The sequence below is a fragment of the Zea mays genome, chromosome 7 (assembly GCF_902167145.1).
Source record: "Zea mays cultivar B73 chromosome 7, Zm-B73-REFERENCE-NAM-5.0, whole genome shotgun sequence".
NCBI classification, from domain to species: domain Eukaryota; kingdom Viridiplantae; phylum Streptophyta; class Magnoliopsida; order Poales; family Poaceae; genus Zea; species Zea mays.
The window spans coordinates 147,413,700-147,485,788 of record NC_050102.1 but is presented as its reverse complement, the minus strand read 5'-3'; the positions used below and the strand labels follow the sequence as shown (position 1 = coordinate 147,485,788).

The window sequence follows — 72,089 nt, the reverse complement described above, 5'->3', positions numbered from 1 at the left end:
CTCCTTTCCGACCTTGAAGTGACATTCCGATGTCTCAAGGCGAAAGGCGTGAAGCTCGATCCCGAAAAGTGTGTCTTCGGGGTTCCCCGAGGCATGCTCTTGGGGTTCATCGTCTTCGAGCGGGGCATCGAGGCCAACCCGGAGAAGATCGCAGCCATCACCAGCATGGGGCCCATCAAGGACTTGAAAGGCGTACAGAGAGTCATGGGATGCCTTGCGGCTCTGAGCCGCTTCATCTCGTGCCTCGGCGAAAGAGGCCTGCCTCTGTACCGCCTCTTAAGGAAGGCCGAGTGCTTCACTTGGACCCCTGAGGCCGAGGAAGCCCTCGGGAACCTGAAGGCGCTCCTTACAAACGCGCCCATCTTGGTGCCTCCCGCTGCCGGAGAAGCCCTCTTGATCTACGTCGCCGCGACCACTCAGGTGGTTAGCGCCGCGATTGTGGTTGAGAGATGAGAAGAGGGGCATGCATTGCCCGTCCAGAGGCCAGTCTACTTCATCAGCGAGGTACTGTCCGAGACCAAGATCCTCTACCCCCAAATTCAGAAGCTGCTATACGCGGTGATCCTGACGCGGCGGAAGTTGCGACACTACTTCGAGTCTCATCCGGTAACTGTGGTGTCATCCTTCCCCCTGGGGGAGATCATCCAGTGCCGAAAGGCCTCGGGTAGAATTGCAAAGTGGGCGGTGGAAATCATGGGCGAAACGATCTCGTTCGCCCCTCGGAAGGCCATCAAGTCCCAGGTGTTGGCGGACTTCGTGGCTGAATGGGTCGACACCCAGCTCCCAACAGCTCCGATCCAACCGGAACTCTGGACCATGTTCTTCGACGGGTCGTTGATGAAGACAGGAGTAGGCGCAGGCCTGCTCTTCATCTCGCCCCTCGAGAAGCACCTACGCTACGTGCTACGCCTCCATTTCCCGGCGTCCAACAATGTGGCTGAGTATGAGGCTCTGGTCAACGGTTTGCGCATCACCATCGAGCTAGGGGTCCGACGCCTCGACGCTCGCGGTGACTCGTAGCTCGTCATCGACCAAGTCATGAAGAACTCCTACTGCCGCGACCCGAAGATGGAAGCCTACTGCGATGAGGTTCGGCGCCTGGAAAACAAGTTCTACGGGCTCGAGCTCAACCACATCGCCCGACGCTACAACGAGACTGCGGACGAGCTGGCTAAAATAGTCTCAGGGCGAACAATGGTTCCCCCGGACGTCTTCTCCCGAGACCTGCATCAACCCTCCGTCAAGACCGACGACACGTCCGAGCCTGAGAAGGCCTCGGCCGAGCCTGAGGCACCCTCGGCTCAGTCCGAGGTACCCTCGGCTCGGCCCGAGGCACCCTCGGCTCAACCCGAGGCACCCTTAGCTCAGCCCGAGGTACCCTCGGCCCCCGAGGGTGAGGCACTGCGCATCGAGGAGGAGCGAGGCGGGGTCACTGAAAGGGAATTAGGCTTACACCTAGTTCCTAATTGATTTTGGTGGTTGAATTGCCCAACACAAATAATTGGACTAACTAGTTTGCTCTAGTGTATAAGTTATACAGGTGCCAAAGGTTCACACTTAGCCAATGAAAAGACCAAGAATTGGGTTCAACAAAAGAGCAAAGGGACAACCGAAGGCACCTCTGGTCTGGCGCATCGGACAGTGTCCGGTGCACCAGAGGACTCCAATTCAAGCTCGACACCTTCGGGAAAATCCAGAGGCGCTCCGCTATAATTCACCGGACTGTCCGGTGTACACCGGACAGTGTTCGGTGCTCCAAGGAATGGCGCCTCAGGAACTCGCCAGCTTCGGGAATTCGCAACGGCTAGTCCGCTATAATTCACCGGACATGTCCGGTGTGCACCGGACTGTCCGGTGTGACAACGGAGCAACGGATATTTCGGCGCCAACGGCTACCTGCAGCGCATTAAATGCGCGCCAGTGCGTGCAGAAGTCAGGCACGCCCATACTGGCGCACCGGACACTCTACAGTACATGTCCGGTGCGCCACCGGACATCCAGGCGGGCCCAGAAGACAGAGCTCCAACGGTCGAAACCGAACGGCTTTGGTGACGTGGCTGGCGCACCGGACATGTCCGGTGTGCACCGGACTGTCCGGTGCACCATACGACCGTCAGCCCCACCAAACGGCTAGTTTGGTGGTTGGGGCTATAAATACCCCCAACCACCCACCATTCATTGCATCCAAGTTTTCACACTTCCAACCACTTACAAGAGATAAATAATTACATTATAAGGAGACCCGGGCGCGAACATAATCACCAGGTGTGCTGGGACCAAGTCTCACACATATGATGAATCATGGCACAGGATCGAATGTCACGTCTTTACCATATAATAGGAGTTCTGTACAAAATAGATAAATAATTACATTATAAGGAGACAACGGTCCAGCAACCAAAAGTTGACTAGGAGACGACGACCTAGACCACTCACGAACAGCATCCTCCATGCGCCTCATCCTGTGGTACCTGGTTATCTTGTGCCCAGTCCAGATAATTATAAAATTCAGTAAAAGTGATTAGAAAATGATTTTTAATGTGAAAATAAATGCTAGAATTTGTTTAATTCCTATAAAATTCATATGAAGTCCAAATTTACCCATTCCAGTTTCTATAATTCTATAATATTATTGTTTATCACATAGTACCTCTGTTTTGACATAAAAGTCAAATTTATTTTACTGCCTATTTAATCTTGTACAAAACACATAGAATCTTTAGAAATTCATAACTTAAAATCTATAATTCCGATATGATCCATTCAAGTTGCATTAGCTTCATATGAATATTTACTATGCATTAACAACATTTATTATACCATGTATTGTTCTTTTGTAATTAGATCTTTATTTAACTTACAATTGGTTAGTCTCGTTGAACTACTTATCATTATAATCTACTAGAATATAATCTATGGTCAATTTATAACTTATGTTTAAGTTAAGATAATTATTTATATAATAACCTCTCGTATGATTTATATTAACCAAGTTATAATATTTTAATATTTTAATCAAACAGATCTTTTATAAAACCATAACTACTTAATCGTAACTCCGATCTTAGTAGTTCTGGATCCCGCGATCTCGTAGCGACGTGTAGATTATTACTATTCAGTTTGTTCTTATGTTTGGTGTGATGTTAATTTTATCTATACCATGTTTGCTTGTATTGCTACGACTAGCAGTGCGGTCACGAGGATCCGAAGAATCACCCTGGTAACTGGAATCTCAAGTGCCAGGCAAGTTGTGCCCTTGATCACTTCTTTTACCCAGTCATGTTCTTATTAATCATAATGATCTGCATAGGTTAATTTTGCTGGGACCCAATAGGTTACCCTAGATTTTGACTATCTTTATACCTTGTTTCACCACTGGTTTTACTACTAAATTTTTGGGTAGTACATGCTATTGCTTTATGTGGCTTTGGGTATAAAGATATTCATCACTCATTGTTATACTTATTATTATCTGTTTATTATTATTGTTCATGATTAGATCATTATGTTAATGGGAACATGGAGAACCACCCGGGAAAACAGTGCTACCACAAGGGTTTATAGACGCCCTTGGCTGATTAATTAGGAAAGCTAGTGGAGGACTACCTTACCCGAAAGGGGCAAGGGCAGTAGGAGAGTGGTCAGTGTAGGGAGGTCCTTGGTTGATTTTGCTGCGATGGCGGTCAGGCAAGAACCCTGCACTGGAGCTTCCTATAAACTGTAGCGGGTTTTCTGAAGCTAGTGGAACTTTGTAAAGGCCTCGTAGTGGTACCCTGCCTCGCTTCCTTGGTAGAGGTGTATGGAGTCTTATCAACTCTGTGGCAAATGGGTAACACGACTTGTGGGTAAAGATGCGCAACCTCTGCAGAGTGTAAAACTGGTATACTAGTCGTGCTCACGATCATGAGCGGCTCGGACACTCACATGATTAATTTATGGAACTTAAACTTAATCTATCATTTCATTGCATTTGGGATTATTTTATTATTACTTTTACTTATTATTACTATGGTTTGGTATTCACTTACACTTAGTAACTGCTAATAAAAATTTGACCAACTTATAAAAGCAATGCTCAGCTTCAACCTTTATCTCATTGATCAGCCTTACACTTCATGAACTCCCACCTTTGGTGAGTTCATGTCACATTATTCCCCACAACTTGTTGAGCGATGAACGTATGTGAGATCACTCTTGCTGTCTCACACCCCCCACAGGAGAAGAACAGGTGGTTCAGGAGGAGCCACAGGGCGAGGAGTTTGATCTGATCTAGGTGGTGTTTCTCAGTTGACATTGGCGCCAACGATCCTTAGTTCGTTTTATATTTATTATTTTATTTTGTAATAAGTCTTCCGCTATGTAATAAATACTCTGATGTTTTATAACATTTATCTCTACACACTCTGTTATTATATATGTTGTCTTCTTGGCGCATGTATGAGATGCACCCGGTTTTGTCCTTTAAAGCCCGGGTGTTACAGAAGTGGTATCAGAGGAATGTTGACTGTAGGACGAAACCTAGATAGAACTGGACAACCATTACCTACTTACCTTTGCTACTCTGATTCTTTTCTAAACTTATCTTAGTCTTCTCTCATCTATTCCCGCTTTACTCTGATTATTGTTACCTTTTCATTACTAAAGACAAATGTGGATTTCACACTTTGAAATCCCGTATCTAAAGTGACCTTTAGGAATAGGAGACCTACACTTAAGAACAAAATCAAAACTATTTTTGTAAAAATTTGTATGCTTGAATGTTTGTTCTTATGATACTTGTCTGATTTGGATCTTTGATTGAGTGTGATGAGTTGTGGAGTAATGTCCACAATTACATCTGCATATACGTATAGAAAAAAATGCTTATAAAAATAACTAGACAAACTAGATTATCCCTCTTTAAAGTATCTAGCCTAACAATATCCATCTTAAAAGATTCTATCCTATACTCATAGATCTATCTTGTCTCAAAGGATCCTAACTTATCCTACTTAAACTATATCTATCTTAATAGATCCATCTTATCTTAAAAGATTCTTTCTTACCTTAATAGATCCATCTTATCTCGAAAAGATTCTACCCTATCCTACTAGATCTAACTAATCTCAAAAGATTATGTCTTATTCTTAAAGATTCGTCTTGTTCTAACAAGCATACTTATCCCAAACCACTTGGCTTATATCATAACCTTGTAACGAACATTGATCTATTCCAAAATAAATCAAGTAGATCTTATCTAGTCTAATCTGATTACACCCATTTAATTCTGATCCCATCTAATCTACTCAGATCTAACCTAATGGACAAACATGTTAGATAATACTGGTAAAATAAGATTGGATCCTACTGTTATAAATATGTTTTAATGCAAGTTGGACTAAGATTCCAATTTAGACTAGACCACATACAACAACCTGGCCATATGCAACTACCTCAACCTGTTCAGTTTATATCCCACATAAATAGTAGCTGGATACCTATGCTCTCCCAATCTTCCACTACCTCTACCTCCACCACCAACTCCACCAAGCTACATAAATATATATGACTACTACTATTTGTAAGACTTAAATGTTATTTTAGTTAGTAAATGGTATGATACTATTTTAGGAAGAATAATAAGGTCTAATTGACCCCATGTGTTGTTAATAAAGTATGCATCATGCTGAGATTTTGTTTGTGCATATGTGATGAGACAATATGATTATACACCCTTCCTTACAAATCTCGAGGACGAGATTTCTGTTAAGGGGGGTAGGATTTGTAAGGCCCAAAATGCGTATAAAAAAATAATAAAATAAATATGTGAAGAAAGGAAATAGTAAATACAGATATCTCAGATTGTACTTGAGTGTTGAAGATTGAGGACGGAATTTTGAAAACCAAGAATTAAAATAATAATAATAATAATAATAATAGAAAAGTTTTCTATTCAACCAAGTGATTATGCATGTCATTAAATGATACACCATAAGTATTTATTTACATGAATATTTAATTGTGAAGTAACTTTTACTCCTTACCTTACATTCAAAATACTATTTCTCTAAAAAGAAAGAAAACAATATGAGTGTTTCTCATATTTCAAACATTTATCAAACAAATAAATCAATTAAAATAAAATATATTGTATCATAATTGTTTTCAAGTATGCATAAAAAATTTGAATACTTAAACTCTATTTTGGTTTCGAACTTGAAATGTGTAAATCAAATAAAAATAGAAAATGAGAAAGGAAAATGTTTATGGACCCGTTTATTCCTCCCTTAAATAAGTGTCAAAGAAAAATAATATTAATATAAATAGTAGATGTGTCCATTATGGAGAAGTTTGATACTTGAAAAGCTATAGTACAAAAACATGGGTTTGAATTTGAAATAAGGAATTGAAATTTTGAAAGTAATAAAAAGGAAAAAAATAGAAATTGGAAAAAAAAAGAAGACTAACCTGTGTTGTGGGCCGAAACCGGCCCAGCCCACTCCCTGCGCCCATTTTCCTTCTCCCACGACATCCATCTCCTTCCCCTTTTCCTTTGTTTCTTTCCCTCTATATGCTGATGACATGTGGGGCCACCTTGTCGGGTTCCTCCTTCACCATGGCGGTCGTAACAGATTGCCGTGCGATACGCGGATATCGCGCCGCCAGAATCGGTCTCGGGGTCAACCACCGGTGCCAGCTTAGCCCTAAGCTATAAAATCGAGTCGTTCCTTTGTGGCAGCAGACCATGGCGCATGCCGCTGAATCGTATCCTACGCCATTGGGAGAACAGAGAGGTTGAGGGAGTGAGTAGAAAGAATTTGAGCTCGGCGCCGCCGCACTCGGAGAGAGAGGGAGAGGAAGTCGCGAACTACCGCGTGTGCTCCGGTCCCTGCTGTTGTCCGCTGGTGGAACCGCCGCGGGATTGGGAGCTTCAACTCCGGTGGGATCTCTGGTGAGTGCAGTCTTCTAGTTTCCCATGGCGACGCTATTCCCAGGGCTCGGGTTAGTCACGGTCAGGGAGAATCGATGGTGCCTATTCCGCTCGCCATAGTGGTCTTCCCAGATGAGAATAGTCACTGGGCGCTCAACAACCCACGCCGACCACCGCCCTCCAAGCCGCGAGACCTCCTATGGCGCTCGGCCCCATGCTCCTTGCCGCGTAGAGAGAGAGAGAGAGTTGTCGCTGTCGGTCAGAGGCGACGAAGGGACTCAGTCATGGGCGTGGAGGGGCTCGCTATGCCCTGCCGGACCTTGCTGGTGAGGTTCGCCAGGCATCGACCATGCGTGGAGCAGCGCGGGCTCGCCGATGTTGCTGGGAACGCGGGTGTCGTGAACCCAGGGCGCCGCCTGCGTCATCTGTGGCCATCTCCACCGTTCAGTACTCTCGTGAGGATCCCGAGGAACCGTCGTGCTGTGAGGGACCTAGGGGTATCTCTCTCGCAAGGGAATTTGGCCAGACTCAGAACGAATTGCTCACCGGAGCAGGAGGGCCGCCGCGTAATCACACTGCTCCGTGGACAGGGGTCTCGACGAGTCAAACCGAGGTGATTAGCCGCTTCATAGCTCTGTTTTTCTTCATCTCCTTCGCATAGCTCCGTCCAATTTGGGTTTAGAGCTCTGCGTGGTCGACTGCGGGTGCGCCGGGGAGCTCACCGGGAAAGCGCCGCCGTGCGGCCTGAAGTCTCTGTCTTGTCGCGTGCGCAGGGTAGTAGGCGAAGTTCTCCTGGCCGTTGGATCGGTTATGGGCGTCCAGGATTAGATCGGGTTGGAAGTAGGAGAGTGACCGCAGATCCGCGAAGCAACGGCTGGGATTAGTCGCGCCATCATAAAATTGTGGATGTCGATCTTTGATCCGACGGTCTGTATAACATACCAGTTCAATACGCTTCGATCTAATCTGGCGCATGGGTACTGGATCGGACGGTCCTGATTCCGTGATACCTCTTCGCCGCGCACTTTTTCACAAGGGCCCCCATAGTTTTAATGAATGAACCCGCAGTCCATCGACAGGGAGATTAGAGTCTCGGGAACTTTTGTAGAATAACCCCTGTGGTCTCTGGTTATCTTGTGCCCAGTCTAGATAATTATAAAATTCAGTAAAAGTGATTAGAAAATGATTTTTAATGTGAAAATAAATGCTAGAATTTGTTTAATTCCTATAAAATTCATATGAAGTCCAAATTTACCCATTCCAGTTTCTATAATTCTATAATATTATTGTTTATCACATAGTACCACTGTTTTGACATAAAAGTCAAATTTATTTTACAGCCTATTTAATCTTGTACAAAACACATAGAATCTTTAGAAATTCGTAACTTAAAATCTATAATTCCGATATGATCCATTCAAGTTGCATTAGCTTCATATGAATATTTACTATGCATTAACAACATTTATTATACCATGTATTGTTCTTTTGTAATTAGATCTTTATTTAACTTATAATTGGTTAGTCTCGTTGAACTACTTATCATTATAATCTACTAGAATATAATCTATGGTCAATTTATAACTTATATTTAAGTTAAGATAATTATTTATATAATAACCTCTCGTATGGTTTATATTAACCAAGTTATAATATTTTAATATTTTAATCAAACAGATCTTTTATAAAACCATAACTACTTAATCGTAACTCCGATCTTAGTAGTTCTGGATCCCGCGATCTCGTAGCGACGTGTAGATTATTACTATTTAGTTTGTTCTTATGTTTGGTGTGATATTAATTTTATCTATACCATGTTTGCTTGTATTGCTACGACTAGCAGTGCGGTCACGAGGATCCGAAGAATCACCCTGGTAACTGGAATCTCAAGTGCCAGGCAAGTTGTGCCCTTGATCACTTCTTTTACCCAGTCATGTTCTTATTAATCATAATGATCTGCATAGGTTAATTTTGCTGGGACCCAATAGGTTACCCTAGATTTTGACTATCTTTATACCTTGTTTCACCACTGGTTTTACTACTAAATTTTTGGGTAGTACATGCTATTGCTTTATGTGGCTTTGGGTATAAAGATATTCATCACTCATTGTTATACTTATTATTATCTGTTTATTATTATTGTTCATGATAAGATCATTATGTTAATGGGAACATGGAGAACACCCGGGAAAACAGTGCTACCACAAGGGTTTATGGACGCCCTTGGCTGATTAATTAGGAAAGCTAGTGGAGGACTACCTTACCCGAAAGGGGCAAGGGCAGTAGGGGAGTGGTCAGTGTAGGGAGGTCCTTGGTTGATTTTGCTGCGATGGCGGTCAGGCAAGAACCCTGCACTGGAGCTTCCTATAAACTGTAGCGGGTTTTTTGAAGCTAGTGGAACTTTGTAAAGGCCTCGTAGTGGTACCCTGCCTCGCTTCCTTGGTAGAGGTGTATGGAGTCTGATCAACTCTGTGGCAAATGGGTAACACGACTTGGGGGTAAAGATGCACAACCTCTGCAGAGTGTAAAACTGGTATACTAGCCGTGCTCACGGTCATGAGCGGCTCGGACACTCACATGATTAATTTATGGAACTTAAACTTAATCTGTCATTTCATTGCATTTGGGATTATTTTATTATTACTTTTACTTATTATTACTATGGTTTGGTATTCACTTACACTTAGTAACTGCTAATAAAAATTTGACCAACTTATAAAAGCAATGCTCAGCTTCAACCTTTATCTCATTGATCAGCCTTACACTTCATGAACTCCCACCTTTGGTGAGTTCATGTCACATTATTCCCCACAACTTGTTGAGCGATGAACGTATGTGAGCTCACTCTTGCTGTCTCACACCCCCCCACAGGAGAAGAACAGGTGGTTCAGGAGGAGCCACAGGGCGAGGAGTTTGATCTGATCTAGGTGGCGTTTCTCAGTTGACATTGGCGCCAACGATCCTTAGTTCGTTTTATATTTATTATTTTATTTTGTAATAAGTCTTCCGCTATGTAATAAATACTCTGATGTTTTATAACATTTATCTCTACACACTCTGTTATTATATATGTTGTCTTCTTGGCGCATGTATGAGATGCACCCGACTTTGTCCTTTAAAGCCCGGGTGTTACAGTTCTCCTCTCCCTACACGCCACGACAAAATGGTGTAGTGGAAAGGAAGAATAGAACTCTATTGGACATGGCAAGAACCATGCTTGATGAGTACAAGACTTCGGATCGGTTTTGGGCCGAGGCGGTCAACACCGCTTGCTACGCCATCAACCGGTTATATCTTCACCGAATCCTCAAGAAGACATCGTATGAACTCCTAACCGGTAAAAAGCCCAATATTTCATATTTTAGAGTCTTTGGTAGCAAATGCTTTATACTTGTTAAAAGAGGTAGAAAATCTAAATTTGCTCCTAAGACTGTAGAAGGCTTTTTACTAGGATATGATTCAAACACAAGGGCATATAGAGTCTTTAACAAGTCCTCTGGACAAGTTGAAGTTTCTTGTGACGTTGTGTTTGGTGACAAGGAACAAAGCCCGACTTGTGGCCAATGGATACTCCCAAGTCAAAGGTTTGGATTTTGGTGAAACTATGCACCCGTAGCTAGGCTTGAGTCAATTCGTATATTATTAGCCTATGCTACTTACCATGGCTTCAAGCTTTATCAAATGGACGTGAAAAGTGCCTTCCTCAATGGACCAATCAAGAAGGAGGTCTATGTTGAGCAACCTCCCGGCTTTGAAGATAGTGAGTACCCTAACCATGTTTATAAACTCTCTTAGGCGCTTTATGGACTCAAGCAAGCCCCAAGAGCATGGTACGAATGCCTTAGAGATTTTCTTATTGCAAATGGTTTCAAAGTCGGAAAAGCCGATCGTACACTCTTTACCAAAACACTTGAGAATGATTTGTTTGTATGGCAAATTTATGTTGATGATATTATATTTGGGTCTACTAACGAGTCTACATGTGAAGAGTTTAGTAGGATCATGACACAAAAGTTCGAGATGTCTATGATGGGAGAGTTGAAGTATTTCTTAGGATTTCAAGTGAAGCAACTCCAAGAAGGCACCTTCCTAAGCCAAACGAAGTACACTCAAGATATTCTAAGCAAGTTTGGAATGAAGGATGCCAAACCCATCAAGACACCCATGGGAACCAATGGGCATCTCGACCTCGACGAGGGAGGTAAATCCGTCGATCAAAAGGTATACCGGTCGATGATAGGTTCTTTGCTATATTTATGTGCATCTCGACCGGATATTATGCTTGCCGTATGCATGTGTGCAAGATTCCAAGCCGACCCTAAGGAAGCTCACCTTACGGCCGTAAAACGAATCTTGAGATATTTGGCTTATACTCCTAAGTTTGGGCTTTGGTATCCTAGGGGATCCACTTTTGATTTGATTGGTTATTCCGATGCCGATTGGGCGGGGTGTAAAATCAATAGAAAGAGCACATCGGGGACTTGCCAGTTCTTGGGAAGATCCTTGATGTCTTGGGCTTCAAAGAAGCAAAATTCGATCGCTCTTTCTACCGCCGAAGCCGAGTACATTGCCGCAGGACATTGTTGCGCGCAACTACTTTGGATGAGGCAAACCCTTAGGGACTATGGTTACAAATTAACCAAAGTTCCTCTTCTATGTGATAATGAGAGTGCAATCCGCATGGCGGATAATCCCGTTGAGCATAGCCGCACTAAACACATAGCCATTCGGTATCACTTTTTAAGGGATCACCAACAAAAAGGAGATATCGAGATTTCTTACATTAATACTAAAGATCAATTAGCCGATATCTTTACCAAGCCTCTTGATGAACAAACTTTGGCATGAGCTAAATATTCTTGATTCTAGGAACTTTTTTTGTTGATTTGCACACATAGCTCATTCATATACCTTTGATCATGTCTCTTTCCTATGCTATGACTAATGTGTTTTCAAGTCTACTTCAAACCAAGTCATAGGTATATTGAAAGGGAATTGGAGTCTTCGGCGAAGACAAAGGCTTCCACTCCGTAACTCATCCTTCGCCGTCGCTACGTGCATCTCTCCATCTTTTGGGGGAGAGTCCAAAGCAAAAGGACTTCGTCTTTGGTATAATCTTCACTCACTTATTTATGACCAAAGGGGAGAGAATTCTCTTTAGGGCTCTAATGACTCTATTTTTGGCGATTCATGCCAAAGGGGGAGAAAATAATAGCCCAAAGTAAAAGGACCACACCACCACCTAATTTTAAAAGAGTTTTTCAATTGGTATGATTCTCAATTGATAAATTTCAAATTGGTATCTTATTGTGCTCCAAAGAGGGAGAAAAGTAGTATTTCAAAATTGATATATCAAAACCCTCTTGAACACTAAGAGGAGAATTTCATTTAGGGGGAGTTTTGTTTAGGCAAAGGAGAAGCATTTGAAACAAGGGGAGAAAATTTCAAATCTTGAAAATGCTTCGCAAAATCTTATTCATTTACCTTTGACTATTTTGCAAAAGAACTTTGAAAAGGATTTACAAAAGAATTTGCAAAAACAAAACATGTGGTGCAAGCGTGGTCCAAAATGTCAAAAATTGAAGAAACAATCCATGCATATCTTTTAAGTATTTATATTGGCTCAATTCCAAGCAACCTTTGCACTTACATTATGCAAATTAGTTCAATTATGCACTTCTATACTTGCTTTGGTTTGTGTTGGCATCAATCACCAAAAAGGGGGAGATTGAAAGGGAATTAGGCTTACACCTAGTTCCTAATTGATTTTGGTGGTTGAATTGCCCAACACAAATAATTGGACTAACTAGTTTGCTCTAGTGTATAAGTTATACAGGTGCCAAAGGTTCACACTTAGCCAATGAAAAGACCAAGAATTGGGTTCAACAAAAGAGCAAAGGGACAACCGAAGGCACCTCTGGTCTGGCGCACCGGATTGTCCGGTGTGCCACCGGACAGTGTCCGGTGCACCACCGGACAGTGTCCAGTGCACCAGAGGACTCCAACTCAAGCTCGACACCTTCGGGAAAATCCAGAGGCGCTCCGCTATAATTCACCGGACTGTCCGGTGCTCCAAGGAACGGCGCCTCAGGAACTCGCCAGCTTCGGGAATTCGCAACGGCTAGTCCGCTATAATTCACCGGACATGTCCGGTGTGCACCGGACTGTCCGGTGTGACAACGGAGCAACGGATATTTCGGCGCCAACGGCTACCTGCAGCGCATTAAATGCGCGCCAGCGCGTGCAGAAGTCAGGCACGCCCATACTGGCGCACCGGACACTCTACAGTACATGTCCGGTGCGCCACCGGACATCCAGGCGGACCCAGAAGACAGAGCTCCAACGGTCGGAACCCAACGGCTTTGGTGACGTGGCTGGCGCACCGGACATGTCCGGTGTGCACCGGACTGTCCGGTGCACCATACGACCGTCAGCCCCACCAAATGGCTAGTTTGGTGGTTGGGGCTATAAATACCCCCAACCACCCACCATTCATTGCATCCAAGTTTTCACACTTCCAACCACTTACAAGAGCTCTAGCATTCAATTCTAGACACACTCAAGAGATCAAATCCTCTCCAATTCCACACAACGCCCTAGTGATTAGAGAGAGAGATTTGCTTGTGTTCTTTCGAGCTCTTGCACTTGGATTGCTTTCTTATTTCTTGATTCCTTATTGCGATCAAACTCACTTGTAATTGAGGCAAGAGACACCAATCTTGTGGTGGTCCTTGTAGGAACTTTGTGTTCCAAGTGATTGAGAAGAGAAAGCTCACTCGGTCCGAGGGACCGTTTGAGAGAGGGAAAGGGTTGAAAGAGACCCGGTCTTTGTGACCACCTCAACGGGGAGTAGGTTTGCAAGAACCGAACCTCGGTAAAACAAATCCGCGTGTCACACCTCTTATTTGCTTGCGATTTGTTTTGCACCCTCTCTCGCGGACTTAATTATATTTCTAACGCTAACCCGGCTTGTAGTTGTGATTATTTTTGAGAATTTCAGTTTTGCCCTATTCACCCCCCCTCTAGGCGACTATCAGTCACGCCTAATCGAAACTGGCAGACCCCGTACCTGCAATATCTCCACCGAGGAGAGCTACCCCTCGACCGAGCCGAAGCTCGGCGGTTAGCGCGGCGCGCCAAGTCGTTTGTCTTGCTGGGGGACGGGAAGGAACTCTACCACCGCAGCCCCTCAGGCATCCTCCAGCGATGCATTTCCATCGCCGAAGGCCAGGAGCTCCTACAAGAGATACACTCGGGGGCTTGCGGCCATCACGCAGCACCTCGAGCCCTTGTTGGAAACGCCTTCCGACAAGGTTTCTACTGGCCGACGGCGGTGGCCGACACCACTAGAATTGTCCGCACCTGCGAAGGGTGTCAGTTCTACGCAAGGCAGACCCACCTGCCCGCTCAGGCCCTGCAGACGATACCCATCACCTGGCCTTTTGCTGTGTGGGGTCTGGACCTCGTCGGCCCCTTGTAGAAGGCACCCAGGGGCTATACGCACCTGTTGGCCGCCATCGACAAATTCTCCAAGTGGATCGAGGTCCGACCCCTAAACAACATCAGGTCCGAACAGGCGGTGGCGTTCTTCACCAACATCATCCATCGCTTTGGGGTCCCGAACTCCATCATCACCGACAACGGCACCCAGTTCACCGGCAGAAAGTTCCTGGACTTCTGCGAGGATCACCACATCCGGGTGGACTAGGCCGCCGTGGCTCACCCCTTGACGAATGGGCAAGTAGAGCGTGCCAACGGCATGATTCTACAAGGACTCAAGCCTCGGATCTACAACGACCTCAACAAGTTCGGCAAGCGATGGATGAAGGAACTCCCCTCAGTGGTCTGGAGTCTAAGGACAACGCCGAGCCGAGCCACGGGCTTCACGCCGTTCTTTCTAGTCTATGGGGCCGAGGCCATCTTGCCCACAGACTTAGAATACGGTTCCCCGAGGACGAGGGCCTATGCCAACCAAAGCAATCAAGTTAATCGAGAAGACTCACTGGACCAGCTGGAAGAGTCTCGGGACATGGCCTTACTACACTCGGCGCGGTACCAGCAGTCCCTGCGACGCTACCACGCCCGAGGGGTTCGGTCCCGAGACCTCCAGGAGGGCGACCTGGTGCTTCGGCTACGACAAGACGCCCGAGGGCGGCACAAGCTCACGCCTCCCTAGGAAGGGCCGTTCGTCATCGCCAAAGTTCTGAAGCCCGGAACGTACAAGCTGGCCAACAGTCAAGGCGAGGTCTACAGCAACGCTTGGAACATCCAACAACTACGTCGTTTCTACCCTTAAGATGCTTTCAAGTTGTTCGTATACCTCGTTCCCACGCAAAGTTTGGTCATCAAGGAAGGGTCAGCCTTGCCTCGGCAAAGCCCGACCCTCCCTCGGGGGCTAAAAGGGGGGAACCCCCTCTGCGTCAAAATTTTCAATCAAAAAGGCTTCCGCGTTCCCTCGGCTATGTCGGTAGCAGAACCCCAAGAAGCGAACGCAGGTGCATGTAAGTGGCAAGGCTGACTGAGCCGAGGGACTCCTAGGCCTCTGGGTTACGGATACCTCACTCATCACCTACCACGAAAAATGACTCCTACTTGGGCAAGCCACCCTGCTACTGACAAACGGGGCCGAACATGCAAAATAAAAGGAAAACGGGCACGACTTTATGCTACGATAATAAAGTGTTTGGGCCTCAGCGACCGCAAAAGACACACGTGCATTCAAAGGAAACTGCTCCGGTAGAGTTAGGCGTCGCCCGGGGAAGGAGCCGCGCCTTCGGCTTCGTCCCCGCCTTCGGCAGAGTCCACCCCGGCTTCGGATGACGGGGCAGGCGGGAGGATCTCTGCCTCGAAGGTGGTCGCCAGCACTACGCCCGGGCCCGCGGCGGCCGCGTTGAGCCTCTGGACTTCAGCCAGGGCGGCTTCATCTTCGTTAGGGAGGCAATACCCCTCGCTGACCCGCTCCAGATCCACGACGTAGTGGGAAGCGAGCACGGCGAAGGCCCGCCTGACGCCGTGGTGTAGCGCCTTGCGGAGTCTACCGCGCACGTGGTCACCCAAGGCCTGTAGGCGACTTTGAGGGGAGCTTCCTGAGGGGACGTCGCTGAAGCCAAAGACCCGGCAGAAGTCTGAGATGGCCTCGGACATGGCCGCGTGGTCGGCCTCCCTCTGCTTGGCCGCCTGGGCAAGCGCCCTGGTGGACTCATCGAGGGCAGACTCGAGCTCTGCGAACAGCCAGAGCGCAAGGCCTCAAACACAAGTGGAGGAAACAAGCTGAAACGAAAACCGAAGACAGCCAGGACATACCTCCGGCTCGGGCACGCTGCTCCGAGGCTGCGGCCTGGGCTACGGCTAGGTCTGCTGCAAGGGCTCCGGCCCGGCTTTCGGCCTCGGCAGCCCGGCCCCGAGATTGATCTCGCTCATCGATGACCTGGTCGAACTCTGACTGCCGTCGCTGCACCTCTGTGCGTGCCACTGCCGCCTCTGCTCTCAGATTGGTGCAGAGCAACCGAAGGTCCGCCACCTCGACGCCCTGCTGGGAGAGGCGCGCAGTAGCCCCGGCGAGCGAGGTCCTCAGGGATCGCAGCGAGCCCCAGATATCGACCTCGTGGCGGATGAACGACGACTTGGCAGCGCTCAGATCCGTCAGATCCTGAGGGAAGGAAACGGGGTGTCACAAAGGACGCCTTGGTCACAAAAAAGGTATGCCTGAAATCATTACCTAGAGGATCTTGGGGATGTCCCTGCAAAAGACCTCCAAGGATGACCGGAGCGACCCCACTGTTGCTTCGGCACACTCGCGGATCTCGTCCCAAGACTGCTCCTCCCGCTCATTGTCAAGAACGAAGAAGGGATTCGAAGCCTCACGGGTCCGGAACTGGAGCAACTGGCGCCGCCTCTCGGAGCTCCGCCGCGCAGGGACAAGGCTGCCGCTCGGTGGGACGGATCGCGTTTCCACGCCCCCTCCTTCGAGGCACCAAGTGCCGACACCTCGGCCATCTCAGCGTCGGCGGCGACAGGTCGCTCCCCGACCGGGACGGCAGCGGCCTCAGCAGCAGCTGGCGCCAGCGCCGGCGGCATGTCCGGTGGGCCCGAGGCCACGTCCGCGCCAGCCGCCTCCCCCAGCGCGACGGCCACCTCGACAGAAGAGCCGGCCTCGGGAACTCGCTCCACGGCGACTGGTGCTGCCTGAGCCCCCCGTTGTGGAGCGCCTTGCGAGAAGGTCAGCTGAACGGCGAGGCCCGGCGCGGCACCGGCTGCGGAAGCCGACGCCGTCTTGAGGACTTTCCGGGGAGCCAGATCGGTCAGGCCATGGCTTCGCTTGCTGAGGAGGAAAGGAAAGTCGCGGTCGGGACATACAAATGAGGAGCCAGGACGAAGACATTCTAAGATACTTACCCGCTCCAGGCCATGATCAACCGTCCCTGAGGAGAGGTCTCTCGGATCTCGACCCCCGAAGGTACCGCCGAGGTCCGCCTCGCCGCCAGCTTCGGTACCATCCTCGCCTTGGGCACCTCGAGCGCCCGGGAGACGGACTGCACAGGCGCTACCACGGCGACCTGAGGGTCGCTCTCCTGCGCTGCCGGCATGGCGACGGCTCTCGGGGAATAGGCACCTTGGCCTGACTCCCTGGGGTCACCTCAACTTTCCCAGCCGAGGGGTCGAGTGCCCCCTCGGTCTGCCCCCGCTCTTCGGGCCGGGACCACGGCGTCCCGACCCCGGGAACTGACGGCGCCAGCCCACTCGGGGGCTGGCTTGACGACTCCCGGCCTAGCCTCAAACGCGGGCTGAGGCCAAGGCGGGCAGCCATGTCGTCATCCTCGTCATCGTCTTCATCATCGTCGTCGTCGTCAGGCCAGACCCTCCCCCGAGTATATAATGACCAAGGCGAGACCCGTTCAATGCGTCGCCCGAACCCGCCGTGGGATTCAAAGACCCAAAGCGAAACGACCGTTCCTCGAATAGCTCGCGCACGCGCAACGGCCGCCTCGCGAACCACTCGCCCCGTCGCATTAACTCCGCGGCGGGATAGGCGGCGCCTGAGGCAGGAGACGCTTCGCCTTCGCCATAATGACCGCGTCAAAAAAGGTATGCCATGTCATTCAATTTCGTATCCTTTTCCTCTTTCTCTCTCTTACAACAGGGACCGGGAAAGGGGGATACCCCAAAAAGGATACTTCTCCGTGAAGGAAACAGGCCCCGAGCCTCCCTACTGATCAGAGGTTCAAAGGCTGGCCCCTCAGAGGGGTTCAACAGCCGCCTCAGAGCGCTTGGGTTCCACGCCCACTACTGGTCAGAGGTTCGAAGGCCGGCCCCTCGGAAGGGTTCAATGGCCGCCTCAGGCCACTCGGGCTCCGCGCCCACTACTGATCAGGGGTTCGTAGGCTGGCCCTCGAAGGGTTCACAGCCGCCTCAGACACAGAGCGAGGGATGACCCTGGGTACGTTCGATACATAACCGAGGCTCGGGCTATGCTCCCGAGGTACCCTAGGACATTTCCGAGACCGGCGGGAACGATCTTGTAACGGAATCCCATCAGAGGGAGGCATCGAGCCCTCAGACCCCGTCGAAAGGGGACCGGGTCTGGCAGATCACCCGCAGGTACTTTTGGAGCGCGCCTCCGGGCCTCTAGCTGACCCCTAACAAATGGGGCACGGGCGTCCACTCGGATTACCCGCCAGCAGCTCACCGGAGACACCATGTTCGGCGCCCTCCAAGGGCAACATGGCGCTTTCCCCCCTCCTCCTTACGGAAAGGCGACGCAGGGGCGTATGTAAAAAAGTTGAGTCTGTCCTTGACCGTCCTCTCGCCCTGTGCAGAGGCTCGGGGGTTGCTCTCGCAAATCCGGCTCCGGCCAAACCGTTGACAGCGTCAACATACCAGCCCGAGACTTGGGACCCGACCGTGCACCTGGGCTACAGCCAGCTCGCATGAGGGAACGACCAGACCAGCCGAAGCATTGCGCGAGGCATTAAGACCTCGGAGGAGTCAAACCACTCCTCCGAGGCCTCGGGGGCTACACCCAGCGGGTGCGCTCGCGCGCACCCACCAGAACAAAACGCAACCGAGAAAGGCTGGTCCCCTTGCAAAAAAGTGCGACAAAAGCCTCCAAGCGAGTATTAACACTCCCTTCGACGCTCGGGGGCTACTGTCGGGGACCATAATTAGGGGTACCCTCAAGGCTCCTAAATCTCAGATGGTAACCCCCATCAGCACAAAGCTGTAAAGGCCTGATGGGTGCGACTAAGTCAAGGATCGGTCCATTCGAGGGACGCAATCACGCCTCGCCCGAGCCCAGCCTCGGGCAAGGGCAGCCGACCCCGGAGGATCTACGTCTCGCCCGAGGCCCCCCTCCAGCAACGGACACACCTTCGGCTCGCCCAAGCCCAGTCTTCACCAAGAAGCAACCTTGGCCAAATCACCACGCCGATCGACCAAATCGCAGGGGCATTTAATGCAAAGGTGGCCTGACACCTTTATCCTGGTGCACGCCCTCCAGTCGATAGAGCCGAAGTGACCGCAGTCACTTCGTCGCTCCACTGACCGGTCTGACAAAAGGACAGCGCCGCCTGCGCCGCTCTGACTACTGTGCCACTCGACAGAGTGAGGCTGACAGCGGCCAAGCCCGGCCCTAGGCGCCATGGGAAACTCTGCTTCGCCCGACCCCAGGGCTCGGACTCGGGCTCAGCCCCGGAAGACGGCGAAGTCCACTCCGCCCGACCCCAGGGCTCGGACTCGGGCTCAGCCTCGGAAGACGACGAACTCCGCTTCGCCCGACCCCAGGGCTCGGACTCGAGCTCAGCCCCGGAAGACGACGAACTCCGCTCCACCCGACCCCAGGGCTCGGACTCGGGCTCAGCCCCGAAAAACGACGAACTCCGCTTCGCCCGACCCCAGGGCTCGGACTCAGCCCTGGCCTCAGCCGACGGTCTCCGCCTCGCCCGACCCGGGGGCTCGGACTCGACCTCGGCCTCGGAAGACAGACTCGACCTCGACCTCGGAGGAGCCTCCACATCGCCCAACCCAGGGCACGGACCAACCACGTTAAAAGAAGGCGCCATCATTACCCTACCCCAAGCTGACTCAGGCTACGGGGAACAAGACCGGCGTCCCGTCTGGCTCGCTCCGCCAGACAAGTAATGATGGCGCCCCGCACGCCCTATGACGGCGGCGGCTCTCAGCCCCCTTACGGAAGCAAGAGGACGTCAGCAAGGACTCGACAGCCCCGACAGCTGTCCTTCCACCAGGCTCCAGCGCTCCTCCGACGGCCACGACACCACACGAACCGGGTGCCAAAACCTCTCTGGCTGCCACGATGGCATGTACTTAGGGCGCTAGCTCTCCTCCGCTAGACACGTTAGCACACTGCTACACCCCCCATTGTACACCTGGATCCTCTCCTTGCGCCTATAAAAGGAAGGACCAGGGCCCTCTTACAGAGGGTTGGCCGCGCGGGGAAGGACGGGACGGCGCTCGCGTGAGACCGCTCGCTCCCTCCCGCGTGGACGCTTGTAACCCCCTACTACAAGCGCACCCGACCTGGGCGCGGGACAAACACGAAGGCCGCGGGATTCCACCTCTCACGCCCGTCTCCCTCCGGCTGCCTCCCCCCTTCGCGCTGCGTCTCGCGCTGACCCATCTGGGCTGGGGCACGCGGCGACAATTTACTCATCGGTCCAGGGACCCCCGGGTTTCGAAACGCCGACACAACTACAACATGAGAAAAATAAATATGCACTTTGAACAATATTAACGTTTATTTTGATTACCAATTTCTTTCTCACATACTGCCTTCGTAACTCTAAACCTAGCCGATTCATTTCTAGCAATAACCGCCCCATCCATCGTCCTCACCGCCCCCATCTAGCGAGCGCTGCCGAGTAGCAACGCCCCCATAGCCGGCGCCCTCGCATAGCGGCCAACCGCAGCTGGCCAGACAGTCAGCGCCCTCACCTGACAGCCTCGCTCTAGCCTTCAGCCCACGCTCGTCGCGCCCCCACAGCCAGCGCCCTTGCCCCGGCCATCTTTGTCTAGCCTCCAGCCCACGCCCGCCGCTCGTCGCCTGCGCCATGGTGCCAGCTAGCCGCTGCCTAGCCCAGCCCTAGTAGGCACCAGTCGCACTGCCCTAGGCCCCACACATCTGCCCTGTGAGCGCAGGAGGTTTCTGTGCGTTTTTTGGGAGAGGACTGAATCAATAATTGGTTCTTTATCTCTTGTACTTCGTTGGGATTCTTTACTCTTGTAGAATTTATAATTATGTCTCATATAGATTATATATTTGCTGGAATCAAAGTTAACTTGATGTTTTATTGAGGCAGGGCCAACATGATCCGAAGATGATGATACAAGTTCCACACTGACAGTGGAAACATTTAGCTTCTAAGAGCTCTCTGCTACAACTAATAATTTCAGTAAGACTCTCAGGATAGGCTCTCGGGGCCAAGGCACAGTCTATGAAGGCCACTTACCCCGCATTGTATAGGTCAATTTCTGCTATGTGTCATAGTAATACATACATCTTAAAACTTGTCGTTGTGTCACCATTGAGCTAATTGTGGATATTTGATTCTGTACTTAGAATATGCTACATGTCTTTTATGGTTACTATTATAATTTTCGTATTATAATAGTTCACTATTTGTTCAGCCAAGTTGTTGTCAAGCTGTTACTACTATAACATCTTTTATTAGGAAGCTCCAGTCGAGTGGCCTCGTCCATTGTGTAGCTTTGTTTATGGAAAACAAATAGTTCATTTTTTGGTCTGCTATGTTTTTCAACTGAACTGGAGGGCAACATATAGAGGTAATTCCACAATTATAAACCACTTGAACTTTCATCGTCGGTACTGCTTTATTTATTATTTTGTAGAGTGCACTTGTCTGGCCAATTTGGATCTTTTAGATATCGTGGCTAAATGTAGTTCAGGCTCATTAAAATTGAACTTTATTTGTTTGCTTAGGAAAAATGCAGGTCTAGGAATAAAACTGCAACTCCGTTAGGGTTATGTGTTAGGGTTATGTTTGTTTGTGAACATGTGTATGTAGTATATCCATAAAAAGAAAGTAGTTTAGCATCTTTGGCGTAAGAGTGTGTTGCTGATTGTGTGTGTGAAAGCAATCTTTTATCATTTTAATCATGGTTGCTTTTGAAAGTTTTGAGTATATGCCACATGCATATGTTCTAATTTTGTTATTTACTATTGTTTACATTCCAAATTATAAGTTGTTTTGGCTATTCTAGGTTCATAGTTTTTCTATGCACCTAAATATAAACTATGTCTAGATACGTAGCAGTCTTGAAAGTCAAAACAACTTATAATTAGGAACAGATGGAGTAAGTTCTAATGCTCAAGTGGTTAGATATCTGCATCACTGGAAATTCAATGAAAATATCCTCGTCATGCTACTAACGGTGTTATGTGACGATGAAGTCTGGAGTATCTCACTCGTTCTTACTAATTGAGATTTGATATTTTAAGGTTTTCTAGTTCTCTGTCTTGTTAGATTAAAACTATGTCAATTTTAGCTTAGATCTAATGCCATGTTTTTTTTATTTTTACCCTCTGACAGGCAGGTTGTTGCATGTCATTCACATTGATTAAAGAATAGCTCAAGAAAAAAGACCTAAACTAAAATGCCAAGATCTTTAGTTGTTGGGTTTATATGTTTGTTGCGATGAAAGTGATTATTATGTTGTTTCTTTTGATATTACAGTTGGGATCCACTGTGATTAGGTTGAAGACAAAGGATGGTGTCGTCCTCGCTATTGAGAAACTTGTGACCTCACCACTACTGGTACTTCATGCATTCTAAATGTGATTTGATGGTTACCTATTTATTTTATATCATTTTTCTTTTCTATAGAGGAAACAGAACCTTATAAATCATTTTAGTACTCCCATAATGAATATTCTATGATATTATGGCTGTTTTTGTTCCTTAATTTTTGAAAGGCAGTGGATATCAACTACACCTATTCACATTGCTAACTCAATTGAAAAATAGAATTATGTTGCAAGGTGCACAAGGTCTTGACATCCAAAATGTGAAGTGTGTTTGTACAATAGAGATGGATTTATGCATTCTGATATGCTACCATTTGTTTTGGTTTCATTTCATTTTATCCATATCTCTTATCTTATTTTCATACCTTTTTGTTGATATGATACAATGGAAGCATTTGTGGCTGAGGCTAGAATAGAAGGGAAGAATCTAAGACCTCTATTGAAGCAGATTGTATAGAAGGGAAGAGTCTTCAAGATATTGGTCTTGTAGTTGCAACAAAGAGAAGAGACAATGGTGGTGATGCTATATCTATAGAAGTAGCAACGTTGGTATTGTAGCTCCAAGATTTGGTTGTTGATGAATGATATATATGATAATACATTGTTAAGTATATGTGATAATCATTGATTGTTATTTAATTATATTGGGTTGTGATTCTTGTGCCATTAACAATGGTGATAGTTAAAAATTAAAATGGCATTGGTTAGACCAAATGTTTTGTGACAAACAAAATAATCATAGTTTGAATACCACGTAAGGTCAATGTCATGTCATGTGAGTGTTTAATTTTGTGACGTTTTCTATCATATGTGGAGGCATGTTGTGGTGTTTTTTTGTAGATTGTTAATGACAAAAAAGTGTGTCATAAAACTATGACGATGAATGATATGTCACTAAATTTATGACGAAAAACCATCAAACGTTATAGAACATGTAATGCTACGCATGATAGGTGACGAAGTGATTTTTGTCATGGAGATGTCATAAAATTTAAAATGTGACATAAATTCAAGGTTTTATGACATAAAGGGGATGCCACAAAAGGTCACAAGTGTTGTAGTGACTTCATGAGTACTCCTGTTGTGCCCCTTCTGTACAGCGCATCACCAATGAGGGTGTAGTGGGCTGAATGCCTTGCGATGCGTTCTGCTGCGGCTTTATCATCCGGTTCTTCTCCATTCTTTATATATCTAATTATGGGTTCCCTCCAGTCATTAGAGTCTGACTCTAGCTAGCTCAAAATATTGCACTCTTCTGCTTGTTCTGGTGAAATGCTTGGATGTGGCACCTCTTGGACAAAAACTCCAGGTGGGACCTGAGTCCGACTAGATCCTAGTTTCGACAACGCGTCTGCTGCGGCGTTGCGATCTCTTTCCACATGATGAAATTCTATCCCTTCAAATTTGTCTTCCAGTTTTCGGACGGCTGTGCAATACTTGCCCATAGAGTCATTCGAGCAATCCCATTCTTTATTTATCTAATTATGACCATCAGTGAATCTCCGTATACCATCAACCTCTTAATGCCCAGTGATATGGCAATGTTCAATCCATGGATCAAAGCTTCATATTCTACTGCATTATTGGATGCTGAGAATAACAACTGAAGAGCATATTGAGTTGTTCACCTCCATGTGCAATGAAGAGGATCCCTGCGCCTGCTCCCTACAGCTTCAGCGAGCCATCGAAATACATCTGCCATACTTCTACAGTCTCCAGGTTATCTGGTACTTGTTGCTCGATCCACTCTGATACGAAGTCAACTAGTGCTTGAGTCTTTATTGCAGTACGAGGCTGAAACTCAATGTCGTGAGCTCCTAGCTCACAGGCCCACTTGGCTATTCTTCCAATGGCTATTCTTCCATATTGGAAACTCGATGACTACTATGACTTTGTGGTCATTGAAGTAGTGACGGAGCTTGCATGCAGTTAGAAGTACTGCGTACAATAGTTTTTGAACTTGAGGATACTTCTTCTTAGATGGCCCCAGAACTTCGCTGATGAAGTAGACGGGATGCTGTACTGGATATGCATGTCCTTCCTCTGCTCGCTCGACTACCAACATGGTGCTCACCACGTGAGTCGTGCAAGAGATGTACAACAACAGATCTTCTGCCGGCTGGTTTGGTGTGGCTCGGCGTGGCGAATTTAGCACAGGCGGTGTGGTCAGGAACTTCTTCAGTGCATCAAGAGCTTCCTGAGCTTCAGAGGTCCACTAGAACTTGTCCACCTTCTTGAGCAATTTGTAGAATGGTAGGCCTTTTTCTCCTAACTTTGATATGAACCTGCTTAAAGCTGCCATGCATCTGATAAGCCTTTGCACTTTCTTCTGCGACCGTGGTGCTTCCATCCTCATGATAGCTTCAATCTTTTCCAGGTTAGCTTCAATTCCTTGGTGGCTGACAATGAATCCGAGCAATTTCCCTACTGGTACTCCAAAGACACATTTTTCTGGATTAACCTTCCACCGGAATCGCCTCAGACTGTTGAAGACCAGCTGCAAATCTTCAATGAAGTTTTCTGAGTTTTCTGTTTTGATCACTACATCATCAACATAAGCTTTTACCCACTTGCCCCAGTGATCGGCTAAGCATGTTTGAATGGCTCTCTGGTAAGTCGCTCCAGCGTCCTTGAGGCCAAACGGCATGGAGGTATAGCAGAAGGCTTCAAACGGGGTAATGAATGTTGTTTTTTCCTCTTCTTCTTTTGCCAAGCTGATTTGATGGTATCCCGAGTAGCAGTCCAAGAATGACAGCATAGAGCATCCGTGTAACACCTCAGGTGTTACCATGGCTAGAGCACACCTTGGTACTAATGACTGTGATCACATGTGGTAAAAACTTAAGGAGAATATAAGAACCTTGGAGACCATGTGTTAATCAAGATTGTTAATGACCTAAGAGCATCACTCAAACTTTGGTGCACTCACTACCTTGGACAAGAGGAGAGTAAACCCTAAACCTCTCTTGAATCCTATCTCCCAAAACCATGGTTGAGAGGGGGAGAGAATAAGCAAATGTGCAAACCATGAGTTAATCTTTAACCAAACTTTAAGTAACCTTATAACCAGCAATTATGGGAAGGAAATGTTGCAAAAAGACCCCTGGAGAAACCCCAAATCCATTCCTTAAGTAGAGAGAGAGCGCTAGAGCTCTCTAATTCTCTCTAAGTCAAAAACTACACCTACACTAAAGATCAGCCGTGTTCACCTTGGAGATGGCACCAAAACCACCTATGTTCTATACCAAAAATGTGGCATACCACCTAGGGCACCCACTGGAAAAAGTTGAGCCCGAGACCTTGACGTTTGACATGCCTTGGCATGGTTTTTGTCGCGAGGTGGGCAGAGTGACATACCTGATTTGGCGACCGAAGATCTCCCTACCTAGGCCATATCTGCCATGGCAACTCACGGATGAGAGACAACCCTAGGTGCCAGGAAAAGACTCGCGCCAGATTTTTGCCAAGATTCGCACATTTGCGACTTGGGCGAGCTGTGGAACACGGGCAGAAGAAAAGCTCCACGTGTTCGACGCGCTCTGTGCACGCCAGAGCACGCCCGCGCGTGCCCCACGTCGCGCCAAAGGCCAGCCGACGCCATGGCCTGCGCCTGCGCCTATAAAACCCGCTCGGGCGTCGACCACACTCTTCCGCGCACGCTCAAACCTCACCGGAGCTCAACTCACCGTCATTTGCCCGTGCGCGGCGTGTCCGCGGCCACCCGAGCCCCTGCCGCCGTAGACCGGCCAACCCAGCTTTTCCCAACCCCGTCCAACCCTCGGAGACGAGTGAGCACACCTCGGTGAAGCTCCCCGAGCGAGGAATCGAAGCCTGCTTCGCCGGAGAGGCCAGTCCACGGTCGCCGGAGTTCACAACCCCGCCGGAGTGCGTGGACCGGGTAATCCACTGAACCATTTTCTGATTCCTTGTGCACACAGTCTCTACGTCACCCCGTGGAGCTCACCGTGCCATTGGATTGAACCAGATCGCCGTGATTTGGCCGGCACACCCGCCGCCGACGAGGACACCCGCCTGCGCACATGGACCGAGTGATTCCGGCCATCCCCTCCGTCGAGCCGTACATCGCTTGGACCGCCAGAGCCTCCCCGAGCCAACCCCGCCCCTCGCCGGACCTCCCTCGCCGTCGGTAAGCCGCGCCACCCTTTTTTCTTGCGGGTACTGTTTAAACCTAGGGAAGGACCGCAGGGGAGAAGGAAAGAAGTCTGGGGGGTTTTGTGAAATGTCAGTGACTCAAATGAATAGTAACGCAGGGGTATAACTGAGAGAGTTAGTTTGGAAATAACCTAGGGTCCTCGGTGTAAACTGCTTTTCTAGAAAACCTTTATTAAATCTGATTTTAAATTTGAACAGAAACTTTAATAATTCATAACTTCTGTTTAGTTCATCAAAATTTGGTCAAACCAATTTTGTCAGACTTTAAATAATGTAAACTGCTTAGGAAAATATAAAACCCTTAAGTACTGCAGAAAACTATAAGGTTCTGATTTAATTATTGTTTTGGCCAAAAGCTAAATAATAGGGCAAAAAAATAGTTGCACTATTTGACTAGGGTTAGAAAAATTTGGAGAAGTTTATATCCACCTACTGACCTGTTTAAAAATGCTAAACTTCTCTGTCCAACCCATTAAGTTGGTTTTTGCCATTTATTTTACAATATGCTTAAAGTTAAGAAAAATAGAAAAGGTGATTTAAATAATGAACCAGAGGGCACCCCTATTTTTGTTAGAGTACTTATTCAATGTAGTTTACTAGGAAAATCTACTATACCCTGGTTTAATATGAAATAAGTAGGATCCCTTTTATTTTAAGAAAACAAGGAAAACTTAGAAAAACCCTACAAAAATAATCCCAAGGTGAAAGCACCCCAACCCTTGGGATAATTAATGTTTTGTTATTAAGAACTTAGGAAAAATATGAAATCTGCTGTTTGACATTTTTCAAATAATAATGTAGTAGAAAGTGCCTTTTTGGCATTTAACTTTAGAAAATCATAACTAAATGACCACCCCTTAGCTTTCTGTGATTTTTGGCACAGAAGCCTATTATTACTATTAGATGCCAACAAAAATAACCCTTAGGGCAGAACTCACCTCTAATTAAGAGATGTAGTGCTAAGTGGCCCATTTTACACAACTTTTGTTAGTTTTGTCTAAAGCATAGACTTTTTATTTTAAACCTCAAATTCCTAGAACAGGCTATAATGACCAATGGCAACCCACTGTAATTTTTACAAAATTTTTGGAGAAAGTTAAACTACTGTTGTAGTTCAAACCCCCAATAGAATTCATAAATAGAAAATAAAGAAAGGAAAATGAATAATGGAAATTAGTGTCATCCTAAAACCCTTTGTAAATTGTCCACTAAAATATATAAAGGAAATACCAATCCACTATGCCTATCCGTAGCAAATCCTAAACCTAGAAGTGATAAGCATAAACCATTAAAAGCCTCGTATGACCAAGCAAACCCTGAGTTACTCATTAACTTAGTTTTTCTTCTCTTAGCATAATATTATTAAATCCTGCATAATCATGACATACATGTTCATTGCATTTCGATAGACTGTAACCTTGCTGACGGAGAGTACGTCCTCGTGCCGGAGCAAGGAGCTGCTCAAGAGGTAGCCCCGGATCCAGCACCCGAGTCTGCACCAGAGGATCTGCCTGCCACAGCCTTGGAAGGCAAGCCCCGGTTTTATGCATAACCGTTTATATATGCTATTTTACTACACTTATTGTTTGTAGGCTTGTATTGTGCACTTAAGTGTAGGAGTTGACTGAAACCCTAGTTGCATGAACTCAGGATTCCTTTTTGAGATGGATACTAGTATGCTAGGTCGAGTAGTTGCTTTCTTTAATTAGGATCTCGGTAGAAGACGAGTGATTTTTCTAGCACTCGCGTGAGATCAGGAATTGGTTGTACCCACTTTTCATATCATAATGATAGTTGGTTGGTGGACACGGATCCATGGGGATGTGTGGTCTACGAGGTGAAATTGGAATAAGGATTAACTTGCGGATACCTGTGTCAAGCGTTTGAACGTACTAAACATATGCCGAGAAATATGGTAAATCGGTAAGCCTAGTACCTGATTGAACCTGGCAGCAGATTGCCCTCCTCACACGACCTGAGACGTGGTCTCCCATTCCGGTTATGGTGGGTACAAGTGCGGTCACTGCACGACGGCGGTCGGGGTCAGTGAGGCATTGTACGCCAAGGCGGTGAGCCCCTCTCTGCTGACGGGGAATCGATGGGGACGGTTGATGTGTGTGAGGACGGAGTGCCTCGCCACGTCGTGTGTTTAGGTTTACCTTGCAAGGATAAAAACTCGATTCGAATCGTCTGCTTCTCGCAGCTAATGAGACTGCTTGATCCATTGTACTGCATTGAGTAACAAGTGGAAATATGATGAGTTGATATAAGATGTTGATTGCTAATAATGTTTGCTACTATGTATGAGTAGATAGTACACATTTAGCCTTAAGAGAGTCACACTTAAATTGACAAAGTTAAAACTTGACTTAGAAACTCAGCTAGTGCTTTTGGCAACCAAACCCCACAGCCAAACAGCTGCATGTCTAGAGGTAGAGGAGTAGACTCCTCACACCGGGTAAGTCTAGCTGAGTATTAGTATACTCAGCCTTGCTTGTGGCCTAATTTTACAGGTTCTCTAGAGGACATGGTTGCTGGAGTGACTTGGCCGTCCATCTTGCCACCGGGTTGGACTGTCGAGTGGGACCCTACCTCGACTGAGGAGGAGCATGAGGAGTGATGGGACAGGCTTCCCCATCTCTCTGTTTATTTACCGTTAGTTTATTTCCGCTGCACTTCGAACAATGATGACTACTTTTGCAAAACTCCGATGGTGATGTAATAATTTTAATACTCTTACATGCATGGGTTTATGCTTTATTGTATTTGCTCTGTGACTCACCATCGAGTGAGATTGTGGTACTTGATCCTGTCAGTGGCCATGTCGGACTAGATCCGAGGGATTGACGGGTTATTTCCATTTAAGTGTGGTCTAGCCTCTAAGGCAGGGCTTAGGCACTTAAGTTGGAATAATCCGGGCAGTTCCGCCACAGCTGGTATCGGACGGAGTGCCTCGCCACGTCGTGTGTTTAGGTTTACCTTGCAAGGATAAAAACTCGATTCGAATCGTCTGCTTCTCGCAGCTAATGAGACTGCTTGATCCATTGTACTGCATTGAGTAACAAGTGGAAATATGATGAGTTGATATAAGATGTTGATTGCTAATAATGTTTGCTACTATGTATGAGTAGATAGTACACATTTAGCCTTAAGAGAGTCACACTTAAATTGACAAAGTTAAAACTTGACTTAGAAACTTAGCTAGTGCTTTTGGCAACCAAACCCCACAGCCAAACAGCTGCATGTCTAGAGGTTGAGGAGTAGACTCCTCACACCGGGTAAGTCTAGCTGAGTATTAGTATACTCAACCTTGCTTGTGGCCTAATTTTACAGGTTCTCTAGAGGACATGGTTGCTGGAGTGACTTGGCCATCCATCTTGCCACCGGGTTGGACTGTCGAGTGGGACCCTACCTCGGATGAGGAGGAGCATGAGGAGTGATGGGACAGGCTTCCCCATCTCTCTGTTTATTTACCGTTAGTTTATTTCCGCTGCACTTCGAACAATGATGACTACTTTTGCAAAACTCCGATGGTGATGTAATAATTTTAATACTCTTACATGCATGGTTTTATGCTTTATTGTATTTGCTCTGTGACTCACCATCGAGTGAGATTGTGATACTTGATCCTGTCAGTGGCCATGTCGGACTAGATCCGAGGGATTGACGGGTTATTCCCATTTAAGTGTGGTCTAGCCTCTAAGGCAGGGCTTAGGCACTTAAGTTGGAATAATTCGGGCAGTTCCGCCACAGCTGGTATCGGAGCTTGTACCACCACAGAGGAATCAATAAAATATAAATACCATCCTTTTCCGAAGTAAAACTTGATAGAAACAATGTTGGATAGATAGTAGGACGAGCAGGATAAACCTAGGACGTGAAGCCTTAGGATGATAGAAGGGTAGCTAGGTGGCTAAGTGATTAGGCCCTACAGGCCACTTTAAAGGATGGGAGTTCTTCCCTATTTCCTTTACATTAATGTGAGGTCGTTTAGGACGAGCATGCATGCATTCTTAATTAAGCAAATGGATAATTGAGTAAAGACTTAAAAACAAAATGATGACCAACTAAGTATCCTAATACCATTTTTATATAGTTGGAGAGAAGCAGAGTTTTATTTTTCTTGCTCTTTTTATAATTCTTTTTCTTTTACTTACGCTTAACTGTACACAGATGACTTCCCACGGATCCTCAGACGACGGGAATGTGCTATCCCACACTGACGGGCTTGCACGAGAGGGCTTTCCCCGCATTTTGTGGGTGGTACTTCAGGGGGCCGGATACATGACGCCTCCTCAGTACGCGATGTAACAATTCGAGAAGCACCGAGTGCCCCGCTGTAGAGTGAGGATGACCCTGGAGCCTCATCCCCTACAGCCAGGCTGGCGTTCGTTGGACTCTGAGTCTTTTGGATACCGGGCTGAGGACACGATAGAGGCGATTGCTCTGCACGGGCTGACCACTTTCTGCGGGTTCCATCCCTTGGAGCTGTCTACCCACCCCATTGGCTTGTTCCCCGCGAAAAGGGAGGACGACCCAATGTGGAAGGATTGGGTGGAGCATGCCAAGGACATCTGGGCTATCTACCCAGGTCAGACTGCGCACTTGACCGTACGGTGCATGAATGCTCTATACCGTCTGCAAGTGATGCGCGGTGAGGCGATGTCCCATCTGATGGCACTATTGGAGGCGACAAAGACCACTTTGGACAACAGAGAGGAGCTTGTGGTTGATTTGTCCACTGAGATGGTGGAAAAGGATTTGCAGGTGGAGCAGCTATCCAATGAGATCCAAGAGTTGGAGGAATTAGTGGGGACCAGGGAGAACACCATCGAGGTTCTCGAGGATCAGCTCATTAACACCCAGCAGTAGCTTGCCGAGGCTAATGAGCACCTGGATATGCATCACCAGGAGATCCAGGACATGGAGGCCAACGAGGACGTCGACATTGAGGGAGGAGAGGAGCCTGCCTCCAGCGTGGACACTGCTGGCTCCGGGAGACCACCTTCCCCCGAGTCGAGTGTTGCCTCGTTCGCTCACTAGGTGTCAGGGATAGAGTTAGAAGTTGGTGATGGTAGGACTCCTCGCAGCTAGCTTAGCTTTTGCACCCCTAGGGTACGAGGCTAGATAGAGTTGAGTCTTTTTGGGACCGTTGATGTAACCGTGATAAACTCTTTTGGAAGCATGGTTGATGGATGATGTCATTTTTAAATTTGGAAGGAAAGTTTATGCCTTTTGAAATCCTTTTTGTTTATGTCAGAATCTATCAATTTGCCTTTGACTCCTTCACCGCGATTAAACCTTGAATTTGGAGATATGGTATTAAGTATATATGTGATTTTTCAGATGGCCGGGAGACAGCGTCGTGGCCAGAATGAGCACGTTCCTCCACCGCCGCCACCGCCTCCCACTCTGCAGGAGCTAATGGCTCAACAGAACGAGATCTTGAGGCAGCTAGCTCAGCGTCAGCCACCACCTTAGCATTATGGTGGTGGGGACCATCAGCGTCACCCCGCGGCAGCTACCTACCAGGAGTTCCTCAGTACCCAGCCTCCATTGTTCACAAGGGCAGAGGACCCACTTGATGCAGATGTGTGGTTGAGAGTAGTGGAATCCAAATTCCCGCTACTCCATGGAGCTTGTTCAGAGGTCACTAAAGTCAGGTTCGCCACCCAGCAGCTTCGCGGACCCGCAAGGACTTGGTGGGACCATTTCCTTGCCATGCAGCCAGAGGATCGAGAGGTGGAATGGAGAGAGTTCAAGGCAGCTTTCCGGGGACACCACATACCAGCCGGGATTATGGACTGAAAGCTCAACGAGTTTCTGGCACTCACTCAGGGCAACAGGACAGTGTTGCAGTGTGCTCAGGCTTTTAATGACCTGTGCCAGTATGCTGGGTATCAGGCAGATACGGATGAGAAGAAGAGAGACAGGTTCAGGAGGGGCTCAACACTAAGCTCCGTGACCGTCTCAACACCGTCAGGGCCAACAGCTACAATGAGTTGGTCAACATGGCTATCTCCCAGGAGGACTGCATCACAGCCCGACAGGCAGAAAAGAAGAGGAAGACCCCTGTGGCAGGACCCTCAGCTCAGCCACAGCGCTTCAGGATTGTGTCTGACACTCAGAACAGGGGACCCCAGCAGCAGCAAGGGAGATGGGTGATCCGACCGCAGCAGCAGCAGCAGGCACCCGACCGCACCCAGTTTCCAGCTCAGAGAAACAATCAGCAGCAGCAGCAGTATCGCCAGGCAAATGATAATAGGTGTTTCACATGCGGCAACACCGGACATTATGCCAAGAATTGCCCCAGGAACCAGCAGAGGCAAGGGCAGAATGTGAATCAGAATCAAGGCAAGAGACAGAAGGTGCAAGTGAGGCAGGGCAGGCTGAACTTCACCACCATGGCTGATATTCCAGAGGGAGCACCCGTCATGACTGGTATCTTTACAGTTTTGAATTATCCTGCTATTATTCTTTTTGATTCTGGTGCATCGCATAGTTTTATCAGTGCCAAATTTAGTGCCAAGTGCCAGTTACCCTTTCACCACACCAATGGGGGCATTACCATTTCAACACCAGGAGGCAGGGTTGCCACTTATCAAATCAACAGGCAAGTGCCTATAAAATTTGGTAGTCTTGTGATTAGAACCACCCTTCTCATCTTAGGATTGGATAGCGTGGATATTATATTGGGAACTGACTGGTTGACCAGGCATCGGGCAGTATTGGATATTGCAGCCAGGGCCATTGAAATTCATTCCCCTGCTTATGGTGAGACTGTTTTATATTTGCCCGACCAAGGTTGTACCCGTTCCTGTGCCTTCGTTATGATAGAATCCCCAGTGGAAAAGATCCCAGTGGTCTGTGACTACCCGGATGTGTTTCCGGATGAATTGCCAGGGATGCCACCTGACCGAGACATTGAGTTCGCAATCGAATTGCAACCCGGGACTGCTCCTATCTCCAAGAGACCCTATAGGATGCCTCCCGCAGAATTGGCAGAACTGAAAAAGCAATTGCAAGAGTTGTTGGACAAGGGGTTTATTCGCCCAAGTACTTCACCATGGGGATGTACAGCCTTATTCGTGAAGAAAAAGGATGATAGTTTGAGAATGTGTGTTGACTACCGCCCTCTCAATGCGGTGACTATCAAGAACAAATACCCACTGCCCCGCATTGATGTTCTGTTCGATCAGTTGGTAGGAGCCAAGGTATTCTCCAAGATAGACCTTCGCTCGGGCTACCACCAGATCAAGATCCGTGCCAGTGATATTCCCAAGACGGCCTTCTCCACCAGATATGGGCTTTATGAGTTTTTGGTAATGTCTTTTGGGCTGACCAATGCCCCGGCTTATTTCATGTACCTGATGAACTCAGTGTTTATGCCAGAATTGGACAAGTTCGTGGTCGTTTTCATTGATGATATTCTGGTCTATTCCAAGAATGAAGACGAACATACTGAGCACCTGCACATTGTGCTTCAGCGACTGCACGATCATCGTCTTTATGCTAAGTGGTCTAAATGTGAATTCTGGCTGAAGGAGATCAAATTCTTGGGTCACACAATTTCTCAGGATGGGATATCAGTTGATCCTGAGAAGGTACAAGAGGTGATGGATTGGAAACCCCCGACTACAGTGAGGCAGATTCGGAGTTTTCTGGGATTGGCAGGGTATTATCGATGATTTATTCTGGATTTCTCCAGAATTGCCAAACCAATGACTGAATTGTTAAAGAAGGGAGCCAAGTATGATTGGAGCCAGAAGTGCGAAGATGCCTTTCATACGCTGAGGCAGCATTTGACAACAGCCCCAGTGCTGGCTCAACCTGATAACACCAAGCCATTTGAAGTTTATTATGATGCTTCTGGTACAATATTGGGATGTGTCTTAATGCAAGATAACAGAGTCATTGCATATGCTTCCCGAGCACTCAGACCCCATGAGCAGAACTACCCTACACATGATCTGGAATTGGCCGCTGTGGTTCATGCTCTTAAGATATGGAGACACTACTTGATGGGAGCTCACTGTAACATCTACACTGATCACAAGAGTCTCAAGTACATCTTCACTCAGGCAGATCTGAACATGAGGCAGAGAAGATGGTTGGAGTTAATCAAGGATTATGATTTGGAAGTGCATTACCATCCTGGCAAAGCCAATGTTGTAGCAGATGCCTTGAGCAGAAAGGCTCAGTGCAATTGTATGAGCATGGATGCAAGAGTTACCACCCTGTGCGATGAATTGTGCAAGCTGAACCTGGAAGTTGTTGCTTCAGGTGATTTAAGTTATATCTCGGTAGAGCCCACATTGCAAGAGCAAATAGTCAGGGCACAGATTGAAGATAAGGGTGTTCAGGTTTTCAAAGAAATGATCAAGCAGAAGGCAGAGAAATACAAGTGCTTCCGTTAGGACAGCAAGGGAATTTTATGGTTTGGAGATCGATTGGTTGTTCCCAAGGACCCTGAGCTCAGAAAGAAGATACTGGATGAAGCTCACCTTTCCAAGTTCTCCGTGCACCCTGGTAGCAACAAAATGTACCATGATCTCAGATCTTTATATTGGTGGACCAGAATGAAGAGGGAAATTGCCAAGTACATATCCGAGTGCGATACCTGCCAGAGAATCAAAGCCAGTCATTTGAAGGCAGCAGGCCCTTTGCAACCCCTTCCCATACCATCTTGGAAATGGGAGGACATTTGCATGGACTTTATCGTAGGATTGCCCAATACCTCCAGGCACCATGATTCCATTTGGGTTATTGTGGACAGATTGACCAAGACTGCTCATTTCTTACCAGTGCATACCACCCACAAGACAGAGAAGTATGCGGAAATTTATGTTGATCAAATAGTGCGATTGCATGGTATTCCAAAGACCATTGTATCTGACAGAGGAGCACTGTTTGTGGCACGCTTTTGGGAGCAGCTGCAAGAATCACTTGGGACCCAAGTCATACGAAGCTCAGCATACCATCCCCAAACAGATGGCCAGACAGAAAGGGTAAACCAGATTTTGGAAGATATGTTAAGGGCATGCGCACTACACTACGGAAAGGATTGGGACAAGTGTCTTTCCTTGGCAGAGTTTTCTTACAATAACAGCTATCAGTCCAGTCTAAAGATGGCACCTTTTGAAGCTTTGTATGGGAGAAGATGTAGAACCCTGCTGAATTGGTCTCAAGCCGGAGAAAGGGAAATATTTGGGCCAGATTTGGTACTTGAGGCAGAGGAAAAGGTCAGGGTTATTACAAAGAACTTAGAAGCTGCTCAGGCCAGGCAAAAGAGCTATCATGACAAAAGGCGGAAGCCTCTACAGTTTGAAGTGGGAGATCATGTTTATCTTAAGGTATCACCCACCAAGGGTGTCCAGAGATTCGGAATCAAGGGCAAGTTAGCTCCTCGCTACATTGGACCCTATGAGATCAAAGCAAGTTGTGGACCCGTCGCCTATCAATTGGAATTGCCACCTCACATGTCAGCAATTCACAATGTGTTCCATGTATCTCAGCTGCAGAAATGTGTTCGCCTACCCACTGAAGTGCTACCGGAACCGGACATTGAGATAGAACCAGACTTGTCCTATCAAGAGTACCCCGTCAAGGTATTGGATCAGAAGGAGAGATCAACACGGGCAAGGTCAATCAGAATGTATAAAGTTCAGTGGAGTCACCATTCAGCAGAAGAAGCTACATGGGAGACTGAGGATTTTCTACGCTCTCGCTTCCCCGACTTTCTGCCCAAAGGAGTCGGTATGTAACCCAAAACCCCCACCCCCACCTGCCCTTTGAATACAATTATAAGAAAAACTTAGATAACAAGGATAGTCTAAGTCGTGAATTTAACTTAAAAAGGACTTCCTTCTGAAGTTGCAAAGAGAATGACATTCGAAGAGCAGTTAACAAGAGAAACTTGAGTATAAGAAAGAGTAGCACACCATCATGCCTTAGTAGCACCCTCTAGAGGACTCTGCCTAAAATCTCGGGACGAGATTCCTTTAAGGGGGGAGGGCTGTAACACCTCAGGTGTTACCATGGCTAGAGCACACCTTGGTACTAATGACTGTGATCACATGTGGTAAAAACTTAAGGAGAACATAAGAACCTTGGAGACCATGTGTTAATCAAGATTGTTAATGACCTAAGAGCATCACTCAAACTTTGGTGCACTCACTACCTTGGACAAGAGGAGAGTAAACCCTAAACCTCTCTTGAATCCTATCTCCCAAAACCATGGTTGAGAGGGGGAGAGAATAAGCAAATGTGCAAACCATGAGTTAATATTTAACCAAACTTTAAGTAACCTTATAACCAGCAATTATGGGAAGAAAATGTTGCAAAAAGACCCCTGGAGAAACCCCAAATCCATTCCTTAAGTAGAGAGAGAGCTAGAGCTCTCTAATTCTCTCTAAGTCAAAAACTACACCTACACTAAAGATCAGTCGTGTTCACCTTGGAGATGGCACCAAAACCACCTATGTTCTATACCAAAAATGTGGCATACCACCTAGGGCACCCACTGGAAAAAGTTGAGCCCGAGACCTTGACGTTTGACATGCCTTGGCATGGTTTTTGTCGCGAGGTGGGCAGAGTGACATACCTGATTTGGCGACCGAAGATCTCCCTACCTAGGCCATATCTGCCATGGCAACTCATGGATGAGAGACAGCCCTAGGTGCCAGGAAAAGACTCGCGCCGGATTTTTGCCAAGATTCACACGTTTGCGACTTGGGCGAGCTGTGGAACACGGGCAGAAGAAAAGCTCCACGTGTTCGACGCGCTCTGTGCACGCCAGAGCACACCCGCGCGCGCCCCGCGTCGCGCCAAAGGCCAGCCGACGCCATGGCCCGCGCCTGCACCTATAAAACCCGCTCGGGCGTCGACCACACTCTTCCGCGCACGCTCAAACCTCACTGGAGCTCAACTCACCGTCGTTTGCCCGTGCGCGGCATGTCCGCGGCCACCCGAGCCCCTGCCGCCGTAGACCGGCCAACCCAGCTTTTCCCAACCCCGTCCAACCCTCGAAGACGAGTGAGCACACCTCGGTGAAGCTCCCCGAGCGAGGAATCGAAGCCTGCTTCGCCGGAGAGGCCAGTCCACGGTCGCCGGAGTTCACAACCCCGCCGGAGTGCGTGGACCGGGTAATCCACTGAACCATTTTCCGATTCCTTGTGCACACAGTCTCTACGTCACCCCGTGGAGCTCACTGTGCCATTGGATTGAACCAGATCGCCGTGATTTGGCCGGCACACCCGCCGCCGACGAGGACACCCGCCTGCGCACGTGGACCGAGTGATTCCGGCCATCCCCTCCGTCGAGCCATACATCACTGTGACCGCCAGAGCCTCCCCGAGCCAACCCCGCCCCTCGCCGGACCTCCCTCGCCGCCGGTAAGCCGCGCCACCCTTTTCTTTCTAGCGGGTACTGTTTAAACCTAGGGAAGGACCACAGGGGAGAAGGAAAGAAGTCTGGGGGGTTTTGTGAAATGTCAGTGACTCAAATGAATAGTAACACGGGGGTATAACTGAGAGAGTTAGTTTGGAAATAACCCAGGGTCCTCGGTGTAAACTGCTTTTCTAGAAAACCTTTATTAAATCTGATTTTAAATTTGAACAGAAACTTTAATAATTCATAACTTCTGTTTAGTTCATCAAAATTTGGTCAAACCAATTTTGTCAGACTTTAAATAATGTAAACTGCTTAGGAAAAATATAAAACCCTTAAGTACTGCAGAAAACTATAAGGTTCTAATTTAATTATTGTTTTGGCCAAAAGCTAAATAATAGGGCAAAAAAATAGTTGCACTATTTGACTAGGGTTAGAAAAATTTGGAGAGGTTTATATCCACCTACTGACCTGTTTAGAAGCTAAACTTCTCTGTCCAACCCATTAAGTTGGTTTTTGCCATTTAATTTACAATATGCTTAAAGTTAAGAAAAATAGAAAAGGTGATTTAAATAATGAACTAGAGGGCACCCTTATTTTTGTTAGAGTCCTTATTCAATGTAGTTTACTAGAAAAATCTACTATACCCTGGTTTAATATGAAATAAGTAGGATCCCTTTTATTTGAAGAAAACAAGAAAAACTTAGAAAAACCCTACAAAAATAACCCCAAGGTGAAAACACCCCAACCCTTGGGATAATTAATGTTTTGTTATTAAGAACTTAGGAAAAATATGAAATATGCTGTTTGACATTTTTCAAATAATAATGTAGTAGAAAGTGCCTTTTTGGCATTTAACTTTAGAAAATCATAACTAAATGACTACCCCTTAGCTTTCTGTGATTTTTGGCACAGAAGCCTATTATTACTGTTAGATGCCAACAAAAATAACCCTTAGGGCAGAACTCACATCTAATTAAGAGATGTAGTGCAAATTGGCCCATTTTACACAACTTTTGTTAGTTTTGTCTAAAGCATAGCCTTTTTATTTTAAACCTCAAATTCCTAGAACAGGCTATAATGACCAATGGCAACCCACTGTAATTTTTACAGAATTTTTGGAGAAAGTTAAACTACTGTTGTAGTTCAAACCCCCACTAGAATTCATAAATAGAAAATAAAGAAAGGAAAATGAATAATGGAAATTAGTGTCATCCTAAAACCCTTTGTAAATTGTCCACTAAAATATATAAAGGAAATACCAATCCACTATGCCTTTCCCTAACAAATCCTAAACCTAGAAGTGATAAGCATAAACCATTAAAAGCCTCGTATGACCAAGCAAACCCTGAGTTACTCATTAACTTAGTTTTTCTTCTCTTAGCATAATATTATTAAATCCTGCATAATCATGACATACATGTTCATTGTATTTCGATAGACTGTAACCTTGCTGACGGAGAGTACGTCCTCATGCCGGAGCAAGGAGCTGCTCAAGAGGTAGCCCCGGATCCAGCACCCGAGTCTGCACCAGAGGATCTGCCTGCCACAGCCTTGGAAGGCAAGCCCTGGTTTTATGCATAACCGTTTATATATGCTATTTTACTACACTTATTGTTTGTAGGCTTGTACTGTGCACTTAAGTGTAGGAGTTGACTGAAACCCTAGTTGCATGAACTCAGGATTCCTTTTTGAGATGGATACTAGTATGCTAGGTCGAGTAGTTGCTTTATTTAATTTGGATCTCGGTAGAAGACGAGTGATTTTTCTAGCACTCGCGCGAGATCAGGAATTGGTTGTACCCACTTTTCATATCATAATGATAGTTGGTTGGTGGACACGGATCCATGGGGATGCGTGGTCTACGAGGTGAAATTGGAATAAGGATTAACGTGCGGATACCTGTGTCAAGCGTTTGAACGTACTAAACATATGCCGAGAAATATGGTAAATCGGTAAGCCTAGTACCTGATTGAACCTGGCAGCAGATTGCCCTCCTCATGCGACCTGAGACGTGGTCTCCCATTCCGGTTATGGTGGGTACAAGTGCGGTCACTGCACGACGGCGGTCGGGGTCAGTGAGGCATTGTACGCCAAGGCGGTGAGCCCCTCTTTGCTGACGGGGAATCGATGGGGACGGTTGATGTGTGTGAGGACGGAGTGCCTCGCCACGTCGTGTGTTTAGGTTTACCTTGCAAGGATAAAAACTCGATTCGAATCGTCTGCTTCTCGCAGCTAATGAGACTGCTTGATCCATTGTACTGCATTGAGTAACAAGTGAAAATATGATGAGTTGATATAAGATGTTGATTACTAATAATGTTTGCTACTATGTATGAGTAGATAGTACACATTTAGCCTTAAGAGAGTCACACTTAAATTGACAAAGATAAAACTTGACTTAGAAACTCAGCTAGTGCTTTTGGCAACCAAACCCCACAGTCAAACAGCTGCATGTCTAGAGGTAGAGGAGTAGACTCCTCACACCGGGTAAGTCTAGCTGAGTATTAGTATACTCAGCCTTGCTTGTGGCCTAATTTTACAGGTTCTCTGGAGGACATGGTTGCTGGAGTGACTTGGCCGTCCATCTTGCCACCGGGTTGGACTGTCGAGTGGGACCCTACCTCGGCTGAGGAGGAGCATGAGGAGTGATGGGACAGGCTTCCCCATCTCTCTGTTTATTTACCGTTAGTTTATTTCCGCTGCACTTCGAACAATGATGACTACTTTTGCAAAACTCCGATGGTGATGTAATAATTTTAATACTCTTACATGCATGGTTTTATGCTTTATTGTATTTGCTCTGTGACTCACCATCGAGTGAGATTGTGGTACTTGATCCTGTCAGTGGCCGTGTCGGACTAGATCCGAGGGATTGACGGGTTATTCCCATTTAAGTGTGGTCTAGCCTCTAAGGCAGGGCTTAGGCACTTAAGTTGGAATAATTCGGGCAGTTCCGTCACAATCCGGCGGTTGAGTCTACCACCTGATCTATTCTAGGAAGTCTGAAGGGATCCTTCAGACAGTGTTTGTTGAGATCCGTATAGTCGACACACATGCGCCAATCCACTTTATTCTTTTTGAGTACAAGAACAGGATTTGCTAACCACTCAGGATGCAGTACTTCTCTAATGAACCCTGCTGCGACTAAGCGAGCTAACTCAGCATAGATAGCTTCTCTCTTGTCGAGCGTGAAGCGACACAACTTTTGTCAGATCGGCCTCGCCTGGGGATAGACCTTCAGTTTGTGCTCGGCCAGCTCTCTCGGGACTCACGGCATATCCACAGGTTGCCATGCGAATACGTCTCGGTTATCTTGCAGAAACTAGACGAGCGTGCCTTCCTATTTGTCATCCAAGCTAGAGCTGATGATGGTGGTCTTGCGTTCATCAGCGAACCCGAGGTTGATTCTTTTCGTTTCTTCAGTCGGCCGCATAGAGGTCACGACTTGAGCTTCATTTGCAGGTACTGCGAGGTCCTCCTCAGGCTTTGAGTTCGCCTGCGCGGAAGAAGTCGTCGATGGTTTGGTGGTGAGGGCCGCCTGAATGGCCACTTGGAAGCATTCTGCGGTGCCTTGGAAGTCAGCGCGCACGGTGATGATCCCTTGTGCTCCCGACATCTTCAATATCATGTATGTATAGTGTGGAATGGCCATGAATTTCGCCAATCCTGGCCTGCCGATGATAGCGTTGTATCCGCAGTCGAAACTTGCTACCTCGAACCTTAGGAACTCGATTCTGTAGTTTTCCGGAGTTCCGAAGGTGACCGACATGTAGATGTGTCCGAGTGGGTACTCTCCTTCAGTCGGCACAATGCTGAAGAAAGGAGTGTCTGATTCGTGGAGCTCTTTGAGTGCGACTCCCAAGCCTTGGAGTGTCCGAGGGAAGGTGACGTTGATGCTGCTTCCCCCGTCCACTAACACCTTCTTTACCCTGCTCTCTCAGATCACCGGATTGACGAGGAGCGGGTATTTGCCCGGATGATCGAAGTTTAGCCATTGATCCGCCCGAGTGAAGGTGATAGGGTGTTCGGACCATCGATACGGTGCGGGAGGACTGGTGGCCGCCACCAGTATCTGACAGTCGTTGAGCTTTTGCTGCCTCTTGCTTTCTTGTGACCGGTGTCCGCTGAAGATGACGTTGACTTCTCCGTCGACGCGTGGGAATGCTCTGCCTCCTCCCCTTCCTGCTGCTGAGGCTGTCGAGGTTCTCCGGGTCCTCCTCGTGGTGGGGGAGGTGGCAGAGGTTGGAAGGGTCGGCCGTTCCCGACAGAGTGCTTGAAGTCTCTGCAGTTCCGGAGAGTGTGGCGCATGTCCTTATGGTACGGACATTGGGCATCGAGGATGTTGTCCAATGTACGTTCGCCTCTGCGGGGTGCCCCTCGGGCGCGAGAGGCGGGTGGTCCGGCGGCGTGGACTTCTTCGCGAGGCCTCTTCTCCCAACGCTTGTCGGATTGTTGGTTCACGTCGCGTCGTGGTGCCGGCGGTGTAAGCTTCGCTCCTCCGATGAGGTCCTAAGCTCATTCGTCGGCGGTGATGTAGAGGTCCGCTCCCCTGAACAGCTGCTCGGAGGTAGTCGGCGCCTTTTGCAGTATGGCTCGAACGAAGGCCGAGTCATTAGATCCCCGGTAGAAATCTTCGATCATTGCTGCTTCCGCAACCTCGAGGATACGATTTCTCATGGTCTGAAACCTTTTGAAGTATGATAGGAGAGTCTCATTCCCTCGGTGCCTGATGGATTTGAGGTCCCATGGCTGCGCCGGCTTGTCGGAGAGGGATTGGAAGTTGGCGATAAAATGCCGATTGAAGTCGCTCCAATCGTCGATGCAGTGTCGAGGCAGGTGTCGTAGCGATTGCAGCGCATCTTGCCCAAGGACGATGGGCAAATACGCTGTCATCACATCTTCAGTTGCCCCAGTGGCCTGGGCAGCGGTGGTATAGACGGCCAACCAGCCTCCCGGGTCCTGCTTGGGCTCGTACTTGTCGACGTTGGAGACCTTGAAGTTAGGGGGGCCACTGAATGGCCCTGAAACATGGAGTAATCGCCGATACTCCACACGTGTCTTCCTGTCGATGGTTGTGGTGTCGGTCCCGGGGAGGGGAGTTGTCGACGTGCTACCTCGACCGTCCTCGGGTTGTGCCGCCAGTTGAAGCTGTTGCCGACTCAACCCTGGTGGCCTGACTTCGCGCAGGGATGCAGTGATCCCGATCATACTCTTCTCGGCGCCGAATCTCGTTCTCATGTCATCATTCGCGCGAAGCATTGATGGAGCTCCGTGCGTCCCGTCGACTATTGATGGCGTGTCGTAGATCGCTCGGAGGATGAGCGAGAGGCAGAAGATGGTTAGCTACCCAAGTGAGCAGCCGCCGATTGCCCTCGGCGTCTGGAGTCCGAGGGAGGCCATCGGCTATTCGAGCTAACACTCCACCGACCTCGCTCGGTGTGTTCATGGCTTGGGCGAAGTCGGTGTTCAGGTTTCATTTGAGGAGGGGATTCTCTCGACGTTGTCTCGCCTCCTGCTCGGCTTGCTCTTGAGCTTGTCGATGATCACGTCAGCGGGAATTTCTTCTCTCCTTGAAGACTCGTTCGTCTGGAGTTTCTCCCACCTCCGAGATCTCATCTGGTGATATAGGCTGTGCCGGGTCCCGTTCTCCGGCTTCATGATGCCGCCGGACATTACGGCGTCGGTTCCTTCGTCGACAAGCTTCCCGTTGAGGTGGTTCTTCCCCAGGCACAGTTGGTTCGTCGTTGGAGATGGGGGACGATTCCACTCTTTCTGTTCTCCTTTGAGGGCGGAGGCACCAGAAGGGCAGCCTGACGGGTCTTTGTTTCTTTTTTCCTCGTAATCTGTGTCCACTCTTATGTGGATGAGGTGGACAACGGGGTTCTTCGGGTGAATGAATTTTCTGCTCCCGGCTTGCAGGAGGTGGTCTTCGCACGGAGCGCTGGAGGTTGCGCTATTTCCTGTTTCGTTCCGGCTTTCCCGAAGATTATCGAGGAAGGTTTTCTCTTTGGCAGATCTGCTATGCGGTGTAGAGTCCCTTCTTCGTTTGCCACAGATGAGATGGTCCCAAAGTAGAACATGGATCTAGGGCGGAGAGCGATCTTGTGCTGGAAAGCGATGGCCACTGAGCTAGCTTGGATCAGTGACACACCCCCTACCTGGTGCGCCAGCTGTCGGTGTTTTGGGTCCGACCGCGCACCTGGGGTTGCCCCTCGAGGTGCTTTTTGCAGTAGGACGGTGTTACCGACTGTAGCTCGATGGTTTGTGCTAGATGCACGAGAGAAAGTGGACAATTTTGTATAGGTTTAGGACACTTGGAGAGGCGTAATACCCTACTTCCTGGTGTGGATCTTTTATGTGGTAGGTTATAGGGGAGTTCTCTAGTATGAAGGATGCTAGAGAGCTCAGTAGATGGCTAATGAGTGAGTTGTTGTTTGATGGGGTGCCCCCTAGGCCTTATATATTCGACCGTGGGGCGCTACATGCAGATATGATAACAACGTGCGCCTAAGTAATAGTGAACCGACTGAGCTTATCTTCCTATAATTCTGCCGACTTATCATCATTCAGTTCCGACATCGGAGGGCGCAGCGCGGGAGAATTGGATCACTGCTGTGGATAACACTTAAATCCATTGGACCGCCTGGGCTCGAGTTGATCCAATCTTGTGTCGATCCATTCTACCAGACATTCTTCCCAAGGCCCACGGAGGGATGGCCTTGCGAAATAATGGGCCCAAGGCCTTTCGCGAGGTCTTCCATCCTTCCAGTGGACCCAGGGGATATCTGTCCCCCACAAAGATGAATCTATTAAGATAAGAAAGAATCTTTTAAGATAAGAGGAACCTATATAAAATAGATATACTTTAATGGAGGATAATCTAAGTTGTTTAGTTATCTCATAAATTTTATTTCTTTTTATGCCTATACGTATATGTAATTGTGGACATTACTCCACAACCCATCACACTCAATCAAAGATCCAAATCAGACAAGTGTCATAAGAACAAACACTCAATCATATAGATACCTATAAAAATAGTTTTGTTTTTGTTCCTAAGAGTAGGTCTCCTATTCCTAAAGATCACTTTAGGCACAGGATCTCAAAAGTGTGAAATCCACATTTGTCTTTAGAAGGAAAAGGTAAGAATAATCAGAGTAAAGCGGAAATAGATGAGAAAAGATGAAGATAAGTTTAGAAAAGAATCAGAGTAAGGTAAGTAGGTAAGGGTCTGTCCATTTCTATCTAGGTTTCGTCCTACAGTCAACATTCCTCTGATACCACTTCTATCACACCCGGTTTTAAGGGACAAAACCGAGTGCATCTCATACATGCGCCAAAGAAGACAACATATATAATAACAGGGTGTATAGAGATAAATGTCACAATAATCAGATTATTTAATACATAGCGGAAGTCTTACAAAATAAGAGATAAATATAGATCGAACTAAATCCATCCTTGGCACCAATAAGTCTACTGGGAATCGCCACCTAGATCAAATCGAACTCCTCGATGTGGCTCCTCTTGAACCACATGTTCTTCTCCTATGGGGGGTGTGAGACAACAAGGGTGAGCTCACACATGATCATAGCTCAACAAGTTGTGGGGAACCAGTGTGCATGAACTCACCAAAGGTGGGAGCTCATGAAGTGTAAGGCTTATCAAAGAGAAAGGTTAAAGCTGAGCATTGCTTTTAATAAGTTGATCAAATTTTATTAGCAGTTACTAAATGTAAGTAAATACAAAACCATAATAACAATAATAGAACAAAATTAATAAATAATCACATGCAATGCATATGACAAATTGAATTTAAGTTCCATAAATTAAGCATGCGAGAGTCCTGAGCTGCTCATGACCGTGAGCTCAGCTAGTATACCAGTTTTACACTCTGCAGAGTTTGTACCCTGTACCCACAAGTCGTGTATCTCATGTCGCCAGGGTTTGCAAGGCCCTTAGACACTACCGAGGTGTGGGGGACAGATATCCCCCGGGTCCACTAGAAGGCTAGAAGGCCTTGCGAAAAACTTTGGGCCCATTACTTCGCAAGGCCATCTCTTCGTGGGCCAGGGGAGGAATCGCTGGCGGAATGGATCGACGCAAGATTGGATAGACTCGAGCCCACACGGCTCATTGGGTTTAAACATTATCCACAACATTGATCCGACTCTCCCGCACAGCGCCCTCAGACGTCGGAACTAAACGAAGATAAGTCGGCAGGATAATAGGAAGATAAGTTCAGTCGGTTCACTATTACTTAGGAGCACATAGTTATCATACCCGCATGTAATGCACCAGGGTCGAGTATATAAGGCCTAGGGACACCCCATCAAAAGACAGGTCACTCATTAGCCATCTACCCCATTCTCTAGCATCCATCATACTAGAGAACCTCTATGTAACCCACCACATAAAGATCCTCACCAGGAAGTAAGGTATTACGCCTCTCCAAGCAGCCCGAACCTGTATAAAATTGTCTACCGTCTCTCGTGCGCCTAGCACAAACCATCGAGCTACAGTCGGTAACACCGTCCTACCCAAAAGCACCACGAGGGGTAACCCCGGGTGCGCGGTCGGGTCCCAAACACCGACAGCTGGTGCGCCAGGTAGGGGGTGTGTCGCTGATCCAAGCTAGCTCAATGGCCATCATTTTCCAGCACAAGATCGCTCTCCGCCTTGGATCCGTGTTCTGCTTTAGAACCATCTCGTCCGTGGTAGACAAAGAAGGCATTTTGCATCGTATAGTGGATCCACCGAAGAAAAAGCTTTCCTCAAAAATCTCCGAAAAAGCCGGAACGAACCAGGAAATAGCGCAACCTCTAGCGCTCCGGGCAAAGACTACCTCCTACAAGCCAGGAGCAGAGAATTCGTTTACCCGGAGAACCCCGTTGTCCACCTCATCCACGGAAAGGTGGACACGGATTACAAGGAAAAGAGAAGCAAATGAGATAAAGGCATGTCAAGCTGCTCTTCTGGCACCTCCGCCCTCAAAGGAGAACATAGAGAAGCCTGTCGTCACGACAACTCCATTCTACCCCGACGTCCTCTTCATCGGGGGAAGAGTGGAATCGTCCCCCATCTCCGACGACGAGCCAACCGTGCCTGGGGAAGAACCTCCTCAGCAAGAAGCTCGCCGACAGAGGAATCTACGCCGGGATGCTCGGCGACATCATGAAGCCAGAGAACGAGACCCGGCGCAGCCTGTATCACGAGATGAGATCTCGGAGGTGGGAGAAACTTTTGATGAACGAGTCTTCAGGGAAAGGAGGAATTACCGCCGATGTGATCGTCGGCAAGCTCAAGAGCAAGCCGAGTAGGAGGCAAGACAACGCCGAGCTATGAACACACCGAGCGAAGTCGGTGGAGTGTTGGCCCGGATAGCTGATGGCCTCCCTCGGACTCCAGACGCTGAGGGCTATCGGCGACTACTCACTCGGGCAGCTAATCATCTTCTGCCTCTTGCTCATCCTCCGAACGATCTACGACACGCCATCAATAGTCGGTGGGACACGTGGAGCTCCATCAATGCTTCACGCGAACGACGACATGAGAACGAGATTCGGCACCGAGAAGAGTATGATCGGGATCATGGCATCCCTGCACGAATTCAGGCCACTAGGGTTGAGTCAGCAATAGCTTCAACTAGCGGCACAACTCGGGGACGGTCGAGGCAGCACATCAGCAACTCCTCTCCCTGGGACCGACACCACAATCGTCAACAGGAGGACACGTGTGGAGTATCTGCGCTCACTCCGCGTCTCAGGGCCATTCGGTGGCCCCCAAACTTCAAAGTCTCCAACGTCGACAAGTACGAGCTTAAGCAGAACCCGGGAGGCTGGTTGGCTGTCTATACCACCGCTGCCTAGGCCTCTAGGGCAACTGAAGATGTGATGACTGCGTACTTGCCCATCGTCCTCGGGCAAGCTACACTGCAATGGCTACGACACCTACCCCGACACTGCATCGTCGATTGGAGCGACTTCAGTCGGTGTTTTATCGCCAACTTCCAATCTCTCTTCGACAAGCCGGTGCAACCATGGGACCTCAAATCCATCAGGCGCCGAGGGGATGAGACTCTTCGGTCGTACCTCAAAAGGTTTCAGACCATGAGAAATCATATTCCCGAGGTTGCTGAAGCAGCAGTGATCGAGGACTTCTACCGAGGATCTAATGACTCGGCCTTCGTCCGAGCCATACTACAAAAGGCACCAACCACTTCCGAACCACTGTTCAGGGAGGCGGACCTCTATATCACCGCCAATGAGCGTGCCCAGGACCTGATCAGGGGAACGAAGCCCGCTCCATCTGCACCACGGCGTGACGCGAACCAGCAAACCGACAAGCACTGGGGGAAGAGGCCTCGTGAAGAAGTCCATGCCGCCGGACCACCCGTCTCTCGTGCCCGAGGGGCACCCCGCGGAGGCGAACGAATATTGGACGACATCCTCGACGCCTAGTGCCTGTACCACAAGGATATGCGTCATACCCTCCAGAAATGCAGATACTTCAAGCACTCTGTCGGCAATGGCCGACCTTTCCAACCTCTACCACCTCCCCAACCACGAGGAGGACCCGAAGAACCTCGACAACCTCAGCAGCAGGAAGGGGGAGGAGGCGGAGCGTTCCCACGCGTCGATGGAGAAGTCAACGTCATCTTCGGCGGACATGGGTCATAAGAGAACAAAAGGCAGTAGAAGCTCAACGATCGACAGATACTGGTGGCGGCCACCAGTGCTCCCGCCCCGTATCGATGGTCAGAGCACCCGATCACCTTTACTCGGGCGGATCAATGGCTCAACTTTGATCATCCAGGCAAGTACCCGCTCCTCATCGATCCAGTGATCCAAGAGAGCAGGGTAAAGAAGGTGTTGGTGGACGGGAGAAGCAGTATCAACATCACTTTCCCCCGGACACTCTTAGGCTTGGGAGTTGCACTCAAAGAGCTCCACGAGTCGGACACTCTTTTCTTTGGCATTGTGCCGACTGAAGGATAATACCCGCTTGGGCACATTTACATGCCAGTCACCTTTGGAACTCCGGAAAACTACAGAACCGAGTTCCTGAGGTTCGAGGTAGCAAGCTTCGACTGCGGATACAATACCATCATCGGCAAGCCAGGGTTGGCGAAATTCATGGCCATTCCACACTATTCGTACATGATATTGAAGATGTCGGGACCACAAGGAATCATCACCGTGCGTGCTGACTTCCAAGGCACCGCAGAATGTTTCCGAGTGGCCATTCAGGCGGCCCTCACCACCAAACCATCGACGACTTCTTCCACGCAGGCGAACTCAAAGCCTGAGGAAGACCTCGCGATACCTGCGAATGAAGCTCAAGCCGTGACATCTATGCGGCCGACTGAGGAGACGAAGAGAATCAACCTCGGGTTCGCTGATGAACGCAAGACTGCCATCATCAGCTCCAGCCTGGACGACAAATAGGAAGGCGCGCTCGTCCAGTTTCTACAAGATAACCGAGACGTATTCGCATGGCAGTCTGCGGATATGCCGGGAGTCCCGAGAGAACTGGCCGAGCACAAACTGAAGGTCTATCCCCAGGCAAGGTCGATCCGACAAAAGTTGCGTAATTTCACGCCTGACAAGAGAGAAGTTGTTGGGGGTCTTCTTCGTAGCCGAAGGTCCTGTAAGAAGAAACACCTTCGAAAGATCAGCACAGAAGTAACACCGAAGGTACCTCTCAGGGAACTTCGGCACAACGATATGCCTTAAGACGAAGGGCTGCACCGACTTAAAGATAAAAAGACAGATTGAGCCCTGATAGTTTGTGTCATGATTGTAACCAATTGTAAAGGGTATAAATGTAATTCCACACAGGCTGTGCCCTATGCCTATAAATAGATGAATAGTACCCCCGTACTGTTCACGCTAACTTGTACTTGCTCATGCGTCACGCTTGTACTTTCCTCTTCTATCAAGCCGAAGGTACAAATGTAATTTTATATTACTTCTGTTCATCCATGATGATATAATAAAGTTGAATTAATAATGATATATGATCATTCATGTTGTCTCTTGTATTTCACATGCTTCTTCTTTCATTAACATATATTACGATGATGAAGGTACATCCTTCATGACCTTCGTCTGAAGATAATTATATCCTAAGGGAAATAATGTTTCAAAGGACGAAGGGCATTAACCTTTAACATTTTGTGTTGCCTTGTTCTTAATTCATAGTATTTGAGAACAAGTCCCCAACATTGGCGCCCACCTCCGGTGAACTCACTTCCACTTTTGAGCCGATGGCTTCGTTCAGCAACCAAGCCGAAGCATCTTCGACTACGAAGCTGGTGTTTCCGATAACAGGCGGCTCAGGTTCAGAGCCGGCCAACAAGAAGCAGAAGAAGGAAGCATAGAGAAGGGTGCAGCATGTTGGGGTATAGGGACCCTTCATCAAGTTAAAATGGTCTCACATCCCAATCACCTTCTCCCAGGAGGACCTTCAGCTCAAAGATTACCCTCATAATGATGCTATGGTCATATCTTGTGCCATTAAGGGATTTCTGGTCCATAATGTTCTGGTTGATACAGATAGTGCAGCGGATATCATATTTGCTAAGGCCTTCAGATGGATGCAAGAACCAGAGGATAAGATTCATGATGCTACACATCCTCTATGTGGCTTCGGAGGAAGGCAAATTGTAGCACTTGGCAAAATCACAATGCCGGTAACCTTCGGCTTTGTTCACAACACAAGGACTGAACAGGTTGTGTTTGACATTGTTGACATGGAATACCCCTACAATGCAATCATTGGTCGTGGGACACTTAATTCTTTCGAAGCGATACTTCATCCATCATATCTATGCATGAAGATACCTTCGGAGCTAGGGCCAATTGTCATTCATGGAAGTCAAGAAGCTGCCAGGAAGGCCGAAGGAAACTGGACAGATTCAAAGGCAATTCATAACATAGATGGAGCCGAAGCCTGTGAGGAGTATCGATACAAAAGAGAGAAGGTTGCTTCGACGGATCAGCCGAAGCCTATGCTTCTATGTGAAGATATAGCAGAGCAAAAGGTACTGCTGGGGTCTCAGTTATCTGAAGAGCAGGAAAAGAATTTGCTAAGATTTCTATTCAACAACAAAAATGTCTTTGCTTGGTCAGCCAATGATCTTTGCGGTGTCAACAGAGATGTCATTGAGCATTCACTCAATGTGGATTCATCTTTCAGGCCAAGAAAACAAAGGCTTCGGAAAATGTGTAATAACAAAGCTGAAGGTGCTCGAAATGAAGTGAAGAGGCTTCTTAGCGCTGGCGTTATCAAAGAGGTCAAATACCTAGAGTGGGTAGCTAACACTGTTATGGTGAAGAAGGCCAATGGTAAATGGAGAATGTGCATTGATTTTACAGATCTTAACAAGGCTTGTCCAAAGGATGAGTTCCCATTGCCAAGAATAGATTCTCTAGCAGATGCAGCAGCTTCGTCAGAGCTCATGAGTCTACTAGATTGTTACTCAGGCTACCACCAAATCTGGAGGAAGAAGGAATATGAGCCGAAGACTAGCTTCATAACCCCCAGTGGCACATATTGCTATCTTCGGATGCCTGAGGGGCTTAAGAATACTGGAGGAAGCTTCAGCAGAATGACAGCCAAAGTCCTTCATTCTCAGATAGGCAGGAATGTGCTGACTTATGTTGATGATATCATAGTTAAAAGCACAAAGCAAGAAAATTACATTGCTGATTTGCAAGAGACATTTGCCAACTTCAGGCAAGCTGGTTTGAAGTTAAATCCAGAAAAATGTGTTTTTGGGGTAAAGAAGGGCAAGTTCCTTGGCTGTCTAGTATCAACGAAGGGAATTGAAGCTAACCCAAGCAAGATTGAAGCTATCCTTCGTATGGAACCGCCAAGCACAAAGAAAGGAGCTCAACGGCTGGCAGGTAGATTAGCATCATTGAACAGATTTATATCCAGATCAGCAGAAAGAAATCTACCATTCTTTGAAATACTGAAGTCAGCCAAAGTCTTTCAATGGGGCCCGGCTCAGCAAAAAGCCTTCAAAGAGTTGAAGCAATATTTGATTGATTTAACAACATTAACTCCACCTTCGCCAGGGGCTCCATTGCTTTTATATGTTGCAGCTTCACATTCTGCAGTGAGTGCGGCACTCGTACAGGAGAAGGTAGACGACCAAGTCAAAAAGCAAGCTCCAGTATACTTCGTCTCTGAAGTTTTGAGTCCGTCAAAGAAAAATTACACAAAATTGGAAAAGGTGCTATATGCTGTGTTAATGGCCTCCAGGAAGCTTCGGCATTATTTTCAAGCATATCACATAATTGTTCCTTCGTCACAGCCTCTGAAGGATATTATGAGGAACAGAGAAGCTACTGGAAGGATTAGGAAATGGGTCGCAGAACTTAATGAATTCACCATTGATTATGTGCATAGATCCTCAATTCAGTCTTAGGCGTTAGCAGACTTCATTGCTGATTGGATGCCAGGGGCTCATGAAGAAGAAATAAACAAAGACACCGAATCCTAGACAGTGTTCTGCGATGGTTCTTGGGGAACCTTCGGTGCAGGAGCGGCTGCAGTCTTAGTGGCACCTTCAAAGGTCAAAACATGTTATGCAGCCAAACTGGATTTCAGTTGCACAAATAATATTGCTGAGTACGAAGCACTTCTGTTGGGGGCTTCAGAATATAAGGGCAATGGGAATAAGAAGGGCCATCCTAAATACTAATTCTCAGGTTATTTCTGGCCATGTGGGCAAAAGTAGCAAGGCAAGAGATCCGAAGCTTGAAAGATATCTGGATATAGTTCGAAGTTTGGAGGCTTCTTTTGAAGGTTTTTCTGTCAAGAATATTCCAAGAGGTGAAAATGAGCATGCAGATTTGCTAGCCAAATCGGCGGCTCAGGGGCTCCCTCTACCTGCAGAAGTATTTTTTGAAACAATAAAAGCACCTTCGGTTGAACTCATGGGGAGAGCAGTGCTTACTATTTCTCTAGTACATAGTAAAGATTGGAGGACTAAAATTAAATCTTTCCTCCAAGGCAATTGTCTTTCAGATGACGAAGCTTATAACAAGAGAATGGAGGCAAAGACAAGACCATATGTGATAATAGAAGGGGAATTGTATAAACATGGAGTATGTTCTCCACTTCTCAAGTGTTTATCAAGAGCTGAAGGTATTGAACTAATGAAAGAGATACACACAGGTCTGTGTGGATCTCACATTGGGTCTAGGCCCTTGCTGGGAAAAGTGTTCCGACAAGGATTTTACTGGCCGAAGGCAACTTCGGATGCAGCAGAGCTAGTCCAAAAATGTGAAAGTTGTCAAAAATGTGCAAGAGACCAGAAACAACCTTCATCTCTCACTCAGTTAATATAGCCCACTTGGTCGTTACAAAGATGGGGCCTCGATTTGCTAGGCCCACTTCCACCAGCACAAGGCAATTTAAGATATGTTGTGGTGGCTGTAGAGTATTTTTCTAAGTGGATTGAAGTGAAGCCTTTGGCCACAATAACTTCGGTCACAGTCCAGAAATTCTTCTGGCAAAACATTGTTTGTCGCTTTGGCGTGCCGAAGGCTATAACTGTTGACAATGGAACACAGTTTGATGCCGAAGCTTTCAAGGAATTCTGTGATCAGATTGGCACGAAGATTCATTTTGCATCAGTCAGACATCCAGAGTCAAATGGACTTGTCGAAAGAGCAAATGGCATTATAACGACGGGAATAATGAAGCTAATCTTCAATCAGCCCAGAGGAAAATGGCCAGATGAGTTGATTAAAGTGGTGTGGAGCCACAATACAACCATATCAAGATCAACATGATTTACGCCATTCAAGTTATTATTTGGTGACGAAGCTATAACTCCAGAAGAAGCTTAAGCAGGGTCAATAAGGATAACAGCTTCGGCAGAAGACGAAGCTGATTATCACGTGGCAAAAGACACTATAGAAGGGACCAGACTTCAGGCTGTGGAAAATATCAATAAATATCAAGCCGAAACAATAAAATGGCGCGACCGAAAAGTCCGGTTGGAAAATATCAAGCCAAGGCATTTGGTACTTCGAAGAGTGGCTAATCCGGACACAGTAGGCAAACTACAGCTGAAGTGGGAATGACCTTTCTTGGTGGTACCTTCGTCAAGGCCCGGTTCTTACAGGTTGAAGGACATGGACGGCAACGACATTCCTAGATCTTGGAATGCGGATGAGCTTCGACGATATTATGTGTAATTTGATGTAACCTTTTTTCATTCTTTCCTATGGCACCCTTTTCCTTTCCAAAAGGGGAGAAAGGTTTTTAATGGGGCCATAGCCTGTAATTTTTCTTTTTCTTATTCAGCTCTACAAGAGCAAAATCCCCCAAAAGAATGTAAAATGTAACATCTGAGCACGCACCATCGAGTGCTGAGAGAAAAAGAAAAAACAGAGAGAAGCTCAAAAGTCGTCCCTAAGGGGATGCAGAGCACGACGATGCTACAAAAAGTCGTTCCTAAGGGAGCGCAGCATAAGTTTTTTGCTCAAAAGTCGTTCCAAAGGGAATGTAGAGCCAAATACCACCGAAATATAAGGCAAAGAAGTTCAAAAGACGTTCCTAAGGGAATGCAGAACTTACACCAAAAAGTCAACGGTGATACCGCCGAAATAGAAGGCAAAGAAGTTCAAAAGACGTTCCTAAGGGGATGCAGAACTTACACCGAAAATAAGCGGTGCAGCCAAAAAATAAACGGCAAAGAGATTTTAGTCATTCCCAAGGGAATGCAGAGTTTGGATGTGGCTTCGTAAGAGTGTGTCTGGACATTCATTTGCACAATATATCACATCATTCATTGCATTCATATACATTCATTTAGACATAAGTAGGATCATCATCATCATATCATACAAGTACATACGGTTGCTTCGGCTCTAATGACAAGGCTTCGTCGAGAGGAAAAAAGGAAGATTTATGCTTCGTTGTGTACGAAAAGAAGGGAAGGTGTTTTTCGCCTTCGGCTCAAAAAATGCAAGTTTTGTCCACATCAAAGCAGTTCACACATGGACGGAAAGGTAAAAATATATTACAAGGTATGGACAAATTTACAGAGTAGTATCTGATTCTTAAATTACGATATCCTTTATAAGGATAATTCAAGAATTTCTCCAGAGTTTTTCCATAGCAGTGTCTTCAGCTTCATCACCATCCGTCAAGCTTCGGATCATTGTTCTTCAGCTTCGTCATCCTTTACATAACAAAGCGTTATAAGGTAAACTCAAGTTTCAAGGAGAAGGTAAGCATCAGGTATGACTTTATTACCGGCCTGAGGTGACTTCGAGCTTCGTCACCAGCTAAGCTTCGCCCACCCTTCGTCCAGATTTGCGTTATGAATCTATTTCCTATGCTTCGAGCTAGGCCGGGGATATCAATTAAATCTGCTGGTGATAAGCTGAAGTTTGGTCTATTAACAATCTTCCCATGCGTGCAACCAGATTTCATGAAGGCAACAGCTGTGCCCCGAGAAGCTAGCAGGGCACAGAAATCGCCGTGTCCAGCTATAACTTCGTCAAGAGCATCAACTTCGCCCTCAATGTGTTCGAAGGTCCCTAGCAGGTCTTCAACCGAAGGCTCGAATTTCTCAGAACTGGCTCCAACCGAGTTGAAGACCTGCTTTAGCCGCTGCATGCATCGGTTGCCGAAGTCTAGACATTTATCTTGAAGCTCTTCCAATGATTTCTGCAAATTTGAACTCTTTTCGACTTCAGCCTCAAACTTCGCATCAAATTTCTGCTTTTCTTGTTCAAAGCTTTCTAACTTTGAGAGGAGTTCACTATTCAATCTTGCAATTTTGGCTTCAGCTTCTGCCAGTAAACCCTCCATTGTTTGAAGTTCGAAATCTTTCTTTTCAAGAGCAGTTGCATGATCTTTTATTTTGCTCTCTAAACCTTCAATTATAACCTCATGTTTTTATCTTCAAGGTCCTGTTGCATCCTCAAAGCCTTACTTAATAGCATACTCTGTGCAAAAACAACCTTCGTCAGAAAACACCTTCGTCATTAAAATAATGAAAAGCCGAAGAAAAATTTTTACCTTGAAATTAGAATAGAACAAACTACCGACGATATGCTGTCGTCGGTAGCGGCTGATATCAGCCTCAAGCTTCGGGAAACCAATACTCTTCGATAGAGTACTGATAACCTTCGCTCCAGTTCGGTCTTGAAGGCAACCTAAGCTTTCGTTGTCAATACCGCCGAAGAGCAGCGCTCCTGGTTTGTAACCACAGGATATAGCATAATCTCTCAGCTCTTCCTTCTCATATTTAGATAACTCCTGACCAATTATGTTTTGAAAATCGAAGTCCTTTTCCTCTAAATTATCTTTGGTTGTCTCCTTCTCTTTTCCAGGCACTGTGGCCAGGGTCTCTTCGGCGGCTGTAGCAGCTTCTTCCGCGGCCATATTCAGAAGCATTTTATCAATATCAGAAAATGTGCTCTCTAGATTTGTATCTTCGACCGTTGCAGCTTCGGTGGGTGCAGCTTCGGCAGCTGTAGCGCTCTCGACAGCTGGTGTTTTTGACGCCGAGGCTGGCGGTGGTGTTTTTTCAATAGCTTCAATCACAGTAATAATCCTCCGCTTTTTTGGCCCAGCAGACTTCTTCACTGCCGAGAGCTCCTTCTTCTTTTGTAAAAGCTTCGTCAGATGTGACCCCAGTGGACTTAGCTTGATAGGCAAGGATTCAGTCATTACCTTTAGAATTTCTTCCACGTCGGCAGCAGAAGGTGTTGAAGGAGTCTCTTCCTCTATATTAGTCGCTTTTTGCTTCGGAGCCACAGCTTTCCTTTTCTTCGAATCAACTACCTTCGGCTCAGGGCTCGATTTTCTCCTCTTCAGAATTTATTCATCTTCTTTCACCATTCTAGCAGCTTGTCTGCTCAGAACGCTAACAATTCTTTTTCTTTTTTGCCCTTTGGCGCCCTTGTTCAATCGCTCATAGTCAGGATATTCAAAATTCAGGGCATCCATCACCCGATTCAACCTTCGATTTGGTCGGGTGCCGAAGGTTGCAGTCATCAGTTGATCTTCTTTCTTAGTATAATTACCCAAAATTTCGTTACACATGGTTTCTATCATTTCTAACCATACTTGGCATGGCCCTTTGAACTGTTTCTCGAATTTGAACTTGTAAGGTAGTCACACAAGTTCATTCTTCTCCTTCGTCCCCTTTAGCTTCGGCATGTTCCATTCACTCGGCGTCGGGAACACCTTATAGGCTAGATATTCTTGGACTAGATCTCTGGTCCCGATCTGCTCGGCTACCACCCGGAATTCTGCCACAACTTGTCGGCATGGTGACCCTGGCTCCATACGGCACAACGGCCTAGTCAACCCGTAGCTCAAACTCAGAGGGCTCAGTACTAGCGTCTTGAGCTTCTCCCTCTTCTTCTCATCGGCCTTCACATAAAACCACTCATTTTTCTAACCAGTTGGCCACTCGGTGCGATAGCTAACCACTGGAGTCCTCATATCTTTGTGGTAAGCGAAGTTGTAACAACCAAAATTCTCATAAAGACCATCCTCTCTGGCCTTCGTCTGATAGTGAAGCTCGTGCACTCGGCAGAAAGCTTCGGCATTCGGATCCATTCCTTGGCTTCGGAGTGCCCAAATGAAGACGCTAAGCCTAACGATAGCGTTAGGAGTCAGCTGATGAAGATAGATTTCAAAATTTTCCAAAACTTCCCCAATCATTTCGTTCAAAGGAAACCTCAATCCTGCTCTGAAGAAACTTCTGAAAACTACCACCTCATCTTTTTCTGGTATCGGAGTGGTTTCTTCTCCACCAAAGCGAATCAGCTTCTTCTTAGCTTCTCCGAACTATCCTAGCTTCACCATCATAGGCATGTCAGCCTCAAAAACGATAAATTTTCCAATGTCTAAGTGGCTAGGTTTGGATGGCATGAGAGTGTTGTAATCTTCTTCTTCTTCATCAGTAACATCTTCTTCAATGTCAGCATATTCAGCTTCGGCAGCAGATGCACCTTCGTCAGCAGCTACCTCTGTCACAACCATTCCCGATTGTTTCATTACTTCAGAGATCGGGGCAGTCTCTGTGGCTACGACCTCCTTTCTGTCATGGGTCACCCTAGCAGTTGAACGAACTCTGGCCATCAGGTGTTGAATTCCTTGCAGTTTTTACGAATGTTGATGATTTTTGTGGTTCTGACGAAGCTCCTTCTTATGATGAAGCTAGATCAAAATGATGTTTTGCTTGAGAATGCGATAAGAAAGCTTCGGCTATGGTTAAATTTTTCAGCAGCACAACAGTGCAATCACAATGAATGCTGTGGTAACTTCACACCTACCCATCTGTTTATATAGTGCTACAGGGGTGAAGGTAAATCGTCAAGTCGCTCGTACCTGCTCAACAGTCACCCACATCCACTGAACGGTGGACCATGGTGTGTGGGAGATGAATCGCCAGATCGCGCATACTTGTTGCATGGTGGAGCCACCTCGCGCTCGGATTATTTTAATCGTTTCTCGGCAACGAGCTCAGGGAAGGTGTTTTTTGGACCTTCGGCATTCCGAAGCCTAGGACAATTTTTCACGGATCAAGCTCATTACGAAAAACGATCTAGCACCGCGAAGGGGCTACTGTTGGGGGTCTGCTTCGTAGCCGAAGGTCCTGTAAGAAGAAACACCTTCGAAAGATCAGCACAGAAGTAACGCCGAAGGTACCTCTCAAGGAACTTCGGCACAACGATATGCCTTAAGACGAAGGGCTGCACCAACTTAAAGATAAAAATACAGATTGGCCCCTAATAGTTTGTGTCATGATTGTAACCAATTGTAAAGGGTATAAATGTAATTCCACACAGGCTGTGCCCTGTGCCTATAAATAGATGAACAGTACCCCCATACTGTTCACGCTAACTTGTACTTGCTCATGCGTCACGCTTGTACTTTCCTCTTCTGTTAAGCTGAAGGTACAAATGTAATTCTATATTACTTCTGTTCATCCATGATAATATAATAAAGTTGAATTAATAATGCTATATGATCATTCATGTTGTCTCTTGTATTTCACATGCTTCTTCTTTCATTAACATATATTACGATGATGAAGGTACGTCCTTCATGACCTTCGTCTGAAGATCATTATATCCTAAGGGAAATAATGTTTCAAAGGACGAAGGGCATTAACCTTTAACATTTTGTGTTGCCTTGTTCTTAATTCATAGCATTTGAGAACAAGTCCCCATCATAAGCTATTCGCGCCGAGCTAGCTCGCTTAGTCGCAGCAGGGTTCATTAGAGAAGTATTGCATACTGAGTGGTTAGCAAATCTTGTTCTTGTACTCAAAAAGAATAAAGTGGATTGGTGCATGTGCATCGACTATACAGATCTCAACAAACACTGTCTGAAGGATCCCTTCGGACTTCCTAGAATAGATCAGGTGGTAGATTCGACCGCTGGATGTTCAATGTTGTCCTTCCTGGACTGCTACTCCGGATGTCATCATATGAGCCTGGCAAAAGAAGACGAGGAAAAAACTGCATTCATTACCCCGTTTGGAGCTTTCTGTTATACCTCCATGCCGTTTGGCCTCAAGAATGCTGGAGCGACTTACCAGAGAGCTATTCAAACATGCTTAGCCGATCACTGGGGCAAGCGGGTAGAAGCTTATGTTGATGATGTGGTGATTAAAATAGAAAACTCAGAAAACTTCATTGAGGATTTGCAGCTGGTCTTCAACAGCCTGAGGCGGTACCGGTGGAAGCTCAATCCAGAAAAAATGTGTCTTTCGAGTACCAGCAGGGAAGTTGCTCGGATTCATTGTCAGCCACCGAGGAATTGAAGCTAACCCGGAAAAAATCGAGGCTATCATGAGAATGGAAGCACCACAATCATAGAAGAAAGTGCAAAGGCTTACTGGATGCATGGCAGCCTTGAGCAGGTTCATATCAAGGCTAGGAGAAAAAGGCCTACCATTCTACAAATTAATCAAGAAGGTGGACAAGTTCCAGTGGACCACAGAAGCACAGGAAGCTCTCGATGCACTAAAGAAGTTCTTGACCACGCCACCAGTACTAAAGCCACCATGCCGAGCCATGCCAGATCAGCCGGCAGAAGATCTGCTGTTATACATCTCCTGCACGACAGACATGGTAAGCACCGCGTTAGTAGTCGAGCGGGCAGAGGAAGGGCACACATATCCAGTACAGCATCCGGTCTACTTCATCAGTGAAGTTCTGGGACCCTCTAAAAAGAAGTATCCTCAAGTTCAAAAACTATTGTACGCAGTACTTCTAACTGCTCATATGCTCCGTCACTACTTTGACGACCACAAAGTCATAGTAGTCACTGGGTTTCCAATAGGGGATATTCTTCACAACAAAGAAGCCATTGGAAGAATAGCCAAGTGGGCCTGTGAACTGGGAGCTCACGACATTGAGTTTTGGCCTCGCACAGCAATAAAGACTCAAGCACTAGTTGACTTCGTATCAGAATGGACCGAGCAACAAGTACCAGACAACCCGGAGGCTACAGAAGTATGGTGAATGTATTTCGATGGCTCGCTGAAACTACAGGGAGCAGGCGCAGGAATCCTCTTCATTGCCCTTGGAGGTGAACAACTCAAATATGCTCTTCAGTTATCATTCCCAGCATCAAATAATGCAGCAGAATATGAGGCTCTGATCCATGGATTAAACATTGTCATATCACTAGGCATTAAGAGGTTAATGGTATATGGAGATTCACTGGTGGTCACAAATCAGATAAATAAAGACTGGGATTGCTCGACTGATTTTATGGGCAAGTACTGTATGACCGTCCGAAAATTAGAAGACAAGATTGAAGGGCTGGAATTCCACCACGTGGAAAGAGATCGCAACGCAGCACCAGACGCGTTGTCGAAACTAGGATCCAGTCGAGCCCATGTACCACCCGGAGTTTTTGTCCAGGAAGTGTCATGTCCAAGCATTCCCTCAGATAAGGCGGAAGAGTGTAACGCTTTGAGCCAGCCAGAGTCAGGCTCTAATGACTGGAGAGAGCCTATCATCAGGTATATAAAAATGAAGAAGAACCGAATGATAAGGCCGCAGCAGAACGCATCGCAAGACAGTCGGCCCACTACACCCTCATAGGGGACGCACTGTACAGAAGGGGTGCAACAGGAGTCCTCATGAAATGCATTTCCTCAATCACTGGGAGACAGATACTAGATGAGATTCACGCCGGACAGTGTGGAATACACGCAGCATACAGAACTCTGGTTGGGAAAGTCTTCAGGTCTGGTTTCTATTGGCCAACAGCAAAGAGTGATGCAGCCGAGTTAGTACAGAGATGTGAAGCTTGCCAATTCTTGTCAAAGCAACAACATTTACCAGCACAGCAACTGCAGACCATACCTGTGACATGGCCATTTGCATGCTGGGGACTGGACATGATTGGACCCTTCAAGAAAGCTCAAGGAGGCTATACTCACAAATTGGTCGCCATTGATAAATTTACCAAATGGATAGAGTACAAACCCATTGTTTCTCTGACTTCAACCAAGGCAGTGGAATTCATACAAGATATAATATTCAGGTTTGGGATACCGAATAGCATCATAACCGACCTGGGATCCAACTTCACTAGCTCTGAATTCCTTGATTTCTACGAAGAAAGGAGCATCCAGATCAAATATGCATCAGTAGCACACCCAAGAGCCAATGGTCAGGTGGAAATGGCTAATGGAATGATACTAGAAGCACTCAGGAAGAAAGTCTTCGACAAGAATGAAAAGTTTGCAGGGAAGTGGATCAGAGAGTTACCTTATGTGGTTTGGAGCCTAAGAACTCAACCCAGTCGAGCTTTGCATGGAAACACCCCCTTCTTCATGGTCTATGGTTCGGAGGCAGTGTGTCACACCCGGTTTTAGAAGGCAAACCGAATGCGAACCATGTACGTGCCAGGATCAGCAATTCACGTACACAGCAGTTACATAACATGGACATCATCACACAGTGCTCAAATAGTATTAAAAAGGGAAATAATAGTCGATTACATCATAGGTCTGAGACATCCACATAGTCTTTACAATAAATCAAAGTGCGGAAAAGAAACGTAGATAAACGCGGCCTTCACAGGCAGCCGACTGGGGGTTGCCGCTAACCCACGCCTAAAACTCGTCGTAGTCTTGGAACTCCTAGAAGTCTCCTTCCACGACTTCATCTTCTCCTTAACAGTGGTTGCAATGCTGACAACCTGGGGATGGGGGGTTTGGTGTGTAGAGCAAGGGTGAGTACACATCAACATACTCAGCAAGTATCCTGTTTGGCTGTAGTGGACTAGCTTTATGTGGGGGTAAGTCAAGCAGTTGCTTTGATTCAGTCAGATTATTATTACTAGTAGAGAAAGCCAAGTTTTAGAATTAACCGACGTTATTAACCCAACTGTACTCCTTTCCAAACGGAAAGAGTACCACTTACCATTACCAGAGTCAATACCAAGAACCATCAGTCTCATTGCCACATGCAGTCCGAACATCTCTGATCAAGTACCACTAATCACTGGAGCTCCCTTGGCCGCTCATAACCGCGAGCACGGCTGATATATCAGTTTTCATACACTCTGTAGAGGTTGTGCACTTTACCCACAAGCCGTGATTCCCTTTCTGCCCGTAGATCATGACTCTCCATTGATCACTACCAAGGTGACCCAGCAGGGCATCACTATGTAGCCTTTACAAAGATTCCCTGGGGCTGTAGCCGCTCGTTAGGTTTCCTAAATGCACCGCACTCCTCCCCAAGGGGTGAACCCAAACTTGGCAGAGCAAGCCGCATACACCGAGCCCCATTGACGGCACGACGGCTAAGCGAACTACACCCCGGATCCTATAATTATTCAGCTAAGGGCATCCCATTCCACCCTCATGGTTGCACTGTTTCCCCGGCGGTCATCCAACGAACAGGTCCTTACGGACAAGCACTCGAGAAACTGCTCGAGCCCCCTTAAAGACCATGAGTATAACATCATAATAAAAGAAGGGAAAACAGCGTATCATTGATAATTCTCATCATGTTCATTGATTAGAGTTGAGCAATAGCATAAGACTAAGCAATAATAATCCAACCCAGATAGGTAACAAGGACATGGATAACAAAAGCTAGTCAATCCTTAGGTATAAATGTGTAATGCGGGAGGTGAATTAAAGAATGTATAGGACAGAGATAGGTCAAGGGACACTTGCCTCCACCAACCGACTGCTGCTCAGGGGCTTCTCCTGCGAGTTCTTCGGGCTCCTCAACCAGATCGTTCTCTATGCGAGCGCAAACATACATATATCCACACATTTAATACAAAAGAACAGTACACCATACAATAGAATGCAGTAAGTAAATAGACGTTCCACGCGGGCTCGCAACTACGGTTAAGAAAGAAAGAGAAAAAGACAGTCGATAAACGATCACGTTACGTAATTATAAATTAAACCACTCGCTTAACCGAAGGGCATTAATTTGGATACTACGTTTGGTATAAAGTAAAGTCATGTTTTCTTGTTTAATCATTATAGATAGATAAAGATGAATGAAAGGGAGGGGTCGCACGGCGAGATGTACGACACAACACTTTAAATCGAATTAAGAAATCAACGACTCGTCGCGCGACCGAGCGCACAACGAGACACTTGCATTAATTATAAAGAGATGTTGAGCATCGCGTGGTAAAACGCACGACGGCATACGTCAACAGAACTGAGTTTAAAGTGGAATGTCGCGTGACTGGACGCGCAACGTCACACATTAAACAACCTGAAATTAAAATGGATCGTCGCGCGACGAAGCGCGCGACGCAACACGTCGACTAAACAGATTAAAGTAGATTAAAACGAGGTTAAGTGCAGTACGATTACGGTCATACACGCCAGAGCACGCTACGTGTGCCAAGGGCACGCGAATCGTGCAGGCACGCATGGCGCGAGGCTGCCGAGGCACGGGTTCAGGCAAAGGCGCGCGATGGTGTGGTCGAGGGCGCAACGGCACGCGCGAGGGCGTGCGGACGAGGGCGCGGCCGGAACGCGGGCGGGGCGCGGCCGAGGGAGGGCTACCCGGGGCACGGCTTGCCGGGGTAGGGGAGGGCGCGGGGTCGGCCGAGGGGGAGGGAGGGCTCGCCGGGGCGCGAGCAGGGCGTGGCCGCGAGGGGCGGCGCGGGGGCGGGGCTCGCCGAGGCCGAGGCCGGACGCGGGGAGGGAGGGCGCGGGCAGGGGAGGGAGGGCGCGCGCGGACATGGAGGGCCGCCGGGCGCGGCTGCCGGGGAGGGGAGCGGCGCGGGCCGCCGGGGCGGCGTGGGCGCAGGCGCGGGAGGGGGTCACGCGGGCGCGGCTCGGGGGCGGGGCTCGCCGGGGCGTGGGACGGGGAGGGCACGGCCAGGGCGCGGGACGCGCGCGGGCAGAGCGAGGGACAAGCGCGGGCAGGGAGGCCGCGTGGGGAAAGAAGAAGGGGAGGGGCAAGAGAGAGAGGAAAGGGAAGGGGAGGGGAAAAACTCACCTCCGAGGATCCAAACTCCGGCGATCTCGACTCCAAACCCTAGGGCACCACGGGGAGAGAGAGAGAGGTGGAAGAAGGAGAGGGAGGTTACTGCGCGGGAGAAATCAAATGAGCCAAACGGATCTAGGGGGAGGGGGCGCCAGGGGGAGGGCAGGGGCGCCAGGGGCGCGCGGGCCGAGCCGGGCCGGACCGGGCCGGGCTGGGTCACATCGCGGATCGAAACCCACGACACACACGACCATTAAACGGACTCCAATCGTGAACCGAAATCCGAAATAGAACGAGACGAACACGCGACATCAGACAAAGAAATGTGCGTCGGCATGATGCAACACCCATGACACTTAGGTTTTGGTTTATACATGACACGGACACCTGTCACTATACTGTTTTGAAATTAGGAAGAAGGAGCGAAACAGGAAGAGAAAAGAGAGTAACGCCCGAACTTGGTGAGAGAAAAGAAGAAAAAATTCTACCCCCAAATTTAGGGCGTTACAAACCTATCCCCCTTAAAAGAATCTCGCCCTCGAGATTCAGGGTTGGCTAGCAAAGAGCTCAGGATATTTAGCCATCAGATCATCTTCACGCTCCCAGGTTGCTTCTTCCTCAGAGTGGTGATTCCATCTGACTTTGCACATTCTGATGGTCTTCCTTCGGGTGACTCTGTCTGCAGTCTCAAGGATTTGCGCTGGTTTCTCCGTGTAAGTCAAGTCCTCCTGGACTTCAAGACCTTCCACTGGCAACTGCTCTTCTGGCACTTGCAGGCATTTCTTCAACTGAGACACATGAAAGACATCATGCATAGCAGACAAATTTTCTGGCAGACTGAGCTGATAGGCCACTTCTCCACGCCTTGCGAGAATCTGATACGGACCAATGTAGCGGGGTGCTAGCTTGCCTTTGACTCCGAACCTTCTGACTCCTCTGATTGGTGACACTTTCAGATAGACAAAATCTCCAACCTCGAAACTCAGCTCTCTTCTTCTTGTGTCTGCATAACTTCGCTGCCTTGATTGCGCTATCTTCAGATTCTCTTGAACCATCTTGATGTTCTCTTCGGCTTCAAGCAAAATGTCAGGCCCGAATACTTGCTTCTCTCCAGGATGATCCCATTGCAGTGGAGTTCTACAACTCCTTCCATAAAGCGCCTGAAATGGTGACATCTTCAAGCTGGCCTGGTAACTATTGTTATAGGAGAACTCTGCATAAGGCAATCTCTTGTCCCATCCGGACTGATCTTGCAACGCACAGGCTCTCAACATGTCTTCAAGAATTTGATTGGTCCTTTTGGTCTGACCATCTGTCTGCGGATGATAGGCGGAACTGAAATTCAGATGTGTGCCCAAGGCTTCATGCAACTGCTGCCAGAAATGAGAGGTGAACTGCGTTCCTCTGTCTGACACTATCTTCTTTGGCACACCATGAAGACAAACGATCCGAGACATGTACAACTCTGCCAATACTGCATTGTTGTAGTTGGTCTTGACAGGTATGAAGTGGGCTGACTTGGTTAAGCGGTCCACCACTACCCAAATGGAATCGTAGCCGGCTCGAGTGCGAGGCAATCCGACTATGAAGTCCATGTCGATTTCATCCCATTTCCACTGAGGAATTTGCAATGGTTGCAACAATATAGCCGGTCTCTGGTGCTCTGCCTTGATCCGCCGACAACTATCACACATAGCCACATGCTCTGCGATTTCTCTCTTCATTTCGTACCACCAGAATTTCTTCTTCAGATCCTGATACATCTTCTCACTACCAGGATGAATTGAATAAGCTGTCTCATGAGCTTCCTTGAGAATCAATTCCCGAATAGACTGGACATTGGGAACACACAAGCGGTCTTTGAACCATATCACACCTTCTGCATCTTTCCGAAAATCTTTGCCTCTGCCATCTAGAATCAGTCGCCGGATCTCACTGATCTTCTCATCATTCTTCTGCACTTCTTTGATTTCCCGCTCTAGGGTAGGTTCCAACTCAATTGTGACTCCTCGCGTGTTGTTCAGCAATCCGAGACTCAACCTGTCAAACTCTTTGGCCAACTCATACGGCATCGAACGAGCGACCATCAGATTGACTTGACTCTTCCTGCTCAAAGCATCTGCTACTATGTTCGCTTTGCCTAGATGGTAATGAATCTCCAATTCATAGTCTTTGATCAGCTCTAACCATCTTCGTTGCCTCATATTCAACTCTGACTGAGTGAATATGTACTTCAGACTCTTGTGGTCTGTGTAAACATCACATTTCTGTCCATACAGATAGTGCCTCCATGTCTTCAGTGCGTGAACCACTGCTGCCAACTCTAGATCATGGATTGGGTAATTCTTCTCATGAACCTTCAGCTGTTGGGACGAGTAAGCCACAACTCTTCCCTCTTGCATCAACACACATCCCAAACCAGTGTAACAAGCATCGCAATACACTGAGAAGGGCTTGTGCACATCAGGCAAGACTAAGACATGCGTTGTAGTCAACTTCTCTTTCAGCGCTTCAAAGGCCTCTTGACATTTTTGGGTCCACTTGAACTCAACCTTGTTGCCTAGCAAAGCTGTCATTGGTTTCGCAATCTTCGAAAACCCTTCAATGAATCGCTGATAATATCCGGCCATTCCAATAAAGCTCTTGATTCCTCGAGCATCTGTTGGCGCTTCCCAGTTCAGAATGTCTATCACTTTCTTCGGATCCACAGTCAATCCTTCTTTGTTGATTATATGACCCAGGAACAGGACTTCACTGATCTAGAACTCGCACTTGCTAAACTTTGCATACAACTGGTGCTCTCGCAATCTCTGCAATACCATCCTCAAATGATCTGCATGCTCTTCTTCGCTTTGAGAGTATATCAGAATGTCATCAATGAATACCACCACAAACTTGTCAAGATAATCCATGAATACACTGTTCATCAAGTTCATGAAGAAGGCCGGTGCATTGGTTAGACCGAAAGACATCACAGTGAACTCATACAACCCATACTTGGTAATGAATGTCGTCTTCGGAATATCTGAAGGTCGGATCCTGAGCTGATGATAACCTAACCTCAGATCTATCTTGGAAAACACACTGGCTGTAAACCCTAAAACTAAGCTAAGAGTTGGGTATTCCTTTTATGTCTTTTATGTCTTTTATGAGGAATAATACTACGAAGTTGAGTAAACATAAAATATGAATACCTACAATCTAGTAGAACAAGTTATTCTCCGCAAGAAATTTAAAGAATGCCCTTAAATATATTCAAGATTAAGTAATTCTTGGTAAAAGAGAATACATTATTTTCCCCTAAACAAGTAAGATAATGAGTATTAACCTTAGTCAGCTTGAAATTTGATCACATACTAAAAAAAAATTAATATCTTTTCTAAAATAAAATGTGTGCATTGAGCCTTTGCCTAAACCAAGGAATAAAATAATCTAGGTAAATATATAAAAAATACATACACTTTGTATTCATGCCGAGTATTTCTTTGATTGTGCGTATAGCTAGACTCCAGATCTTCACTCAAATATGATTTGGGATTCAAATTTTGAATTTGGAGTTGAAAGTAGAAAAGAAAAAGAAATAGGAATGAACAAAAGAAAAGGGAAAACAATTTATCCATAGCTTGGGCTGTCTTTCTCGTCTGTCGGCCCATGTAACCTTCAGTCGCGCAGCCCACCAGTGCGCCTCGTGCTCACGCTCATGTGCCATGGATGACGCGCGGGCCCCACATGCAGTCCCTCCCACAAAGCACTCGCACTGTCTTTCCTCTGTGACCGGCGCATGGGCCCCTCACGCCAGAGAAACTTGGTGTGTGCGGCAGCCGTTTCGCCGCCAGCCATTTCCCTACCCGACTGATTCGCGGGGCCCATTGACCAGTTCCTCCTGGTACCTCGGAACAGAATCGCCCCGTTCGTAGCGATCTCCTCCTTCTCCGCCGGTCGTTCGCAGCAGGAGCCACACGCATCTCGCTCCTCGCTGACTGCTTCGCCCCCTAAAGTCGGGCTCCACCCTAAGATAAAATCGAAGGTTAGCCCTCCCTGTTCCCCATGGAAAGTTCCTCCGTCGTGCCCCTGCCCTCCGCTCAACTCCAGTCACGCGCCTCTCCTCCGGATTGCACCCTGCTTTTGTCTAGCCTGCTTGTAGCTCGCCGTCGACCTCCCCGTCTTGTCCCTCCCTCGCCTTGGCGCCACTGCGGACTCGACTGGCGGCTGGGCGTGGTGGATACCTCGCTGGGGTGCGGTGCTGCTGCCAAGCCGCCGCTCCCATGGCTGTGGTGAGCTCTGGCATATCCGCCGTCAGTGAACCTGGGGCACTGCTGTCGTTCCTCGCTGCCATCCTAGCTCGGAATCCACGGTGTGATCCCAGGCGAACCGACGAAGGTGTAGATCGGGAGCAGGGGAGTAATCGAGCTCGCGAGTCCTCGGTGCGGCGAGGATTCCTCGCTAAAATCATTTCACCGTCGCGGAGGAGAAACGGATTTCGCCGCCGCGGTCAAATCCCGCGTGCGTCGCATACAATCCTTCGTTTGGTGGTCGGGGACATTCGCTGCATCTCCTGGGATGCTCCCATGACTGCGCCGTGGTCAATTTGGGAGTTGGGGCACCGGGGATTCCTCACCGTCGCTGCGCTTCCACCGCCGCCCGCAGCTCACCGTGGACAGCTTCCCTGGCGCCATCTCTGTCTCCGGTAAGCCCATCCCTAGGTTCGTCTCATCCTCTGCTTGGATTATCACCGGTCCAATCCCTATTGTGGGTGCTTCGGGTGGGGAGATTTCATGCCACCGGCGTGCGCCGCCGTGCGGTCTGTACGCGCCGCCGTGACTCGGAGCGGAGATAGGAGAAGGCCTCCTGGCCGTTGGATCGGAAAGGAGCGCCTAGGATTAGATCTGGGGGGTAACCATTGTGCACCGTTGATTGGCATATCCACGGTTGTGAGTGAATCTGTCGCGTACCGCTTCGTTGTGGGATCTGGGCCGTCTATTCCAGATCGGGCGGTTCCGGTTTCATACCGAATCATAATAATTCCCGATCTAATCCGAGCCTTAGGTTCACGATCGGACGGATCTGGTTCATCCATACCCCTTCGCCGCAACATTTTGCACAATAGCCCCTCGGGAATCATAGATTAGAACCCGCCGTCCTGGTGGCATTGTTCACTGAGTCTAGGATAAGTTACCAGTGAGCCCCTGCAGTTTTCAGTATTTGAAGCCCCGTCCAGAGAGTTATAAAATCAAGAAAATGAATTGGAAAATGAGTTTTTAATATAAAAACAATTCATACAATTTGTATAATTCATAGAAAATGCATATGAACTCCAAATTGGTCCATTCCAGTTCCTAAATTTTTGTAATAATATTGTCTACCCATTAGTGCCTCTGTTCTGACATGACAAACACATTAAAATTATTCTTTCACTTAATCTTGTATTAAGCACATAAAACATTAGAAAATCCATAACTTAAAATCTATAACTCCAAATTTAATGATTTCAGTTCCTGTGATCTTATTTTAATGTCTAGATTATTACTGTGTATTTTATTTACATGCTTGGTGTAATGTTAATTTTGCCTATACAATGTTTGTTTGTATTGCTACGACTAGAGCGAGGACACGTGTCATCTGAAAAGCAAGTTGGTACCTGGATTCTCAAGTCTCAGGCAAGTTGTGCCCTTGATCACTTCTTTTTACCTACTCATGTTCTAATTAATCATAATGATCTGCATAGGTTAATTTTGATGGGACCCAATAGGTTACCCTAGTTTGTTTATCCTGTTTACCTTGTTTACCCCTGAATCAATTGGGTAGTTATGCTATTGCTTTATATGGTTTTCGGGTTAATATTTCATTACATCCATGTTCCAATTATTCTGTTATGTTATTTATGTTCATGATAAGATCATTATGTTAATTGGAACATGGAGCGACCACCCGGGAAAACAGTGCTACCACAAGGGTTTAATGGGACGCCCTTGGCTGATTAACTAGGAAAGCTAGTGGAGGTCTTCCTTACCCGAAAGGGGCAAGGGCAGTAGGGGAGTGGTCAGTGTAGGGAGGCCCTCGGGAGGATTTTGCTGCGATGGCGGTCCTGCAAGGGATTCCTGCATTGGAGCTTCCTATAAACTGTAGCGGGATTTCTGAAGCTAGTGGAACTTTGTAAAGGCCTCGTAGTGTTACCCTGCCTCGCCTCCTCGGTAGAGGTGTATGAGACTCATGACCCCTTGGCAGATGGGTAACACGGCTTGTGGGTAAAGATGCGCAACCTCTGCAGAGTGTAAAACTAGTATACTAGCCGTGCTCACGGTCATGAGCGGCTCGGACCCTCACATGATTAAATTATGGAACTTAAACTCAATTTGTCATATGCATTGCATCGCAGGTGATGTTATTACTTTTGTATTACTACTTAATTGGGTTGGTATTTACTTATACTTAGTAACTGCTAATAAAATTTTGACCAACTTTAAAAGCAATGCTCAGCTCTAACCATCTCCTTTGGTAAGCCTTACACTTCACGTGAGCTCCCATCTTTGGCGAGTTCATGCACATTATTCCCCACAACTTGTTGAGCGATGAACGTATGTGAGCTCACTCTTGCTGTCTCACACCCCCCCCCCACAGGTCAAGAACAGGTACCGCAGGATGAGGCGCGTGGAGGATGCTGTGATGAGTTCGTGAGTGGTCTAGGCCGTCGTCTCCCAGTCAACTTTGGGTTGCTGGACCGTTGTCTCCTTATAATGTAATTATTTATTTATTTTGTATATAACTCCTGATATTTAGTAAAGATGTGACATTCGATCCTGTGCCATGATTCATCATATGTGTGAGACTTGGTCCCAGCACACCTGGTGATTATGCTTACGCCCGGGCTTTGGACCCCTAAAATCCGGGTGTTACAGAAGTGGTATCAGAGGAATGTTGACTGTAGGACGAAACCTAGATAGCACTGGACAACCAATACTTACTTACCTTTGCTACTCTGATTCTTTCCTAAACTTATCTTAATCTTTTCTCATCTAATTCCGCTTTACTCTAATTATTCTTACCTTCTCTTTCTAAAGACAAATATGGATCTCACACTTTGAGATCTTGTGCCTAAAGCGACCTTTAGGACTAGGAGACCTACTCTTAGGAACAAAAATAAAACTATTTTATAGTTATCTATACGCTTGAGTGTTTGTTCTTATGATACTTGTCTGATTTGGATCTTTGATTGAGTGTGATTAGTTGTGGAGTAATGTCCACAATTACATCTATATATACGTATAGGCATAGATATAAATAAATAAAATTCATGAGATAACTAAACAACTTAGATTATCCTCCATTAAAGTGTATCTATTTTAAATAGATC

The 72,089-nt window shown here is 47.2% G+C and overlaps 1 long non-coding RNA gene across 1 annotated transcript; it reads left to right on the top strand.

The window, feature by feature from the left end:
• Positions 1-20,648: 20,648 nt before the first annotated feature.
• LOC103633050 (uncharacterized) lies at positions 20,649-23,344 on the top strand. Its single transcript, XR_556299.3, has 2 exons — positions 20,649-22,701; positions 23,084-23,344. It is a non-coding gene; the product is annotated as an uncharacterized lncRNA (long non-coding RNA).
• Positions 23,345-72,089: the final 48,745 nt, after the last annotated feature.